The 70,700-nt window shown below is 41.3% G+C and overlaps 4 protein-coding genes across 4 annotated transcripts in view; 2 read left to right on the top strand and 2 right to left on the bottom strand.

Moving 5' to 3' along the window:
* The window catches only part of XG (Xg glycoprotein (Xg blood group)), an 11,299-nt gene extending 6,581 nt beyond the window's left edge, over nt 1-4,718 (top strand). The window contains exons 5-9 of the mRNA XM_009489582.2: nt 1,302-1,367; nt 2,364-2,420; nt 3,082-3,123; nt 3,405-3,524; nt 4,702-4,718. Of these exons, the coding sequence (XP_009487857.2) occupies nt 1,302-1,367; nt 2,364-2,420; nt 3,082-3,123; nt 3,405-3,524; nt 4,702-4,718 (302 nt within the window). The remainder of the gene's footprint in view (nt 1-1,301; nt 1,368-2,363; nt 2,421-3,081; nt 3,124-3,404; nt 3,525-4,701) is intronic.
* A 9,281-nt stretch (nt 4,719-13,999) lies between these two features.
* On the top strand, nt 14,000-25,927 carry GYG2 (glycogenin 2). The gene is made up of 9 exons (XM_075715927.1): nt 14,000-14,184; nt 15,361-15,528; nt 17,492-17,666; nt 18,372-18,534; nt 19,084-19,210; nt 20,541-20,763; nt 21,927-22,067; nt 23,775-23,885; nt 25,766-25,927. The coding sequence occupies exons 1-9, from the start codon at nt 14,000-14,002 to the stop codon at nt 25,925-25,927; spliced, it is 1,455 nt and encodes a 484-aa protein (XP_075572042.1).
* A 9,100-nt stretch (nt 25,928-35,027) lies between these two features.
* Nucleotides 35,028-53,764, bottom strand: LOC104033075 (arylsulfatase D). Its single transcript, XM_075716546.1, has 10 exons — nt 53,712-53,764; nt 52,712-52,852; nt 51,865-51,986; nt 50,759-50,881; nt 48,814-49,237; nt 47,661-47,797; nt 45,736-45,870; nt 42,548-42,710; nt 41,605-41,726; nt 35,028-35,398 (listed from the first exon to the last, which is right to left on the bottom strand). Exons 1-10 carry the CDS (start codon nt 53,762-53,764, stop codon nt 35,028-35,030), a joined length of 1,791 nt encoding a protein of 596 aa, XP_075572661.1.
* A 6,108-nt stretch (nt 53,765-59,872) lies between these two features.
* LOC104026264 (arylsulfatase D) lies at nt 59,873-70,247 on the bottom strand. The gene is made up of 9 exons (XM_009483850.2): nt 70,153-70,247; nt 68,212-68,333; nt 67,188-67,310; nt 64,899-65,322; nt 63,851-63,987; nt 63,502-63,636; nt 61,480-61,642; nt 60,696-60,817; nt 59,873-60,240 (listed from the first exon to the last, which is right to left on the bottom strand). Exons 1-9 carry the CDS (start codon nt 70,242-70,244, stop codon nt 59,873-59,875), a joined length of 1,686 nt encoding a protein of 561 aa, XP_009482125.2. The 5' UTR covers nt 70,245-70,247.
* Nucleotides 70,248-70,700: the final 453 nt, after the last annotated feature.

The following is a 70,700-nucleotide window of genomic DNA, read 5'->3' as shown; positions in this document are numbered from 1 at the left end:
CATACATGGTATAATGGAATTAATGATACGTACCTCATTATTGATAGTTCTGAAGACATTATTTCACTAGCTATGCCACAGAATATATCTTCTTATGCTTAGAGAAGACTGAATAAGAGCAGCATCATAACAGAAATTAATAACGGGATCGGTAGTTTTCTACTTTTGTGCCACAGTGAGTCTTAGTTTGTTACACAGAGCTTCGGAACAGAACAAGTCTCTTCTGTTGAATCGAATTAATTGGGCAAGGTCTGATTCAGCAAAGCTTTAAGACTCTACCTAAAATCCACTGACTGCAGTACACTAAACTTGTCCAAAGTTTATGCCTGAAGCATATATCTAAATTATTTGCTGAATCAGAACCTAATCATTACTCACAAACAGAAGCATTATATTTAGCAGCTAGGTAAGAAGAAAACATGATAAAAGGGTGTCTGGAAGGTGAAAGAAGGATTAAAGAGAGAGAGGGAAATTGGTATTTATTTCTGTGACCTAACTTTGATTAATTCAGAGCTAAATTCACTGCCTGACTATGAGAATGGTTAAATATGCGACTGAAACGGTTGGAGAAAGAACGGCAAGAGGGGACCTACTCTGTATACACAGAGCAACAGCCCTGGGCATTAACTTTGGCAGGTTTTGACCCAAGTCAGCTCTTGCTACTCCAGCACTGCATGTACAGTTTGGAAAATGCTATTAGTCTTCAGGTCTCCTGCTCTATGCAATGCATCTTTTCCCAATACTTTGGCAAAAATTAAGACCAAATACCAGCACAAAGTCCTAAACAAAAAAGCTGAAGTCTGAGTTCATTTTGCACTGTTCAAGAGCAGAAAATTGATCACGCGTTAGATGAACTCAGCATCTGTTAGATGGATCTTAGTAATACCTGCTGGTGGCACAGAGGTAACCTGTTGCCTCCTGCCCGGCCCAGAACACGTTCTCTGTTGGCTCTGCATAACTGCACCACTGACACCTACAGTAACACACTGTGCTTCCCAGCTGTCAGCACTAAGCAATGTTAGCACTTGCCAGAAATACATGAAATGTTTTCCTTCAACATTTTTGTGAATTCTTCTCTCATTGTAATTTTGAAAATATTCCCTTTTCACTTTCTAATTAGTTTTAGTAGCTAGCTATTTGTTGATAGAGTGCTTGAGACTTTTTAACTAGTGACAAGGTCCTTTTCTTAATTCAACAGAGGACAGATTAGAAACAGGTATAAGATCTCAGGTTATCATACTCTTTATTTACAGCTCTCAGTTTTGCCTGTCCAACCATCTAACAATATTAATTATCAATAGGTGACGTGCCAAGAAAACCTTTATACCCACCTCTTCCACCACGACCAGGAAGCCATAGTAATTCTGGTAAGAATGTTTTCTCCTAAGAAAATCTAGCACTATGAACTATTCAAACCAGATATTTTGGACAGTATACTCTCTTATTTCTTTATTAAAAGTTTTTATCATCCCTTCCTTCCATCTCCCTTTTGTAATCACTGTTCCTGACCCAGTGTTTGGAAAGATTTTTCTGAGTTTTAGTGTTGGTACCATAAAGCTTTTCTGTCTGCCCAAAATGTGGGACAGTGACATAAGACTAACACTCATCTTGTTTGCCTTTCCGTTTGGGGTATATATACACTGAACCTTGCTAGGGTTCAAATTTGACCTCTAGCCACAGGGTGTGGATAAGCCTGTGTTCAAACCCATACTGAGATGTGCATCTGAGATGGGCCTGGGGCATACAACAGGTGGGACTGGGGAGATGGATGTAAGCCTGTATTGCTTTGGAGTGTGGTCCCAGACACCCACTTAAATAAAAGTGGAAGTGGCACATCTATCCTAGCTACCACCATGTATCCCGTATTTACTTGTGGTATGATTGTAGTGGTGAGCTGCGGACATGTTCTTCTGGAGTCCTTCTGGAGTCTTTCCTGGAAAGGACCCACTGAATTCCTGCTCCAGGAACTGCTGGGATTTGAGATGTCCATATTACCATAGAATCATAGAATGCTTTGGGTTGGAAGGGACCTTTAGAGGTCACCTAGCCCAAACCCCCTGCAGTGAGCAGGGAATATTATATATGGATTTGTGCTACCGAGAGCTCAAGCGCACACATCCCACAGATGCCAAAACAGATGCAGAATGAGTAGACACCAACAGTTTTAGTACTGCAGCTTCCAGGTGAATTTGAATAGGTGACCATTCAGTGCAAGACAACTGACCCATCTGCTGTGTCGAAGCTGGGATTTCAAGGGCCCTCACCCCTCCCTAGTACATTACAAAAAGACTGGACAAGGGAGCTGAAGAGGTTACCATTGTTCAGATAATTTTGCTACAGAAATCCTAATCTTTATCTTGCAGGAGGTTTTGATGACTCAGATCTTCTTGATGGGAAGCCTTTACCACCACACATAACAGGTAGTATTTGCCAATTCTCCTCGCAGCTTCTCCCTAATACTTGTTACTCGGAGCTGGCTGGTTTTGCTTTAGTGGTAATCTGTTTGTCGCTGAAGGTATAGGACGAGACTCTGCTATTTTTATTTAGATCAGTTATCCTTCTCCACAAACCATGGCTTTGAGCCTGAAGCTCAAACTTGACACGTATTCCTAAACATTTTGTAGCGTTCTGGCACATGCCAGAACCTTGCAGGATTAATTCCTCTGAATTCAGCTAGGACAGTCCCAAAGCAAGGGGCTTCTGCTGAGAACTGAAAGTAGATGCACTGGGCCTATGATCTTGACTTAAGTTATTAATAAATCATCTGATTGGCAGTAGAGAATAGCCAGAATATACTGGCCTCCCGCTCCATGTGAAATGAGCTTGACGAAGACTCCTAAACGTTATCCGTGCTTTAGAAGATAATATTCTTCTCCAAAAATGAAGTGTCAGGAGGATGGACAGTTATTCCTCCAGCCAGCGCAGCTGTCAGTCAGGACTGGAAAGGGAGCTCCTCTCTCACAGCCCTGCAGAGCCGCCCCCTTTCATCTTCTGTACAAAATCACACTTTGCTGAGTAAAGACTTTGTTCTCAAAACAAGATGAAAAACATTTCTTGATGAAACTTTACCCTCTATTCCAGGAGAAGAGGACCATCATTTCAATCATGGAGGAGGAAACACAGGTAAATAATTTATTCTAGAATTTTTTTCTGATCATCATAAAATAGTAAGAAAATGTTAGCCTTATAAAAGTAGTACATACACTAAATTAGGCTTTAAGACACTCTTTTCACACCAGCTGTAACGTAACAAAATTTCTAGTCTTCTGCTTAATTCTGTTTAATGAATTTCCAATGTTTTACCAAACAATCTCATAGTTTGACAAAAGCACACCTTAGCAGAGAATATGCTTAAGTCCAACCATTTCAGTGCCTCTGAAAAAAATGTCTCTCTTTTTCCACAGATTCAGGATTAATAGCTGGAGTTACATCTCCTATAATTTCTGCTTTTGTAATATTAGTTGTTGGATCGATAGCAGCCTATTCCGCTTATAAGAACAAGAGACTTTGTTTCAAACCACATGGTAAGACCGAATCGGTTTCCAGCTTTCCAAGTTGATTTAGCACTGGAGCAGATGGGAATTTTACAAACAATTTCAGTGGGCGCAGAAATAGGTCAGTGGTGAGGGCATTGGAAAATCTCGTCCTAAAGAACCTCACTGGTCTATAAGAGATACTGGTAATTAATGTTCTTCATCAAGGAGTACAGAAAGCCATAACATGCCCAGGAGATGGATGCACATCACTTTATGAAGGAAATTACATGATGTGAGGTCTCTGCCACCACAGAGGTGACTGACTGTCGTGGCCCGCTGTGTGGAAACCAGATCAGCCTCGCCTGGGGCATCCCCATGTACCCTCTGGCCAGGGCCCCCATTTCAGCTCTGGCCTGGGTGGGCCTCCTGCCCCGGCCTGCGCCACGTCCCTGGCACGTCTGCCCCGGCCGGGAGCCCGGATGGCTGCCTGGGTTTCCTGGCTTGGCCTTGGGCCGGGCTGGTTGCCTGTTCTTCATCTGATGATGGCTGGCCCAGCCACGGGGCCCATTCGCCATCCCTGCCCCTCTGTGCTGCTGGGGAGGCGACGGCTCGGGCTCCCCTGCGGCTGCCCTCGGCTCCTGGCTCTTCGGGAACAGCCTGGCCCTGGCCCTTAGCTGCCACAGAGGTCAATTTAAACCCCTAATTTGTGTAATTTGTTCCATAATGGGACTAACAACTAAGACATGAGCGAAACGCAGGTGTGTGGAGAAGCTTCACAGGCATTTCTGAGAGATCTGGGATCCCCTGGCGCTTCAGAAAGCCTCGGCCCGGGGCTGCCATAGCGGGCTCCGGGATGGCTGCTGCTGGCCGGGCGCCGGGGGAAGGCGCGGGCAGGGTTACACAGCGGGGATCCAGCCGGAGCACGGCCCCGGATGCCCTGGGGGAGGCCAGTCAGGGCCGTGAAGGCTGTTTGTGCCCTCAGGGTCTGACAGTCGCTCATTTTCCTCTGTTTCTATGGCCGGGGTGTAACTAAAGCATCAGGTCAGTGATCCTGCTGTCCTCTGAAAATGGGGAGTGAGGCAAACGGGGAACGTTGTCTACGCGTCTCTGGGGATAGGAGGTTCCCACCTGCTGCCTCAAAAGGGATGGAGCAAAAAAAAGCCCAGACGAGCTGGCAAAGGGCATCCGTGGTGGAAATGCTGAACGCTCAATCTTCATTTTTCAGGTGGAGCTACAGTGTAAATCGCTGAAAGAAGAGTTGCCCTCTCATCACAGGCTCCTTTGGTTGGTGACGTTCAGCCCACAGATCCGTCAACTTTTTTCTACTTTACCATTCTGACAAAAGAAAATCTTCCTCTACTGAATGCTTTGTTGAGACATTGCAGTCCTGCTCTCCTTTACCTGACGTTGTTCTTGCACCTTGAGCTTTACGTCACCAAAGATGTGTTTAAAACGTCTGCGGATGGTATTGAACGATCCGACCTGCATTCATAGAGGTTGGATTCACATTTTGATTCAGAAGTTATTTTAAACAACAAAGAAATCAAGTTTAATATAAGCTAAAAATGGAAAAATTTTGGTTTGTGAGCATTTGAGTCACCGAACAATTTTTTTTTTCCTGTTTTCAAAATTAGCCAAAATACTTAATCCTTCTGATGATAGAATATGAATAAGGAAATTGCCATTTCCATTCATATATGTTGGGCTTCTTTAGTATATTTCTGTATTGTCTGTAATGTTTAAGGAAAACTTGAAGTTGCATAAAGGATTACAAATTTTAATGCCTTTACTTTGTATTTATGTCTGAATTCTAGCAAAGTGAAAGGAGCTGCAGATGGAAAATTCATTCTTAATTTTAAAATACAGTATGAAAAGAATATGTACATTGACAAACCGCTGTTAAAAAAAAATAAAAATGAAAGGAATACATGCTGATTTCATTTATGTATTTATTTATTTATTACTGAAATGGTGTTTAGCTCTTCTTGGGAACTGGAATTTGATGTAAATTTGGTTCTCTTCTTAAAAACTTAGGTCCTGCTCTAGGACTCTTTAAAGGCATTAATCTGGCAGGCTCATTTTTTTAAGAACCATATTATTCATAATTTCTGGAAAGGGAAAATAGGTACAAAGTTTTCAGAATCATTTAGAACGTCTGTGACACCTTGTTCTATAAAATCTATGTCACACCAGCTTTTAAGCATATAAACATATGCGGAGGTATGGTTGATACGGTTTTGCTAGCAAGGCTGTTTCATCTTTTGCCCTTGTTCCTGATCAGCCTTGCTGTGCTAACAAATGTCCGTATGTAGACAAATCTATCAACAAAAACTAATACTTTTCCAGTCTCCCTGCCTTCATTTAGCTAACTGAATTAAAATACTAGCAAATGAACAAAATGCAGATGAAAGCTGGCAAAACTAGTAGTTTACTGCCATAAACCTGTAGTACAGCCATTTTAGCTAACTCTTTAAAGCACAGAGGAAATCTGTGTTTTTATCTTCATCTTATAAGTGAAGCATGCTTTTTCTTACTGAAATTCCATGTAGATGGAGGTAAACATGATTTTCTGTTTATTAAATTGTTGAAAGACATAATCTGAAAAAATAGTATTTTCATAAAATAAAATACTATTCTACCTAAATTATATTTGAAATGGATATATATCAGTTGCTGAGGAGATTACCATAATCTTTATTTTGATCCTGAAAGTAAGAAACAATAATGTACACCAGTTTAAATACGGAAACATCTTGACAACACACAAACGAATGAGCACCTTTGTGGCTATCAGATTTGACTTACGAATGATAATATGTTTTTAATATAGTTTTCAAGGACACTTGATATTTCTTTAAAAATATTAATTTTCCATGTTAATAGTTAAAACAGATTGATATATATTTTGCCAGGTAGACATAAAGTTTTGATTAATGAAATGTTAAAGTGTTTTGTGGTTACCACTTCGGTTGTTTGTTTAATAATGAAAATACACTTTGCTTCTTTCTCTTGAAAATTTTCAATAAACACATACTATGTTTTATTGAAGGTGATCTGAATTTTGTTTGTTTTGTTTGTTACTTTCCGGGACATATGAGGGCTGATACCTTTTATACACAAATTCATCTATGTCCTGCTAGGGAAGAGAAAGAAATGCTTCAAATTAAAGACTTTAGGGGAAAAAAGAAAACAGTGTAAGAATCTTTTTTTTTTTTTTTTTTCAGAAGCAGTGTCCAGAGAAGGACCTATATGCATTATTAACATTTTTGCTTTTGAAATATTAAAACAATTTATTTACATTTGCTCATAGTATTTTCAGAAGAATTTCTTACTTGTGTTAATATAATTAGCCAAAAAGCATAATTCATTATGGAGGATTCGAGCAAACCCCATGAACCTCAATTGGTAAACCCTGCCCACCCTAGTGTTTAACCCTCTGAAGCTCTTCGGTCTATTTACATCAACATACAACCAATATACTGGTGTGCAGGCACACTTTTCAGTGTTAATTTCCCTTTTAACTGTGATGACGATGATAAAAAAGATCAATTATTGTAATAATAATTATTTCAGATAATTGGGCGATTATGTAGGGAAGCTCTAACGTATTTAAATCTGGAGGGGGAGGGAGGAGTATAAACTAGCTGTTAGACCATCAGAAGTCTAGCTTGTATTATTGGCTCTGACATTGAAAATCTATTCTATACCACAAAAATGTTGCTGGCACACAAGTAAAATAGAAAATCATCTAAATGTAGACATCACTTTTATTACCAAGAGAATGTTTTTGATTATAAAGTCCCCCAACTGAAATAGATCTGCCAGTAAAATTATCTACAGTAGTGATCTTGCTACTCATAAGCATATTGTTTAGTTGACCCGCCTATATAAGCAGATGATGAACACATTTCCCAAGAATTTTGTTTCTGCGGGATAAGTAAAGCTTGATTTCCTCTACATTTATGTCCTTCCTTCCTTAAACACCTCACCACTACCAGAGCAATGACATCCTCTTCTCCAGTGGACCTTTAGGATGCTCCCAGTATGTGAGAGAACAAATGCTGCAGCTTGGAGCGGCCACATCGATCGCGTGCAAATTGTTGGGCATAAAGGTTTAAACAGTTGAGCGGCATGTGCATTTTCTTCGGTGGCACACTGTCTTAAAATTGCTGTCCTCTGCTAAGTAGTTACTGACACTCATGGAACAGCTTGATGTAAAAATGCCTCGGCTGAACTGCATCTATCTTTCTTTCTTTGCCTCTTTCTTTCCCTCTTTCCCCCTCTCTCTTTTTCTCTTTGTCTTTCTTTCTCGCTCTCTTTCTCTCTTTCTTTCTTTCTCTCTCTCTCTCTGTCTCTCTTTCTCTCTCTCCTTCCCTCTCTCTTTCTTTCCCTCTCTCTTTTTCTCTTTCTTTCTTTCTCTTTCTTTCTCTCTCTTTCTTTCTCTCTTTCTTTCTCTTTTTCTTTCTCTTTCTTTCTCTTTTTCTTTCTCTTTCTCTCTTTCTCTCTGTCTCTTTCTCTTTCTTTCTTTCTCTTTCTCTCTCTTTCTCTTTCTTTCTCGCTCTTTCTCTCTTTCTTTCTTTCTTTCTCGCTCTTTCTTTTTCTCGCTCTTTCTTTCTCTCTTTCTCTCTTTCTTTTTCTTTCTTTCTCTCTTTCTCTCTTTTCTTTCTCGCTCTTTCTCTCTTTCTTTCTCTTTCTTTCTCTTTCTCTTTCTTTCTCTCTCTTTCTCTTTCTTTCTCTCTTTCTCTTTCTTTCTTTCTCTCTTTCTCTCTTTCCCTCTCTCTTTCTTTCTTTCTCTCTCTCTTTCTCGCTCTCTTTCTTTCTCTCTTTCTCTCTCTTTCCCCCTCTCTTTCTTTCTCTCTCTTTCTTTCTCGTTCTCTTTCTTTCTCGCTCTCTTTCTCTCGCTCTCTTTCTCTCTCTCTCTCTCTCTCTCTCTCTCTCTCTCTTTCTTTCTCTCTGTCTTTCTTTCTTTCTTCTTTCCGGGTGACGAGTTGTCAGGCCGTGTGTATCCCTGTGGGTTGCGACGGCTCCAGAGAAGTTGAGGCGTCGACTCCCTCAACTCGCGGTGAAATCCCGCGTATCTGGGTTACCGTGGGCCACGCTGGAGTCATCGTACTCGTGCTCCGACATCTCCCCCCCCCCCCCCCGTCTGCAATCGTCACCGCCACAGCCACTGATGCTTCCTTCGAGGGGCTGCAGGGAGTGCCCCCCCCCCCGCCCCCGCATCCCTCCCCTCCGCCCCGCACAGGGCCGTGCGTGCTGCCCGCGCCGCGCCGCAGCCGAAGGCGCAAGGCCGGCCGGACGCGGCCCACACGCCCCCCGTTTGGACAGCCCGCCGCCGCGACGCGACCCCCGGCCCCCGCCGGCCGCAGCTCCCCGCACCGGCGCGGCGGGTGCGGAGCCCTCCCTCCCTGCCCCGCACAGGGCTTCCTCGTCTCTTTAATGTCGGCCGGAGCCGCCGCGCAGCTCCGCAGGGGCCCCGGCGCCCCTCGCCCGGCGGCCTGGAAACAACGGCGGGGGTGAGGGGGTCCCGCTCCATCCCCAGCGCCCGCGGGCAGCCCGCCGGAGGGGGGCTGGCTGTCTGGAGGTGCCGCTGAAACCCGCAGCCCCCCAGAGCAGGGGGCAGGAGACGGGGGCGAGGCCCCCCCCCAGCCCCCGCCATGCCGGGAGCGCTCCCCGGCGCCGGGCGGGCGGGCTGGGCGCTGCCGTGCGGCGGCCAATGGGGCGGGAGCGCCGCGCCGCGCCGCCAGGAGGCGCCGCGGTGCTGCGGCCGCGCGTGGGGCCGTGGGGGGCGCCGGGCTGGGGGCGCGGGTGGGTCCGTCGGTCCGGTGCGGGGCAGCGGGCAGGTGCGGAGCCCCTGTCAAACCGCGGCTGCCGGGGCCGAGCCCCGGGCTGTGCCCTGCCGCGGGGGCGCACGGCGGGGCAGGGGGCGGGAGGAGGAGGATGGCGGCCCCCTTGCAGGAAAGCCAGCGCCGGGAACGGGGGGCGGGGTGGGTCGTGCCAGCCCTCCCAAATGGTCTCTGCCGCTAATGCCGTTTCTCTGCTGCTGCGCAGGAGCCCCTGCGAATATAATTCACCTACGACTGCCTTCAGCAGGATAGAGGCTAATCCCATTGCGCGATTTGCCGGGCCCGCCGCGAGCAGGTGAGGCGGCGGCAGAGGTGGGCGCCGCGGGCCTGGGCCGTGGGCCGTGGGCCTGGGCCGTGGGCCTGGGCCGTGCCCCCGCCTGCCGCAGAATGTCCGGTGAGTACCGCGGCTCCGGCCGCCGGGCTCTGCCTGCGGGGCTGCCGTGGCGGGCCGCAGCACCCCGCTTCGCTTGCCTTCAGCTGCCGCTCGGGGAGGGCAGGGCGGCGCAGGCCCCCCCCCCCCCCCCCAAACCCCCGGGGCCTCCTCCCTCCTCGCACCCCGGTGCGGGCGAGGGTCCGCGCTGTTTTGTTATCAGCAGAGCACTGTGCTGTAATTAGCAGTCTCAGATTAGGATTTAAACCGTCTGGCTGGCGGGATGAAAGAGCTAAACTCATTTACGCGTTGTGCTTGTACATACAGATTGGCCCACCCAGGCCTCTGCTGCCTGGGACTGCAGGGTGGCAGGCTGGGGTGGGCTCCCTCAGCCTGAGGCGCATTCGGAGAAACCTTTCTTGTGTCCCTTCCTACATAGCAGCGGTAGGTAGTCCTTTGCTCAAAGTTCTCCTTAAAGCCGTGAGGGACTGGCTTAGGGCTAACAGCACTGGGTGGGTGCAGGTGCTGTTTCGTTTCTTGAATGTGCTCTCAAAACTGAGGAAAAAGTTGGGCGGCAGCCCCCCGAAGTTGGGTTGGTTGAACCATTTGAAGGGTGTTGCAGACATACCTCCTCAGGCATTCGTCCTGGTGGATCCTGAGTTTGAATTAATGTAGGTGGCCGCTCAACGCTGGAGGAAGATGCAGAAGAGGGGGTCTACAAATTAAAGGATTAGAGGACTGTGGCTTCATTCGGTTTGGGTTTTTTTTTTTTGTTTTGAAAGGAGGGTCAAAACATTGGAAACATCTAACTTAATGTATCAAGTCCTCTGCTGTCTTTGGATTGCTTAAGCAATTACTACTTTGGGTGCTATGTGTTATGCTTATTTGCATATTATAGTATTGTTGCATTTGATTTTTCATAAAGATCATATACTATCTGTTGAATAATAAAATTGCAGGGTCTTGAAGTGGAATCTAACTGTTCTTAACGGAAGGATATTTAGTACAAGCTACGCAAAATGAGAAACAAGTCCTCTTTTGTAGCCTTCCAAGATAACAGTCGTAATCCTGTCTAATAAAATTCACTATTGTTTTAATAAAGGATAAGAGAGAGTCTGGTTTTGGATCAGGCAGAAATTCGTTAGACCAAGCGAAATACTGCATGCCATCAAATGTCGATTTATATTCTGTCATAAAAAGGTCTATGTAAAGTGTTGGTTGTGCCACCTTCATCAGCAATGCAAATGTTTCTACTGTTGGACCCAGACCAAGGAAGCATGGGAATGAAAATTGGCAGCTGTCATTTGATTACTATGGCAAGAACTGCATCTTTGCTGAAAACTTGCATAATAATTTCTGATGGTGCTCTGACATAGGTTATTGTCTGACATCATTATTCATTTTACCTACTTAAAACAAAATAGGTTGACTGCTTTTAAGGTTCTGGGTGTCAGCTGGAGCAGAGCTTTCTGTTCCAAGTGCTTCTGATACGGCTGTGCTAGGTCAGAGAAGCGAGAAGACCTGTAGCTTGCTTTATCTTTGCAGTAGTCTAACATCTGCACGGAGTCATGCTTTTGGGGGAGGATGCACAGGGACCTGGGAGGGGTGGGTAACAAAATTGTTGTTAGAAAATGTGATGTGAGTTGGGGCTGTGTTACGTCGTAGTAGCTTGGGATTTCAGAAGGGTGCTGTGGGCTCAGCGGGCACAGGTCCAGACTGCAGCCTGCCCATCCTGCAGGTTGGGTCTGAAGTAGAAGGGCAGAGGTGACAAAAAAGCAACAGATGGTACCGGGGAGGAATTTAAGAAAGCAGTGATACAGTGTTGGATCGTATGAATGGCAATACACAGTGGGGACCTGACTAGCCTGTTGGAGGCTTTTAGCTATTGGTTTATCTACTTTTATGCATAAGATGGCAATGTGTTATTTAGAATATGCTTGAAGGAAAGTTGTAGCATATGAATCTCTGGTCTCCCATTGCAGTTTTGGAGTGGGCAACTTGGCAAATTTGAGTTGTTACTCTAGGAGCCGCACCTAGAGCACATTTATCCTTTCTCTGTCTATCAGAAGAAAGACCAAAATATGCTACGTCTGGTGGATTATGGAAAAAAACCCCACCCTACTTAAACTTGTCCTGAAGCTGTCAGGTGCACGTGGTTCATTCAGTGCTTGTTACTATGAGTCACTCCTGATTCTCAGTGGATACCTGGTGTTTGTTCATTCCATCTCTCTTTTTTCTTTGAACATCAAAGTGAGCACCACCCTGGCTGCTTGCTGGTACGGATTCTAAGTAAGGCTTTTAGCGGCTCTAGAATTGGTTTTCAGACCTGTTGAAGAATTTTGCCTCCAGCAGTGCTGTCAGAGGTACTGCTGCTATGAGTAAGTAGCATAAGTCGGTCATCTTGGCTAAAAAACTTTAACAAGTTTCACATAAAATCACCCTGACTGTAGTGAGTCACATTACTTTTGCTGTCTTTTCTGTGTTGCTATCTGTAGCTGCAGAGTGGGCTCTGAAGTAACTCACCAAAGTTAATAGCTTGAAAATCCTTGGTTTGTTCTGAGAAACTATTGTTAGGTATTAAAACTGAGAGCCACAGCTGACAATAATGATTTCTAAATTTGCATCTTCGTGTGCTGTGTGATATTCCAGACAAGACAAATGAACAGATTAATAAATTCATACAACATGGTTTTAATGTGATTCTAATCATAGACTTACTTTTCTCATAATTCACTGAGAGTCAATGTATTAGCCATAGGGTTCCACAGCTTGAAAACAATTTGCCTGAAAACCTAATACTGTTCACACTAGGTGTTTTCTGTGAAAAATCTTATTGTCATTCAGCACAAAGAATTGAAAAGCTATGCATAAAGCTGCACTTGACACTTAAAAAAAATAAAGCCGTTTCAATGAATTTTAAGTACCTACACCCTCGGCCTTCAAACTTAAAAGATCAAATCTTCTTTTGCAGCTTAAAGTCAATGAGTGAAACCCCCTGTACATTAGATTTAATGCAGCATTGTCCTTAATTTCAGCTAAACTGGAATTTTCAGGTAAAGGGTTTACTTTCACAAGTTTATATGAAAATCTGATCCTTAGTTTTCAGTTATAAAAAGAAAACATTTACTTATAGGGACAGAATTCCAAAGAACTTTCTAAACAAGGCAAGTCAAGTAACACTTCTTCCTTGAAAACAGGGATTAGATGAAAGAACAAGTAATCATAGAATCTTTTGATTTTAAACTCCCTTATGGATTCTTAATGGATTAGTGATGCCCCTGCACAATTTTAAAATAGCTAGGACATGCTTCTCTCTTTGCACCAGAAATACTTTAATGATGCATGGTGGTTTCAGTCAATAGTTTGATTACCTGCTTAATTATCTCTGTAATGATTCACTCTTTTAAGAAGACTGTAATACGTACCCCACGTCTGATTCTCAAAAGAGACAATTGGTTTCTTTTCTGTGGGAGGTATTAGCAAGAGTTTCTTAGGTGGTGTATTTGTTTGGCAGTTTGCTTCCTTGTGGTTCTGACCACAACTGTAGCCTGAGAAGTGCAGGACATGAAAGTGTATGTAGGATGTGGTAATTTGCCATGCCAACTTGCTGAACTATTTGATGAGTAGCTTATGTATTTTTAGATGTATTACTTATTTAAAGATTCAGCTTCTGTAGCTGAAAGAATTTGCAGAAGTAATAAGATTATGTGTTCAGTTTTGTGGTTGTTATTTAAAACAGTATTTTAAGATTTAAGCTCCCACTCATTTCACAGTTTGCTTTTTTTATTAACCTACCCCCCACATTCCTCTCAGTAGTTGTTTTATTACCTTTATTTGGCTAAAGATGCCTGTTGCCTGACACAAAAGTGCTTTTCTTTGCTGACTCTTTGTGTCTTTTGAGAATAATTTCAGTGCTAAAGCAGCCTTCGGTGGCATTTTGTTTTGTTTTTTATGTATGCTTGTATTTATTCGTTTAACCTTTTGGAAAATTGCAGTAGGAGAAGATTACTTGCGCAACTGTCCTTTTAAACTATTCCATGTAAGCAACTCCTTATTCATTGTTTTCTGGAACACCCATAACTTGCCTGAGCTGTTACAATAACGGAAGATTTGCAAGCTCCTTTTTTTTTCATTTGCTTGTTCTGGATATTGTGATTAAAAATGTTATTGGAGTTTGCTTAGCTGAGGGATCTGCAAACTATTTTAAGTTTGGATGGATGATTCAGGTTTTTTGGTTGAGTTTAACGCTACTGGGATTCTCCTGAGGTGCAGGGGTCTGTTGCAGTGTCAGCAAATGTAAGGTGTACATGCTTGATTCGAATTCAGGTCTGGTTGGAGATGAGCGGGAGGTAGGGCAAAAAGGGGGAAGAAGGCAGCACACCAGTGGGCCTGTGCTTCACTCTGATTTGGAGGACATGAAAAATGAAAATACTGAGTACCTGAGAGCTTGTCACATGCACCAACCATACGTCATTGCATATCTTGGTGCTAGGTTAGGGGTTTGAACTCACTCATTTGGCAGCCTCTGGCTGAGGCAGCCAGGACGTCCTGTGTTGGGTTCTCTGCAACTAGTTCTGTGAGATTCTTTCCTTGTGTCTCTCATGGAGCCTGGAAACTGTATGACAGGGTGTTTTTGTTTTGGTTGTTTTAATTTATTTAACATAATTGCTTGTCCCTTAAGATGATGGTAGTTTTAAACAAGTAGTTCAATGCAAGTATTTATTGAAGCTCTGTAGAGCTCAGTGGAATTCCCCTCATCTGTGTGACCCGCTCATCTTGTTCTGGTTGATGTTGCAGCCTAGAAAGCTGAGGTCTTCCTTCTGCTCCGAGGACGCTTTTCACCTTGCTGAATCATAGGTTCTAGCTCTCCCCAGGAGAACCCTGATAAGTGGTCTGTCAGAGGGCAGAGCTGAAGAAGCAGCCCCTGATGATACTACCACAGGCCTGGTATCTGTACAAAACACATCTGCTATTGTGCAGGAGTGTAGCTTGCTTTCTTTTTTATTGTAACTTTTTTCCCATGTGTTTCTTGACAACAAGAAACGCTCCTAATTTTCTTGGAGTTACTTGAGGTAGGGATCCTTAGCTTCTGGGAGGTGTACCAATCTCTCTCAGCTGCAATTTCTCTACATTTGTTCAGCCAGGACCAGTTACTCCCATACAAAGAGGACAGAGCAAAGAATGCCTGTTAGGTTAATTCAGTGAGGTCATGGAAAGAAGGACATTTCTGACTAGTACTTAACATCCTGTTTTTTTCCTTAGCTTTTGGCACTGTATAAACAGGAACATTTTCCTTAGAGGTGGTATTATACTATGTTAGTTAAATGTAAAATCTAAATATTTACAGATTGACTTTTTTGATTGACATGATCCTTAGGCAATAGGACTTGGGCAATTATTTGTTTAAGGCTAGTCCAAAGCCTTCATACCTGTTACTATGTAAATCAGGCAAATGAAAAAAAAAAAAAAAACAAATCAAAATTCAGAAACATACATTCAGCAATCATATTCACTGGATTTTCTGTTCAGTTGTGTCTTCTGGGGGAGTTTGAGAAAGAAAAGAGCTTATCACAGGAACTGCAGGTTGTTATAAGCCGCAGCCTGTTGGTTAGCTGGAGGACGGAGATTGTAGGAACCTGCCAAAAGAGCTTATGTTAAAGCTGTAAAGTGACTCTTCTGAATATTTGCTCACAGTAACGGATCAAGCCTTTGTGACCCTTGCTACCGATGATGTATACTGTCAAGGTGCTCTGGTTCTCGGACAGTCATTGAGGAACCATACGACATCTAGAAAATTGGCAGTACTAATTACACCAGAGGTTTCCAGTGGGATGAGGTAAGAATTCATGTATTTTTGGAGGTTGATAATATGGAAGAATACACAACAGCATGAAAGATTTTAGTAAGCTTCCTGAGGGTTTCACACCATGGTGTCTAGAAGTTCCCCCTTGGCTAGTGATTTCTGAGATGAGTCCCATATAACATCCATGATAAGATAGTAAGCCTAATAAGAATTCACTTGCAAAAAGTAGAACTTGTGGCTGGAAGTTGTCTTAAGCCCATAATTGGGAACATAAGCTGAAAGTTTAGGAACTAAGGTTTTAGCGTCTTGCTTTTGAGCTGAAATAAAGACACTGCTGTTTTTTTCCCCCCCAAGGGTTTCTCTTTTAGAAAGATACATAACCACCTGTGACGTCAGAACTAGACTAGACATTAGAAAGAAGTTTTTTACAATGAGGGTGGTCAAGCACTGGAACAGGTTGCCCAGAGAGGTGGTGGAAGCCCCATCCCTGGCAACATTCAAGGTCAGGTTGGACGGGGCTCTGAGCAACCTGATCTGGTTAAAGCTGTCCCTGCTCACTGCAGGGGGGTTGGGCTGGATGACCTCTAAAGGTCCCTTCCAACCCAAAGCATTCTATGAACTCTCCAAAAACTTTAGGGGCTCATTTTCAGATGACCGATCTTCTTAAAATACTGGTGCATGGCTATCACGATGAGAAATTAATGTATTTTTGCTTCTTTATTTTTTTAATCACTTTCCAGTTGGGGTTGTGATTCTACAGGCACTACAGAATTGCATGTACAGAAATCTCATTAGGTCTGTTGAACTCAAGTCCTGTTATTTGGAGGACTGTTGCTTATTAAAAGGAACATTACGTGCCACAGCTACTTAAACTGTTAGTTCTGCTATGGCTTAGAAAGTGTGCAAGCTCCTGATTTCTGTATGCCACGTGAAAGTATTTGCAGTGCATCTGGCTCAAGAAACATATTTTCCCATTTTTGCTGTGATTAGATGCACAGAAATCTGTTTTTACAGGTTTTTTAAAGTATGGGTTTTGTCAGAATGCTGTAACCTTCCTGAGGGAATACTTTATACATTTGACACCTGGGTGGACACCAAGTGCATCAGTTTTTTGATCCCCATTCAGTGGGGGGAAAAACCTTTATAACATATTTTTTAATCAAGAGTAGCATTTAAAAAAAAAAGTACACCAGTGAACTATGCTTCTAAAAATCTGTACCTGCTCTTAATTCTTTCCCAGTTAACTCCTGTCCTTTGAAGATCAGTCAAGCAAAAGCTAATGATTCTGAAATCTAGATAATCAGCACAGGCTTTTCTTTGTCTGTGTTTGTATGACATGCAGGACTTTGTAGTTAATAGTGTAATGTAACTAAATAAGCTGTGTTTAAAAGACTTTTTTCTTGTGTCTTGAAGGAAAATTACCTACTTGGGTATCACCTATAAAATTCTCATGAAGGATATTCTTAGAAAAAAGATATCTCCTTAAAGTCTCATTTGAATTGATTTGTGGTAGTGAGCGAGTATATATTGCCTGTTTTAAAAGGTGCAGTTTTGAAGCTGCTTTTACTTGGGCATAATAGGTGCAAATGACTGCACTGACAGTGCATGCCACATCCTGTGCAATGCACAGGGAACACAGTGTTGTCTGTTCTTTGGAGAAAATTGTGCAGGATGAAAACTGCTTTAATTTCTGTTGGCGTTTCTATAGGAGATTAAGTAACTAAAATAAGGATTGGTTTCTCCTCCATGCAGCACCTGTTGCTTTTGAGATGTGCTGGCCCTGTAGTGGAAGAGGCAATGGTTTATGGCCCGATAGCTGCCACTTCAGCAGACTGTTTACAAGGACTTTTCGCTTTTGACTTCTCATTTTAACCAGTCAATCTAGCCTTTGTTATTGTCGTAAAAAATGTTGTGCTGTGTGTCACTGTTTTCATGCCAGAAGTGAACTCTGATGAACCTCTCTTTCTCTTGTTTCTCTCCCTGCTTGCTCTGGTAGGTCTGTCCTCCGCAGCGTGTTTGATGAAGTAATCGAGGTGGACGTGCTTGACAGTACTGACTCAGTCCGTTTGGCTCTGATGCAGAGGCCAGAACTGGGTGTAACCTTCACGAAGCTTCACTGTTGGACTCTTACTCATTATAGCAAATGTGTCTTCATGGATGCAGACACTTTGGTGAGTAGACCGGGAGCTGTGGAAACATTTGTGTCTGCCTTAAAGAGCTACTCTGAGTGTGGGATGCTTCCTTGTCAGGCAGCCAACTGGCCTATGAAGCAACCAGATTTGCTGGTGGTCACAAGGTTGGAGGAGCTCCAGCTGGCATATTTTGGCAATGCTCTCAGTTTTGCTGGCTGCATAGAAATAAATGCTGTTTCGAGAGTAGCCTCAGGACTGTCCTCAAAAGATATCACAAACACACTCTATGCAAATGAGCTTCTGACAGATGTTTAAAATGGATCTCTGTCATATACTTTCGTTTGGACTTACTCTGGTCAGGAAGGCAGGCCAGTTTTAAAATGGAGGTATGGTATGTTATAATATTTATATATTTATAATATATTATATATTTATAATATATATTTATAATATTTATATATAATAAAGGGAGCTGCTGCAGGGTCTCTGAGGGTCATGAAGTAACTTCACAGGGTTTGTGCTTTTATCAGAGAGATCATGGAAAACCACAATTAATGTTACCTTATTACATTAAAAACAGAGGTTCTGACCCCTAGCATATTCTACATTGCCATTGCTTTTATGCTCTGCAAGCTATATACTTGGCCAAACTAGCAATTTACTCCACTGGCACTGATTTAGCTACTCATGTTCTAGAAAAACATTTGCTCTAACAATTTTTCTTTTTTTCTTACTGTCTCTAAGGTGCTTTGCAATGTTGATGAATTGTTTGATCGAGAAGAGTTTTCAGCAGCTCCTGATTCTGGCTGGCCTGACTGCTTTAATAGTGGTGTATTTGTGTTCCGACCTTCTTTGAAAACTTACAACCTACTGCTCCGGTTTGCTGCTGAACATGGCAGCTTTGATGGTAAGGGGCAAAGCATAAGGGACGAAGTGCAAGACATTAGATTCCTTCTCAGTAAGCTGTTTTTCCATAGCTTCCATGCTATCAGGCAGAATGCAGGAAGGCAAGAGTTCTCTTGGCTTTATGTAATTGTGCCCCCACAAAAATTTAAGGTGCAGGCCTTTGCCTCTTGCACTGTACGTAAGACCCATTGACTTATTGTGGACTGTGCTTCACAGAAAAGTGCAATCAAGTCTTGCTCAGTAAGTTTTAATTTTGCTGTCTGGTTTAGGAGAGAGAAATACAGCTGATCTTCAGTCTTCTGCTCTGAGGGAGACCAAACCCCTTTCCTACTCCTTTCTTCATATATTACAATAGGACTCCATTTACACTGAACTTGCATCGGAGTGGATCAGGTATTATTCACTTGTACCTGCTCACGTGGCCATATTGTCAAGTCACAGTTGCAGTCCCATGAATGCACCAGTCTCACTCCCATCCTTGGACGTGAAATTTTGACGTAAATTTGCATGTACTCATAATTATGGTAAAACTGTGTTATATATTCTTTAGGAGGTGATCAAGGCTTGTTGAATAGCTTCTTCAGCAACTGGGCAACAGCAGATATTGGCAAACACTTACCTTTCCTCTATAACTTAAGCAGCAGTGCTGTATACACCTACATTCCTGCTTTCAATCAGTAAGTAGTAACACTTCTGACTGACTGTAAACCTCTGTAGTTTGTTAACAAACATTCAACATGGCCTCAAGTTGCATCAGGGGAAGTTTAGATTGGGTATTAGGAAAAATTTCTTCACGGAAAGGGTGGTCAAGCATTGGAACAGACTGCCCAGAGAGGTGGGGGAGTCACCATCCCTGGTGGTGTTCAAAAAATGGGTAGATGTGGCACTTTGGGACATGGTTTAGTAGGCATGGTGGTGTGGGTTGGCGATTGGACTGATGATCTTAGAGATCCTTTCCAACCTTAATGATTCCATTCTAGTTTTACTTCCATTAAAAAGTAATCCAGCCACCAAGCTAGGAAACATGAAATTAATTATTACTCTACCCTGAACTGGTTTAGTGGTGGACTTGGTAGTGTTAGGTTAATGGTTGGACTGGATGATCTTAAAGGTCTTTTCCAACCTAAACAATTCTATGATTCTATGTTTATAACAGAATAATAATGGCATATTCTGATGATTATAAATTACAGTAGGCAGAAATGATGTTATGTAAAAGTCATGCAGAAGAAGCTTAAATTCAATATGAATGTCTTGCATCGGGACACAGAGGGAGTCCTAGAGTTGGCTACGCTGTCTCATACGTTGTTTCAGAGAAGCTTTTCTGACGTTTCAAAAGATGTAGATTACTTTAGCATTAGGTTCTGGCAGCTTTACGTTGAAAGTTGTTCCCTTTTTTCCAGTCAGTTCTATGGGAAACACCTGGGGTTTTTTTTAATTATTTTTTTAAACCATTTTTTAGGTTATTCCGTGAAACAAAATTTGTGGTAGTAATTATATGACTTCAGACAATGCAGTTAGAGAAACTTTCCTGGCAAGTTGGATTTAGGGTGTCATGAATTACTGTTCCAGTTGCACAAAATACTCTTAATGGAAAGTGAACTTAGGATGATGTATTTATTAGTAATGTTTAATATGGGATCAGTAATAACCAATTTTGTTGATTCAGTGTTTGAAGTGGTATTTATTTATTTGTGAACAGAGTATGCAGGAGGACTGGAAATGGTACTGCATGAGCCTTGTCATCTTCCTTCGTGAACATTTCTACTAGACTCAGCAGTTGGAAGCAAATGGCAATGCAGCCTTTTGTTTTCTGTATGCTAAACAAAATACCTTAAACTAATGAGATAGAAAAAAATATTAATATATATACACTCAGATTGAATGTGTTGGTGTTGCAAAATGTGGAAATTACCTCATCACTGAGAGTAAGTGTGTTTCTTTAGCAGTTTATATAGGCTAGAAAAAAATATTTAATGTATAGACCTGTATGTTTCATCTCTACAGTTTTGGTAGAGATGCCAAAGTTGTTCACTTCTTGGGAGCGACAAAGCCCTGGAACTACAAATACAACCTTCAAACAAAGAGAGTTATGCAGGATGGCACCACGTCTGGATCTTTTCATCAGCTGTCATTTCTTGCCCTCTGGTGGAATATATACAGTGCCAGCATATTGCCTTTGTTAGAAAAACTTCAAAAGATGGAAGAATCAGAATCTGAGGAATGCAAGGTAACTAACAAGGAGTTAGAGGGAATGTGCTGGAATCGCAAGAAAAATTCTGAATATTACGTGTTTGCTAGAGGAATGAATGACATGAAAAAACATAATATCTGTTGATTGGTAGTAGCAGTGGTTGCTTCTAGAAGCATCTAAACTAGCAGTTTAGAAAGGATTTTTAGTACTATTGGCTTTCCAAAGATTTCTCCCAGCCCCCTTCTTAATTGATGAAGAGTTTGTATGGGAATGTATGTGTATAGATTCTGCAAATTCAGCACAAAGTATGATACAAATTAGCCAGAGAAGGTGATAATCTGGCTATGAAACAGACTTTTGACTTTTTGAAGCTAAGTTGATGTAGACCATCAAACTAGCCCTTGAACTATAGTAAAATTTACCTTTGCAGAACTGCATTATAACTTGCTTTATAAGAGTCATAGCAAATAAATCAGATTTGCAAAGGCAGTGTTAATTACATTTAAGATGCTATATTCAGTACTTGTATGTCATCAGGCACTTACTGAGCTCTTTACACTTTTTTTTTCCTTCAAAGGAAGTGCAGCAATGTATGGTTTCCATGAATAGAATAAAAAAATCTGTTGATAAATAGATGATTTCTTGGAGACCAGCAGCATAAAGTAATGAGTAGGAGAAGTAAGATTTTTAATTTTGTATCCAGACATGACAATTTAGATAACTTTTAGGCACATGTAAATATTTTCTTAATTTTTTTAATATTAGACTATTACCATCATTGAACTAATTGCATAGTCCCATAAGATGAGTTGGACAATTAACCATCAAAGCCCTAGAGAGGAATCTGGTTTGTTAACCTCACGACAAATTGGAAAGCAGTGGAAGGAATGAGTAGTTTTTGATCTCACACTTCAACATGCTTTAATTTTTAAGAAGTTGTGCAGTAAAGAAATATTTCAGCCACGGTAACATGAAGGTGGAAATACCTGTTAGATTTCCCTCCTGATGATGCTGGCATACTCATGGGTACAAAAATCTAAATTGCAGCATACTTTGAATCTGGGACCACAAAATTTTTTAATTTATTAACTTATTCCTTTAATGCTGAGATCCCTGTAAGGAAGTGAAACTGTTGTACATAAGATACCAATTTCCTGCAAAATTGCATTTAAGTAATGAGATGTTCTTATTTTTGTTAGCACACTTTCAATGGAGTTGAAATTACACTGAAAAAGGTCAGTCCTTCTGTGGCCAATTCGCTGCAAATGCCTGTGCTTCCAGAGCAGACGTATGAAATGCATCCCACAGCATGTTCACCTGAGGAACTCACTTTCAAAGCTGTAAGTATGTTGTATATTACTATATGCAGTAACAAAGTAATATGATACAGTAAAATGAGATATTTTAATTATGCTTCTCCTCTGGGCTATTATATTTTCTTCAATTTAGCTGTAGCTATTGAATTTTCTTGCTAGCATCAGAAATAGTCTAAAGAGTATTTATTTTCTTTAATCTTCAGTCACGAATGCATGATGTGTCTGGAGGTTGAAAGAGTTTGCATTGAATTTTGTGAAGAGATTAGGTACTTAATAAAGTGTAATATAAAAAAATTCTCTTACCAAAGTAATCTTTTTGAATATTAATACTCTTGTGAATGAATATATTTAAAACTAGAATCCTTTCTGTCAGTCCTCTTTAGAAATTATTTGGGTTTTTTCCATAACTGTTGACTCTGAAAACTGTTTCCCAGATTTCTGTGATTTGGGCAACAAGGAGTGTCTTAAAGGAATCCACTGATGAACGTTGCAGGGGTCCTGGTTCTTTTGTCACTCTTCTTGTGTTTGGGTGTTTCTGTTGCACTGACTCCCCTTATTTTATGCAGGAATTAAGTTGGACATAACAGCACAATGTTTCTGCAGCTGTAAGTCATTACATGCTATATGATAAACCATGCTACAGCAAGTTACAATTGGGAGAAAATAAAATTAATGTTCTGATGTCATCTGCTGTTGTAACTTGTGGACTACTCTCTAGTAAGATGAAGACAGTTTTTATTATGTTCAGTGCTTCATCCCTTTAGACTATAGTTACTCCCTAAAGTAAAACTGTGGTCTTCCTTCCTTTCTTTTCCACCGTCAGTATGGAGGGGCTGAAGAAAAACTGCGAACCTTCCAGCTCTATAATTTGAGAATACTATATTTGCAAAGGATGTGTTATCTTGTGTGCCTCATGCATCTGACCCCATTGGAAATGCTCAAACCAAATAGGGGCACATTTTCAAGATGTTAATTTGGGTTAAAAAAATCATAATGTCCACTTAAAGTAATGTCATTCCAAATTTTCTTTTATTTTTTTAATTACTAGAATTGGTTTATCAGAAGATCGTATTAATCAGAAATGAATAGCCTGATACTCTTTTTGCTAGGAACACCATCATTCCACTTTTTTGTTACTTAGCTTCAGTAGTTTTGTGGGATTGCTTTGGTTTTGGTGGAGGAGACTTCAGGATGGAGACTGTCTACTCATTCGTATTTTGATATCTGGCAAGGGCAAATATTTGGGGCAGTATTTTTTTGGCAATCTATTTTACCTCTGTTTTGGAATTCATTGTTCTGTTCCCATTCTATACGTATAAAAAGCTCATGAGTTATAGAGCAAGCTATTGTCATAAAATGACATTTTTCTCATTGAAGTTTGGTGGTGTGAATGGTAGGCATCTACTGTAATCTAGCTTTCCAGGCTGTTTCTGTAGTCACTGAAGAATGACAGCCACTCTTGAACCTATTTTAGGATAAGATGAGCTGCCCTCTGGAGGTACTTATCCTAGATTGATTACAGTAGGAGCTTAGATTCAATGCCATTTTGATAGCTGAAGCTGGGCAAGATGAATTTTGTCCTTGGTGATAATGTGTTTCGTTCCTTTTCCTCCCATCCCCTGCTTTCCCCTACTCCAAGACTGAAATCAGTCTGTATTGTATGAATTCTCATGATAAGGAACTATGAAAAAAAATATTCTCCTAATAAAACCTCAGTGGCTGTATTTTTAGCAACCTGTATGTGAAGTTGAACAAAGCGGTTCTAACGTCCATCTCTCTGAGGCTGACAGACCTTCAGAACAACCTGTATTTCATCCTGCGTTTCAGGAAACCTCAGAACTGGTACATGTAGCTTTCTGCATTGTGCATCTGCTGATAATTGCATGCATGTTTTTGCTGCCAACATAATTTTGGGAAATCTCAACTAATTATGATGCAATGTGCAAATAAATTCTTGAATCTTTTAGCCATAGCTAAACTGCTTCCAATACTGGGGTACAATCCTTTTCTATCAGTTATACTTCTAGTTTTTAAATGTGTATTTTACTGTGCTAGCCCCAAAATAATAAATGCATGTAGTTAATTTTAGCTCTCCAATACTAACACAAGCAAAGCTGTTTGGGTTTTTTGTTCTGTTCTGGGTTTTGTTTTGGTTTGGTTTTTTAACCTGCTGAAGTGGTATTTCCAAGCAAGTAGAATATGAATGTACGGTGAGTCACGCATGAAACCTAAGCTACTAGGCTTTCCTTTCTGATCTTGCACTGCATTTATCTGTGGGCAGTGCAACAGCAGCGCCAGACTTGGCGTTGATGGGGGTGACAGACTGTCAAGGAGCTGTATCTGGTAAGGTACACCACACATCCATTTTCCTTGTGAGGCCTTTTGCATGACTGAGAAGCACTACGATGAAATACTTTAAGACAGAAACAAAACTGTAGGTGCAACTGTAGCTCCTGTGCAGCCAGGGGTGTTTGGGCCCTAGCTACAATTCTCCATTTCTAAAAACACAATGATTCCTGTCTTCTTGTTAATGACATCCAAAGCTGTTGATAAGGCTCACCAATGGTAAGGAAAGGAATTTTCATGCATTACTGCAGTTATGTGTGTACAAAGCCTAAAAATTAAATACCAAGTATTGTTGCATATTTGCATATATAGGAAGCAAGCATCCTCTTCAGAGTATTTATTCATGTTTAAAGTCACGTACAGAGTGGGACCCAGGTGGGGATTCATATGGAAGGATGCAGTTGCCTAAGCATATAGTGTCATGTTGGCTGTCTGAAATACCTTACCTGGTCTGCAGGTGCAGGTCTTGTGCAAGTCCTGAGCCTTATCTGCCCCAAATAGGCAGATGTAATAGATTTAGGCAGTAAACTGCATTTAGGCAGTTCAAGCCACTGATTCCTGCCCATTAAGTTCTATTTTGAAACTTTTTTATATTGGATTTGTGAGGGCAATTTTGTTTATAACATGAGATGAGTTGTTTGCCTTGGAGCCACTTGGAGTAGTACTGCAAGCAGGTTTTCAGTAGCTGCCTTGTTTAGTCCTTGTTGTATTTCATCTTTATTGTTGGGATGTTCTGGTTTTACTGGCATTGGTCAATCATGGACACAGTTTTTCTGTCATGTGATCAAAACTATCGCAAATAATGTGTCTTGCATTTTTGCACCTATGATAACTTGATCTTGAACCAGGATTCACAATTTTGGACCGTCATTCAAAATGAACTAGTTATTGATATAATGAATAGTGTCAATCTTTTGAATTAATTTATATGGGTAATGTGTCTCACATCTGCTAAATAATACTGGTCTCAGATAAAACAAATGACCAAAAATTCTAGGAACTTGTGTTCACATGAAAGCCTGTTGAAGAGCAAATTTGCACAGATATATGGTTACAATTTATTCTAGGAGATATTCCACTCTAAACAGGCTGGATTTGTAATATTCTTACTGTGTTGTTGCTGAGTATGCCAAGGTCTGAGTTAAGACAAGTGAAATAAATGTTTGGTATTTTCAAAGATGCTATGACAAGTAGTAAAAGCATGGGAAAATGAGATCACATTATCAAACCAAGAATTAATGTTTGAATCCTGTTTGTTTTAGTGTTTTAACTGGGACTGTGCAAAGCAGAAGTTTGCCATTTAAGGTTTAACTCCACAGCACTGAAATGAGAACAACCAAGTGACTGTTTTCCCACTGTTCTGCTTCTTCCCACAGAACGAGGTTGCACATTCTGTCTCAGAGCTGTCTATTCACTTTAAACCAGAAGAACCAAGTCCAGAAGATGAACGGAGAAAATGGGAGGAAGGGCGTATGGACTATATGGGGAAAGATGCTTTTGAACATATCAAAAAGAAATTGGATGCATTTTTACATTAAGGTGGAGTGTACTATAATGGCCATCACCATCTATGTTTCTTCTATAAATGCAATCCTTGAATACTTGGCTATCTCCGTAGTTTATTTGACACCAAAGTTAGAAGTAGATATAGATCCTCATATATTTTGAGGGAAGATTAACAGTTACAGACGCTTCTTTTATAACTGTTAAGTGTGCCTCATCTTTATTGTTACATGTGTCTCATCTTCATTGTTCTCCTATAGTGCCTTCTGAGGTATAATGAATGATACCCTCTGAGTTTGAACTCTGGTATTTACCACTCTTTCCTGCTCCTTCCCATAGCATTCTGCAGAAACAGTCATGAGTGTGAAACACGTTGGAAATTGAGATTATTTCACAAGTTGAGATTACTTCAAAAGTACTTTCACCTTTTAGAAGATGCTATAAAACATGAAATCCTGGCCTCACAGGAGCCTGTGACAAAACTTTTTAATTGAAGTATAGTTAGGATTAAAGGAAATTCAGACTTTGTCTGAGATCACTAGTGGATGTTAGCCCTATTTATATGAAGCTGCTCAGCTTCATCACCAGCGTGATGAAGAGTGATGTAAAACTCTTAAGATAGACCGATAATGTATGGTAACCTTTTATATTGTTGCTATAGGATACCGTTGGTTTTAAAATATTGTTAGCTTTACTTGCATATTCAGAGTTGCATAGTCAGAGGAAGAAATGCTGACACTGTGGTGTGAACCTTCTGGTGCTTTCTATCAATTTGTTTACAGTACTTCAAACTGCAGTTGACAAAGGCGTTCTCGTTTAGCATGGCTGCACCATATTGCAGGCAGCTTGAGTGCAACTGAAAACACAATTGGCACTTGTTTTAGTAAACGGGCCCTTTTAAGATCTTTTAAACAATAGCTGTGTGTGGGAACTAATAAATCTGAGTGTAGTTCCAGGAAAATCTACTGATGAGACTCCATTATATTAAGTATACTTATGGGGGATTGCTTTGTGAATTTGGGTATTTAAATTTGACTAATCTCTGCAAGTTTGTCTTAGCAAACAAAGAAAAAGAAACATTTTCAAAGAAAGAGGCTTGACAGGCATGCTAATATGATAACAGATTTGGCACAGTTAATCATAATGCCACTCAGAATAAGAATTCTGCAGTGCCAATGCAAGACTTGAAACACATTCAGTCTTAGTATGTCACCAATTTTGGTACAGATATACCTAATGAAATAACTTGGGAATGCTGTTTAAAAAGCAGTGATGTAACGTTATGCATCAGAGGGATTGCCATAGATGCTAGTGGAGAAAAAGGCAGGGTAGGAGGGAAGGAATTTTTGTTTCCTTTTCTTCCATCAAAAAGGACGGCAGGGGGGAGGAATAATGTGGACAAATTAGGAAAGGAATGAAAGAGTCAAAAGGTCTCTTAAAGGAAGAAAAATTATCTTTGAGTATTTTAGAATTAATTTCTAACGTTCACAATAGTGGATTTGCTTTTACTTTAGTGGGGTATTTCTGATTTTATCTAGTTCTTTATTTCTCATTTATTCTAAGCACTCTTAAAGTGGGAATCTCTTTGGTGGGTCTGCTGAAGTCAAGCTTCTAGTTCAAGTTAGATGTTTAGGGTCTCTGAAATCGAAGACAGAGATGTCCAGAAGATGATTCTTTTCAATTTCTCCATTGATGATAAAGGGACCCTTGATAGCCTGCATCTCCTGGGTAGGCAACCTCCGCATGTTAAGACAGGTAGGTGCATTTGACCTCTTGTGTGTGGCCCAGTGCATGTGTGGCCCAGTGCAGTGCTATGCGGAGATTACAGCAGCTGCAGCGTACTCCTACTCACGTGGCATTTGGTCTGCTGATTATCCCTGTTTCTTAGTGAACTTGTGCACTTCTGAGGAAGTTCTCTGTTTTATAAGCATTATCGCTAATATACTTCAAATGGGTTTTGAACACTATATAAAACTGTAGTCAACAGCGTCAACCCACGCTTGATGCAGCCGTATTTTTTTACAGTAACTACTAGATCTCACTGGACACATCAGTTAGATGATGGGAGAAAAATTACTGATGTGAAATCAGTAACTGAAAGGTTTTAAAATAGGCATATGAATGTAGTAAAAGGAGCTGTCATGGAATACATTTGAAAATGCTAATATGTGAAATGGTACTATGTGTGGATTGTACAATGTTTTGCAAAGAAATGTACAATTTTGTCACAGAAATAAAATAGAAATGGAAAGGACATACGAAGTCATTTGCTTATCAGATGATGCAGAGTTACAGGTTTATGTATTTGTGACTGACTGTTACTTTAATATGTTTTTTGATTTTATTAAATTGCTTTTGAGTTATTAGCACTACCTGCTGAGCAGAATTAAAAGGTGTGAGTTATAATAATTTCTACAGACATACATCATTATAAGGTTTAGGATCTCTTGAATTAGCACAACAGTAGTTGGTTTATTGTATTTCATGGAAAAGTGCAGAAGTGGTTAAAAACCCTGCCCAAGTTTTTGTGTACTGTCTTCACACAAAAAAAGTTGAACTAGTTACACTTCATGTGATGTTGTAGCGGACTCTAGTACAGTACTGTTGTCACCAGAGTGTGACAAGGGAGAACCTCGTGAGTGAATCCAGAATTTGCTTGCTCTGTGCTTTGGGCAGCATTCTTTGCTCTTACAGACATTATTGTGAAATCTTGGGGCCACAAGCAGGTCTGGGGGGTTTTACGGGCAGCATGTTGCCATGAACCATGGGGCTGAGGTTTGCTAAGTCAAAACATGACTCGGGAAAAAAAACTTGGCAAGCTTCACCTAGAATTTCTTCCACGTTAACGTGTGGTGTGGCCCCAGATATTTTTAGGGTAAAGAAAGTTAAGAAATGTAGGCTTTTTGGCAGCACCGTTCCTCCATAAACAAGACATATTTTCACTTTGGCAATTTGGAAGGCACTGTAGAATAATAACCTCAATGAAATTTAAAGGGGAAAAAATGGCATGGTAAAATGAGAACCACTGAAGATCTTTTACCAGCTGGGGGGGGTGTGTGTGTGTGTGTGTGTGTGACTGAGAGTTTTGTCAGTATTGATTAAGCCCTTGTGACCTGAGAAGCAGCTGTAAAGATGTTGAAAGGCCAGACTCTGACCTATTGCTGTGTGGCAGACTCTGTATTTAAGGAGGACAGCTTGTTTTTAAACCAAAACATGCTTATTCTTCTTCTGTCATGTGCTTAGAGTTATTCACAGCTAGACTTAGAGGGCAATTTTAGTTGCTGTACAACAATTTTACTGGGTGCTCTTCACATATAAACAGGAGGTAGTGTGGGTGTGCCACAAGGAAAATTCTTGAAAATTTTAGACGTGGGTTAATGCACTTTCCTAGCCTACAGGAAAAGCAGATTGTTGTTCTTGAAATACCACTTTGCTTAATGCCTGGTGTCTTGTGAGCACCTTTCCAACTGGGTTGTTCTTGGGAAAGAAGACGTTTTCTTTGTCTCTCTAGTTCAGTCAGCTCACATCAGCTGTTTGTAAGGCTGGTATTTGAAAAAATGCTTAGTTCTTTCTTTTACCCTTATTTTTCTGTCCATGAATAGGAGGCTGGGTCAGTAGCAGGTGGCTTGATACATTTGCATGCTCCTGAAAATGTCTACTTGTTCAACAGAAACAAGTCTGCAGCACACCTGTTTATTCCTTACGGGCTTTGATTCTGCTGTTTTGCTAATCTAAACTGGTTTGATTCATATGACTTTGAAAATAACATGAGATGGGCCCGTTTTTTTAATTCACATCTCCAATATTTTTACCTTTGGGTAAAGGTATTTAGGTCAGTCTGTGGAAAAAATTTTTTATATTTTTGATTGCTTTTTTCCCCCCAGTTTTCTGTTCATTATTTTGGGATTTTATTTCTGTGGTGTGGTGGTTTTTTGGTTTGGTGGTGTCTGTGGGTTTTTTTGTTGTGGGTTTTTTTTTGTTTTTAACTCAGCCCTATAAATGCGATTAAATGCATAGCAGTCAATTCTTAAATAGCCTGCAAAAATACCTATCAGTTAATACTAGTCATTGAAATAATCTGCATTTTCAGTATATTGGTTGTAAAACACTTCAGCTGAATTTCTGTTCATCCTAAGTTGGCTGGCTTATAAATAATAGTTTCTTTGGTGCTGACAGTTAAAAGGGGTGACACTCAAGCAATACGTTTCATCCTGGTATGAATTTTCAACAGCATACCATAATTTATAATAAAGGTAGTTAAAAAAATAGTGATATATAATTGACTTTAAACATGATAAAAAATAATTGTTAGAAGACTGACAATGATATACTATGAATAAAGGGGGGGGACACCCCAAAAAACCAGTTGCAAGCATTTTCCGTGAATTTTGCTTTGTCTGTTGTCAGAACCCTTTCAACTTCAACAAACTGGAGGGAAAAAAAAATTAAAATTCCAAGAGAGCCAGCCTCCAGCTTGTGATTATTTTAAGACTTTTCCCACTTCAGGATGACATGATATTAACTGCTTGGAAAAGTGTTTGTTCTTTTTTATGGTACAGTATAAGGTTCTGAACCATGATAAATATAGGTGATTTTCCTTTAGATGTGTAATATCAGAAACAGGTGATTTGTTTCATTTTAGAGAATTGTGATTTTTTTCAAAGCCTTCTCATAATATTAAGTACTTGGAACAAAACTGATTGCGTGTGATGGGTGGGTACCTGTTTTATGTTTTGTTTAGTTTAAACACTTTTTTTTTTTTTTAAACCTCCTTAAATTCTTTGTGTTTCCAATCCTTTCACTTACAGCTTTTGGACAAATGGCAGAACAGAAGCCAGGGTCATTTGGAACCTGTAATATCCCCATTATTCTCAGAATGTGGGGTTGGTTGTGTTTTTTTTTTTTTTTTCTTGCTTTCAAAAAATCTTAGTAATGCAGTAGTGCAGTATTTCAAAGAGAAACTAGGTTTTTAATAAATTTCAATTTTACAGAGTTGTTTATATGTAACATTACAATCAAAACATTTTACAAAAATCCTCCAATATTCACACTATATATGTGTGTGTATTTTAACGTACAGTCTGGCAATGAGCAAAAAAGTGTTTTGATATTTACTGCTTCTTTTTGGTCATTTATGTAAATGCTTCTGTAATATACTCAGAGTCCCCAGGAATTTCAAGCTGGATAAACTTTGAGCTCAAACTGCTTTTCTCAGTTATCTGTTGCACAATTGTTTTGCATCCTCAAATGATGGGATCGTGTGATCCATATACTGGCATTCCCTTAGGTCCCAGCAGCGCACAAAGTGACACTTCTGATATTTAAACATGGTGAAGTGAGGTCCCTTAAAAGCTTATTGTCTCACTCCTGGGAGACTCGACAATTACTTTGTTGAGTCAGTCTAATGCAGCGATTCCAAATGTCATTTAATAATGATAAAACTATTTACATGGAAGTCAGCTTCAGAAGACATGAATGTCAAATACTTACACAGTTCAGCCACAGCTCTTTCAGTAAAAACAAACTTCATTTGTTATGGAGTAATGCTTCCCTCTCTATGGTGTCTATATTTAACCATGTCTAGGCACATTCTCCTATGGTTAACACTGGCTTGGAGATATGCTAGTTGTCTTAGGTTTTCCCAATAAGCCATTTGATGTGGTGCTCGCTCCCTTCTGCGAAGTGAGAGACCATGAGAAAAGAAGGGAGAAAGCATATAATTTCGCTTTTATTCTTATATTCATGTATTTTGCAAAAGATCAGTATAGATGATTTTTCAAGCAAACCTAGGTAACTGACTTAAGAGTTTATTTCTTTCAGCACTGTTCAAATGCAAACAGCTTTTGTAACAGCTTTTTACCTATTAATGCATTTTATATGGAAGTGTGCGCCAGGACAACTCCCAAGTGCGGCGTTGGGTTCACTTGCTTTATGGGGAATATACATTTCCCAGGAGATCAGAACAATAGCTTCTGCAGAGCTCTCCTGCTCTGGCTAGAGTGTATACAGACGAAGGGATCAGCAACCACTCCGTGGCTAGGATCTGCAGAAAACAGGTGAAATAATTTACCTCCTTTCCCTGCTTACCGCTGTCTCCTCAAAATTTGCAACTTTTAGGATACATTTAGCTTTAGACAGTGAAAGGAATTTAGGACTGAAAACAGTCTGCTTAGGGCATTCTTTCTCCTCTCTCCCTCTCCGATGTTTGTTTTTTGTGTGTGTGGTGTTTTTTTTTTTTTTTGAAAGGACGTTGTACATCCTAGTCAGTGGTTTCCTATTACTTTGTTCTCCTTGTCACCTACAGATTACCTCTGTGCGCAGTCTGCCCTCTTCCTCCCTCTCTGTGTGGGGAGAGCCCCTTGCCCTGTGCCTGGTTGAGGTCTCCAACACTCACTTGACAAAAGCCAGTTACTCTACGCTGCCGGGCCTGTTTCTTCCCCCTCCTGCCCAAAAGCCCCTCTGGCTTTCCACAGATGCCAGCCAAGAAGAAATTATCTGTGTTTGGATGTCAGGAAGGCAGCAAATACATTCATGTGAGTCCTTAGCATCTGGCTGTATATGGCAGTTTAGCAAATTTACCTTTCAAAGGAGTGAGGTGTTGCACAAATGGTTAATGTTTACTTTTGTATGGGGTGTTTATTTTCCTGTGAGGTGAAGGGCAGGCTTGCCCGATGGACATGGTATAAGCCAATCCAAATGCCTTCTGCTCGTGTTTCTAGATCTTAGCCTGGCTTTAAACTTGGGTCGAAAGCGTTCACGCTATACTTGGAGGTGGAGTTCAGGGTTTTTGCTGGTGTGTTGGGCTTCCCAGTCTGTCAACAGGAGCTTGGACCTGTACTTACGTGCTGCGTGGGTGCTTGAATGCCTTTCCATCCCCTGGTAAATGCTCTAATTGTGGCCTCCTCTCTGACTGGGCGTGTTCTTGTGTATCAACGCGGTGGGGAGGGCTGTGAGGTGAACTGAGAAAAAGGTTATCCTTATGCTTAACTGACAATGTAGATGTTACTAAACTGACCACCTTGACTCTAGAGAACAGCTTTTGGCTTTGTTCCCCACTGAGCAATAAGATTTCTCTTCCATCTCTGAATTGGCCAAACTGGCTTTAAAATGCATGGTCTTTTATGCTCTTTTATTTCTGCATGAATCCAGCGAAATGCAGCTGCTCTGGTTTCAATCCCTGTCAGCCACAGAAAAATGTCAAATCTTCTGACAAGTTCTTAGCAATGCTGATGTGGATTTAAATGCTATCGAGCAGTAAGAACAAGTGTATTTTTAGATACTTCTGTGGAGTCTGACAGTGATGTGTCCTATCAGTTCATTGTCAGATTAGCCCTTTGATTTATGTGGAATAATTTCCACATAACTTGCTTGATGACCTTTTAGAGGAAAGGTGAAACAGGAAATAACCTGAAGAAATGCCCAGTCAGCTTTTTGGAGACTTGTGTTTGGTGCTGCATCATGGTCACAGCCTGTGCTGTTTAGAGCAAAATAACCTAGCGACTTACCACGCCGGTGACGTACCACATCGGGGGCGTAAGTCAGGAGCTTGCCTGAAAACACCGCAAAAGGAGCATAGTCCAGGCACACGCACTCTTTTGTCGCGAGGCTGGTGAAAGGGCTGGGACCTGCTGTTGCAGCTCAAGAGCCGAGACGGCTGCCGTGGGCCTTCTTATCTCCTCCTGTTTCTAAAAGGCAAAAAAGTGACACACGGACAACCACAACTCCCTGAATGCTCAGGAGCGGCTGCTCCTTCAACAGACCTTGGTACTGAACAGAGCTGCACTGGCGTGGTTCTGCAAGGCAGCTTTAGGGAAACAAGTCACCTGAAGTACCTGCTGTGCTGCTCTTGCTGTCCCTCGTTATTTTTGAAATCTTGGTGACCTTTAGCTGTGTGGTAGGAGCGAATATACAGTGTCCAGGAAGGCTTAGAAGTTTGAATCTGAGTCTCTGGCCCACAATCTACTTTTTTTGAAGCAGAAAATGCAGGAACCTCTGCTTAAAAATCGGATTTGACACAAAAACCCTGCAAGAGCATGGTTAGGATTATATATCGAGAGATGAATTTATTTAACCTGAGGGCAGCAAGAGAGGATTAGATATTTTAATTCCCTCCCTTTCCCTAAGGACTGTGCAGAGTGCTGACACTTGTTTGGCTTGGAGATGAAGACCTGTACATTGAAGTGATTAGTGGGCGCAGTGAATTTTTTAGCACCTCTTACTGAACACAAAGTGCTGTCTCACAAAACAAAGCACATTTTTCATGGGGCATAATAGCACTCTTACGAAATCAGGAGCATTATCACTGAAGTGGGACACACAGCTTATGAATTGGTCTCAGAGATGGTGAAATTTGGGACCTATCTTGTCAAGGCAGCTGGGTGATGATTTTCAATGCTCTTGCAAGTGAGATCATTTAACAATGTAGAAAATGTATGTCAGTTGGCGTTGCTGTGGCTTAGTGTTTCAGAACAGCTAGATACTTCGCTGCTGAACTTGAGGTGATAACTTTAGCTACCTGATTTTTAAAACGTACTTGTCAGTTCAGTTTTTCCTGGGAATTCTTACATGATAGCTAGAAGAATGTACAGACGAGGCAAAATATTGCTGTAAATTAGTAGGTGTTTATTTCTTAAAGGCCAGTGTATTTTGGTATGTCTCCAAATTAAATGTGCAATTTTGCTTTTAAACAGAGGACAGCTTTTTCATTAAAAAGGTAAGGCCTGAATAGAGATCCCCTCTTGGGCTCAGTCCTGTTGCCTTAACAAGCATATTACCTGTACAAACAGCTGCAATTAAAGTTTGCTCTCTTGTCATTCATCATTTATTTGAACTGAAAATCAGTAAGGAAAGAAATTTTGTTTCATTTCTTTAGGTATTTGATCCAGAATTATGCACTTGAGGGACAGATTATACAGGTGACCCATAGGTGGCATATGTTTGGAGCGTTTTCAATTTTTTTGAAACTACAGGCTTATTGAATTTCGGCGGGTAAGAGAAAAGATTGACTAAAAAGCATCAATAATGTCCTTTTCAGTTATTCCAGTGTAATTTAATCCATATCTCTGTATGACTGTAGTCACGTGAATGTGAAAACTATTATGTTTTTTCAAGCTAACTGTACTTTGATTTTTGGTATTAAAGTATGCCATCTGCTTTGTCGTTTTCTTCATCACACCAACAGAATGGGAATGTGCCACAGCATGGCTGCAGCCACGGCTTCCATATGTTATTGTAAGGAGACAGCTGTTGTGGGACTGGAGTCAGGGTCTTGCGATGCTCTGCTACAGCTTTTCCTATTCTCCTCGTTACGGTGTCAAACAAGGGCTCAGTGTCAGCTGATAGAGGGTTTGCCTCAGAAGGGTCTTGTGAGAGATCAAACAGCAGCGGAGGGTCATGATGGGTTACACCATCCCCGAAACACGGGCAAATTCCTCTTCCAAAACAGGCTCCAGAGGCTTCTGGTTGGAATACTGGAGTAGCATAATGAGCTTTCCATATGGTGCCACCTGTCACAGAAGAAGCACATTTGAACAGCTTCACGGCATCAGGAGTCAGGGAAGGGCCCTGAAAGATTGGTTCACTTTTCAAGTGACCCACTTTTGTCATTCCTAGGGCAAGCTTATGTCGTGGTTGTCACATACGGGGAAAGGCTCTTTTGGGAGCTGGCAGGGATTCAGAATGGTTTTTGTGGCTCACGGGCACACCTGGGCTCTGAGTACGTGCAGGGCCATATACACGATGTGGATGGTTAGGTCTTATACTTCGGGTGCAGAGGGAGTCTGCTGCTTTCTTGTGTCCCTTTAAAACTCTGCATGCCTCGGGGGGGAATGAAGAATGTAGCCCCTGATTTCTGGGTGCAGGTACTGGTAGGTGGTTCTTCTGTTGTACATCTGAGCCAAGAAGAGCACCTGGGCAGAAACTGATCACAGCTCATTTCCATGCCTACTTTCCAGCACACTTTCAAATAGGGTGGTAATTGCAGGCCATGAAAACAGTGAAATGTGGAGTTTGTAAGTTAACGTGATGAAGGCAACTAGAGCTTGTACTTTATCAAGTTCTTGTACTGACCGCTGGATGAGTGCAGGTCTGTAACTTGTAATGAAGAAATGACTCGGACTAAATCTGAATGCAGTTCAACAGGAGATTTGCCTTCCTTCTCCCTCCTTTTTTCCCTGTTCCTCACCCTGCGTTTAGAAAGCACCGCACTGTACTCAGGGGCAAGGATGTGCCCAGCAAGAAGACAGCAATTGGGTACTATGTCTGAAAAAGGGAGAGGAGAAGAAAGGGGACATTGAACACTTGGAGCCACTTCTGTAATGCATTGAGCTGACAATTGCATTGTCCCTACATGGCATTTTCTTTTCGGTTCAATCATGTCAGTACTGCTAGAACATGTTTTGTTAATAAATAAAATTTTAAAACTTCTTAAAAGGTGAGGGGGAACAAATAACAGATATTAAAGCTCAGATAATCTTTTAGCTTAAAATCTCCAGTTGCTGGCTGCCTATCTATCTATTTCCACCCCACGGTTTCCACGTCCTGCTAAGCTATGCTTCTGCCCTTCTGTGGTGGGATGATGTCTCAGTGGTTCTCAAATATTTTGGCATAATACGTTTAGAAATGTTACAGATTTTGGATATCTCCATTTCTGAAATTGTGAGAGAAAGGACGCACAAGGTGGATTTCTTAAAGGAAATGGGTCACTCCCTGATGGCTTACTAAGGACAGGTATCCCTTAGCTCTGTTTGGGTGTGTGCTGTGCTGCTGGCTGAGATGTGCTCCTTGTCCTACTTTTCCCTGTCTTGTGACCAAAAGAGCATTGGTCTTATGACAAAAATGCAAGCATCCTCAGTCATATCGGAGTTCCCCGAGCATGGGATTTGGGTCTTAAAGCTTGTTGGTCAGATAGCCCAGATGCTTGTTACAAGGAGTGAAATAAGTACTCCCATGGCCATATGCATTTTTGTGATTAGCTGACTCTAGTCAGAGTGCTATTGGGATATTGTTAAAATGACCTTTGAATAGATAAACATGAGAGGGACAGGTAGGCTTACCTAGCTACAGGTAGGAATTTGTGTGATCAATGTTCAGGAAAAACAAACTAAGCAGTCACTCTTTTCCATAAATAGTTGAGCTGAACTCCCCATAACTTGTACACTGTAGGGCAGTTCAGAGAAGTGAGTGTAGAGTGAGGAGAATTGTTCTGATTCTGCAGAATGTTAACATCTACTTTTCACAGCTGCATATAATTACTGAAGTTGCAGAGTGGGAGAGCGCCATTGGGAAGGATACAGTGAGGCTGGTTGTAATTAACCTGTCTTAGTGAGCTGAGTAGACAGCTGGGTTACAGAGGGATCCAAAAAAAAAAAAAAAGGTGGTAGAAATCAGTGCTGATGGAAGCAGCAGGGGTTTCGGTCATCTCTAAGAGGCAAAGAGGGATATGCAATTTGCTGCTGAGGTAGCTCTGACAGAATTTAAAGGATGCGTGTGAATTTTAGGGCAACGTGTTAATATAATATATCCAAGGGAAAGGAACCATGCTTCTTCAAACATCTCTCAGATCCATCTGGTAACAATCAATCAGTTTAACGAGCAGAAAGAAATGGACTGTCACTAATAAGCCTTATTGTGCTGGGGTAGAGGAAAGGACTCTTTAACATATAGACAAAGGATTCTTCTGGCTTCAGTGAAGGGCTTAATTGATGGGTCCTGCCTGGGTGACATCAAGACAATGGGTTCATACCTAGTCTGTCCAACAGATAGAAGTAAACAGACAATAAATATGTAATATGAACATGGTATACTTGTAAATGAGCTAAAACAGACTCTAAAAAGTCTGTAATGGCAGTTGGAGCAAAGAATCAGAATTTCTGGCTTGGCTGAAAGTTGAGCCCCACGGTAATATCTGACTGGCCAGCCTTTCATATGCAGAATATCACATTGTTTTCAACCCCCTTGCTGTGACCAGTTGCGCCTCAATGGGGAAAAATTCCAGAAAGGCATGCATAGGAGGTCTAGCTGTGCATGTGTGGCTTCACAGGAACACAAAATACACCTTGCATCTGCATATTGTATCTGTGTTTATGTTACAGGTACCGTGGCCTGTTAGAAACTGATCTGTAGAGCAGAACCGTTACTGGTGGCTTGACATCCATGCTGAGTTTGTCTAGGGGTGTTTTACTAGGGGCTAACTCTTGTTTGGTCCTATTTACACAACATCGTTTAGTGATTAGAACATATTAGGTGTGATCCTGGAGCGTGTTTCAGTTTTGTTTCATCTTAAGTCATGATCTCCAAGTCCATTCTACAACGCAACGCAAAGCACAATAAGTGGGTATGCTCAAGAGGGTTTGCTTCAAAAGCACGCTTCTGATGTGAACTAAAATTGTTATGTAGACACACCTTACATAGCCTAGGAGAACAAGAGGGGAAAGCTAGGTGAGGAGAACAGTAGGCCTTTGACCTGAAAAGCAATACTTCAAATGCATCCCTTGATGGAGTATGTATTTAGCCTTTCACTAGGAAGTGCGGCATGACTCCTCTGGCAGGAATTTTCTCCAGGAGTCGCTGCAGTCAGACAAAGCTTTCTCTGCCCAGAAAAAATATGCATTACCAAGAAATGAAGAGAGATCTCTAAGAACAGTGATGGATTTAGAGGCATAGGAGATTCAAGCTTCTGCCCGATGTTCTGCTTTAGGTAATGCAAACGGCTGAATGGGCTCAGGGTTAGACGTGATCAAGCCTGGAGCTGCTGGCAGTTCTGGCGTGGGGCTGGCTTGGCACCAGTCTGTGTCAGGTGAACTGATCTCTCTCATCTCCCGTGGCAGCTCCAAGAGCTGTACCCTCATTGTCAGGCTCTTCACTCCCTGGTCTGCCGAGCGTTGGATACACGGGGAGAGAGATTCCAAGTGGTGACGCTCACGTTTCTGCAAGCGTAGCGTGTTGTGGGCTCCATGCTCAAGAGAGCAGGGCTCCCCGGGGCACAGGCCGTGCCCCGCTCTGCTGGGGTGCGTCAGCTCAAACCTCGGGCCGGGCGCGCAGGGCATGGTGCAGGCGGGCACCAGCGGCGACGACGCTTTGGAAATGAAGCCCCGGCACAGGGCTGCCAGCGCCGTGATGAGCCCGGCTGGGCCCGGGGCCGCCCCGGGCCTCCCCGGGAGCCAGGGCAGCAGCCCTCGGCCGGCGGGGGCCTGGCCACGCTCCCTCTGCACGCCCACAGAGACGTGAAAATGAAAAGCGGAGCAGCTAACCGCGCCCAAGGGCCGGGGAGATTGGATCTGAGCTGATTGGATTTTTTAGAACCTCCTCGTCGGACTGGCGCCCACCCGCGCGCGGGCGCCGGCCGGGCAGCGAGGCTTGTGGCGGTTGTGGCGGTTGGCCGGTGGCGGTTGGCGGTGCCGCGCTGCCCCCTGCCGGCGGCTTCGCCTACCGGCTCCGCTCTGTCCCTCCCCCCACTGGTTTTTTTTTTCTGTATTTTAATGACGTTAAGGTGCTTGATAAAAACGGAGCGAGATAACCCCTAACCAAAACTGACGGCTTAAAGTGTTAGGTTATGGGGTTGGTTCAACTAATCTTGATTTATAATTACTGCAGAGGCCTACTTTCCACGCGTGGAGCGGCGGTTTACACATGTCACTTAGAGATCATATGTTTTGATTGTGTCTAAGCAGAGGAAGGAATTGAGTCCTGGTCTCCGTAGGTAAGTAATTAGTTGAGACATCCAAAATGTTGGCCTTGAGCACCTTAAGCGTGGTTCCCCCAGTGGGATCACCTCGTTTCACAGCCATGGTGGTATCAGGCCATCCAGACTCCCAGCCTGGGGGAAGCGGCAAGGCAGAGTGAGCTGCCGTGACCAGGCCCACCTGCTCTCTGCAGCAGCCTCTGCCCCATTGCAGCAGCCCCGTTAGGGTTGCAAAGGCCTTACCACCTCAGCTACAAGGCAGAATATCGGCAGTGGCACCACTCTTTCCCTTTCCTTATCTTTTTTTTTTTTTTAAAATAATCACTGTCCTTGTTCTTATACAAAAATGTTATCAGCATCTTCTCTTCAGCAAAAATAGAGAACGAGGATTCCCAAGAGAAAAAAACCAAAACAAAACCAGCCCTTCCCTGGAGGGCTTGAAGATGCTCCACTCCATGGAAGGATTTATGAAACACCCTTGTACTTAGCATTTTCTACCATACAGCTCCTTGAGCAGTGCACAGGTTGCTCTGGATCTCACCCTGAAGGGATTATCTCCTCAAGTACTGTATGGCTTGTATACATTACACATTTTTTCCTCGAATGAAGCACCCAGATTTATCTTTGGGGAACCAAGGACCTAAAAATAAAATTCCACCGCAGCACCTGGCATCACATCCTCGCATTTAGTCCTTAGTCCCTTTCCTCCACATTTCCCGTCAGCCGAGAACAGTGACTTCCTGCCCGGGAGCCATGCTTCTGTGTGACAAGAAGAGCACTGACCTCAAGGTTAAACTAACAGCATGACTAAAACACGTAGTCTTCAAATCAGAAAGTATCATAAGGGCCATGTAAATAGGCACCAGAAAGATCACCCAGTTAATGCTGTGACATAGGAAGGATTTCCTGCTGGGCTGCCTAAGCTTCTCTCACCCCACAGTCAGCACTCAAAGTGCTCTTCAAACAGGCAGCTCCTTGTCAATGTACCAGCTGAATGTGAACAGCTGCTGATGGTGGGATGCCCTAGCATTTGTAACTATTACCTAATTGCAGTTTCTCAAGAAGTCCGTAATTCTTCTCTCACTTCACAGACAGGGAAAGCAAAACAAAAATTAAAGGGGTTAATTCAAGTTTCTAAAGCATGGGAAGATTAGTAGGCATAGCTTACTGCATCGGCTTCTGCAATTCTCCAGCTGTGCAGAATGAAAAAAAAAAAAACCAACCCAAAAAACCAGCATCACCACAAATTCAGCAACTTTACACTTACTGTTACATCATCCAGTCACAGAAGGTGCAATTCATCTCAACTGACTTTAATAGGAGGGTGATTTTTATATCTGATATGGTCTGTCTCAGCTCTCTTTTTAGTCAGTGGAGAGAAGCAGGTGTGCCTGATCTAGCCCAGATGTGCTAATCAGAAGGAGGTGACTCACACCCTGTAAACATCTGTGTCCCTTCAGTGACTGCAAAACAACAAGCTCGGATCCAGGCACCTGTGTTTGGTTGCACAAATGCCATCCTCCATTTTGGGAATAAGGACACAGCTACCAGTCACTGGCCTCTTGTCTTTTACACTGTAACGGAGGGTGACATCGGCGAAGATTGGGTGCTTGTTGAAAGCTCAGGAAAGCATTACAGTGGCAGTCAGCTTATCTAATACCACAGCTGAAAAAATGAAACAAATAAGATAGGGCTATTGAAAACAAACAAACTACTGCTTAAGATAAAGACCTTTTCCTTCAGTCTTACACTAAAGCTGATCCTGAATGCTTTTGCAGCAAAAGCGATAGAAACACTGCAATGACAGGGAGATTCTTGAAGCTATGCTACCCAGGAAGTGAAACCCTTCATCCCAGGCAAGGCAGGACAGCTAACAACGAAGCCATTCTGCACCTTGCAGAAGAAGTGAGCTTTTGAGAAAATAAACTTACTCCAGATACATGTATGTATGTTTTTATGTGATACTCTATTGGAAGCTAGAGGCCGTTACATCATCTCTGATATGCAGGAGGGGGGAATCTTTATACTCACTGTCCTTTTGGTGCCACCGCACTGCATGCAGAAACGCACCACAGTAGTGAAACATGAACTCATGCCCGGAGTGCTGAACCGTCCCCCGCAGCAAAGGCAGCAAGGTGTGCCCGTCGATTACCCTGATGGAGAGGACAGGAGTCACCAGACCGGTTAAGAATTTCAGTCTGCAGCTGGCACGTGAGCAGTACTCACTCTCCATGTACGCAGCATTCAGATTTCAAGTGTCATTTCTGAACTGAGCTAGTGTTTAGCTAATGAGCCCTGAGATTTTTAATTGTGTGGATGGGTGGAGAGCAGTTATTAGCAGTTACTAGCAGTTTTTGCAATTACAGCTAGTTCACACATTGTGCCTGGGGAGATAAATCACCATTACTGTAATTTTCCTGGAAGTAAGTGATAACTACAGTGAAGGCATGGTTCACAGCTTTTACTTTTGCTCCCTGAAATGGAAGTCACTGTGCTCTGTGAGCTTGAGGCTTCCTAAAAAAAAAAAAAAATTGACTAACAGTTGGTTTAGTTACACACTACCAGTACTTCTACATTTTCTTCTCAAATGGCTTAGCTACCCACGCTTTCTTGTGTTCTTTAGAGGAATCTAACATAGATGCTACAAATTGTTTACTGTCGAGGAAGCTCCGATAGTGGCAGCCAAATGCAGGCCACGTGCCATTTGCTCCACCTTCCCCATGCATGCAGAACCAGCCGTCCTAGCCTTGGAAGGGGCCTCTCCTAGTGCTCTAACAGGACCAACCAGCTTTGTGAATATCTGCGTCTGCAGACAAGATGGGAGAAAGCTACACTGAAAGCAAGCTAGAGAATTGCCTGGTTAGGAAACAGACAGAATTTAACCTGTGGCTGTTAGGATGCATGACATATATAGTCAGTATCTATCTAAATCAAGAAAGGGGAGCAAATATGGTTTATGAAGCCACCTTTGTACCTGTCCTGAGGCACTGTCCCTCCAGCAAGGTCAACCACTGTGGGGAAAATGTCCATCAGGCTTGTCAGTTCATTGATAACTGTCCCTGCAGGCAACACTCCTGGCCATCTAACTATTCCTGGGACACGGATCCCTCCTTCCCAGCCTCCCATTCCTTTTCCACCTGTTAGAGGGGAGAAAAAAAGTACCAGAAAAGATAAAAGAATGAAATATATTAGACATTTATTACGGATGTATAATAAAAGGTTTTAAAAATTTCAGAATATTCAAAATTAATGAAAACACACTAAATCCTGGAGAACAGTAGAATGACTACAGTGAAAATTCCATTCTTCAACAATAGGTATTATTAACCTCTTTATTTTACACTGCTTTCTTGGGTGGCACATATGGCAACTCACTACTAAGCAGTATTTTTGACAAAGAGGAACAATTCCACTCTTTGATACCTGAGAAGACATTCTGGCTCATACTTTTAATTGAATGTCATGCCTGAGAATAATCTCTACACTCCCTAATAACATGCACAAGAAAAAAGTCTGTTATTAACAAAAAGCAAAATCTGACTTGGAGTCTGTGAGAGGTTGCAGCCCCGCTTGGTGCCTGAGGAAGGGGAATTAACACAGGGCAAGCTTGGTTGTCAGACAGTTCACAATCAGAGGCAGCAGGAACATTATGAAATGATTTGCAGTGCAGGAGAGCAGCGAGGGGAATTAGGATGTGTGATCACCCTCTGGGAGTTTACAGTCCCAGGGATGCTCTGAGGTGGTCCCAAATGGAAGAGTGTGGAACCCATGTAGCAAATAGGGGAGTACTCTGAATATGCTGCAGTGATGAAGACTCTCCACCTACAGTTTTGCTGAAGTTGTCCTGAGGTAATCTAAAGAGTCTTTCTTAACTTGGTTTCTCTTGCATTCCTCTAGTCCTCTAGTTCCACCATGCAGTTGTGGTAGAACTTATAAGTCAAAATATTCATTGTTTTGAATAATATTTCAAAGTGAGGACCATTCATTAATTACAGATATGAATTATAGATGTCAAGGATGGGGATATTAATGAAACAATGTGGTTTAAAGCCCGAATTCCAAGCTGAGGGTCCAGTTAAGGGGAAAAAACCCCAAAAATGCAAAAATGTTGAAGCTCAGGTACTTATATTACCTTTGCTCTGTTATTCCTCCTATCAAGGGCAGACATGAGAAGTCATGTTGTAGGAAAATTGTCAAACAAAACTTGAAGCTAGCTTATTAGCTCAGCTAATAAATCAGCAGCTGAATGGTAGTTTATACTAGCCTTTGGCTTTGTTAAGTAATACCGGACTTTGCTACAGAGGAGGTGTGCTCGTAGTTACGGCTGAGGCAAGCTTCCCAGAGCTTGGTTTTAAAGGCTGACAAGGTGGCATGATGGATTATAAACAGGGCAAGTCCAGCTGCTTGTGCAATAACCTTTGTGCTGTGTAAGATAACGGTATCTTTGCTATTCAGTAGTGGCTGTTCTCATTATTCATATGTGTGGCTTATTTATTGTCTTGTTTTTAATATTCTGTTAGAAACAACAGCAGTGAGTTCTACAGATGTTTATGAATTAAACTAAATTTCTTAATCTTTTTTGAGTCATAGCTAGTTAGTTTCACTGGGATGGCCCCTCTTCAGCTGTATGTGGACCTAAATGGGAATGCCTTTCTGATATTAATATCTAACCTGATATTCTATCTCCTCTTGTCTAAGCAGGCATGATTTCATCATTGTCCTCTCACCTCTGTCTAATCATATTCATGTTTATTCTCCGGACTCTACTCTTACTAATATACTTGTGTTAGGCTAGTGGAAGTGAATTCCCTAGGTTAGATTCTGTGATTCAAGTGAGCCTGTTGGCCTTTTTGCATCTGTTTCTGGTATGGAAACTTCATATCCAGAACTGAAGGCTAATTTAGCATTTAGGACTGTTCCTGGGTGAGATTCCAGCTGTATCAAACATTGCTTGTGTGGCTCATCAGGTAACTTAGTACTAGGCAATGTACATTTTGGTGCTGAGCAAGGTCAAGGCACCTGAATCTTCTTCTGTAGGGAAATAAGGGATGGACGCAGTTTTCAGGCTCCATTATACAATAAGTGCCAATCTGCCCAAGCTGTCACAGTGGCTTTTCGAGACTTGGCAGTCTAGAGGGACCACGTGCAAGAGATACCACAGATCTTCATCTCCATAGAGCTTTTGACACTGGGTCGCAAGCCAGTCATAGAAAGAGAGTCTCAATGGAACATCTATATGATAGGTGAGTAACTGGAAAACTCTATCAAGAAAATAGTCATCGTGATATCTGCCAGTGTTGACATGGATAACTGTCTAATGTAAAAAACAGAAGGATGTTTCAAGTGAGACTCCAAACAGTGTGTTCTGGATCTGTGTCAGAGGAAGTTCAGATTGGGCATCAGGAAAAGGTTCTTCACTGAGAGAGTGGACAGTCACTGGAACAGGCTCCCCAGGGAAGTGGTCACGGCACCGAGCCTGTCAGAGTTCAAGGAGCATCTGGGCAATGCTCGTAGTCACATGGTTTAGTTTTAGGTAGTCCTGTGAGGAGCAGAGTTGGACTTGATGATCCTTATGGGTCCATTCCAACTTGAGATGTTCTATGATTCTATGATGCTACAACATTTTCAAGTAGTGATTTAGGTTATGGATTAGATAGTGTGTTTACAATATTTAAAGACAACATGGAACTAGAAGGGGGTACAAGTGGGGTCTAAAGAAAGAATGAATGAGGGGGAACATAATAGCATTGAAATACACAGTGACCTTGCAACAACAGGCTGTTGCAAGGAGGAAAGGAAGAATCTCTTCTCTGTAGATTGATGAATAGGGCAAGATCTGTTGCTTGAACTCCAGCAAAGAAATCCAAGGTAGGTACCAGGAAAAAAACCTCCAGTAGCCTAGACAATGGAAACTTGATTATCTGGGAAATCACTGAAGGTCTTTAAGAACAGGTTAGGCAATATAGCTGTCAGGAGTGGCTTTGGTGAAAGTGATCCTGTCTGGGGGCTGAAAGATGAATAGCTGATGCCCTGAATTTGCTCCAGCCCTACAGTCCAAGATTATCATCCATTTAGTAAATCTAGTCTACCTGGATGTATTTTATTCTATCATTTTCTTTTTAAGAGAAAGTCTTATGCATATACACACTACCAAAATTTTACCTTTATAGATCCCATTCCATCCACCCAACTGAACATTTCCTCTGTGAGCCTCTAAGGATCCTCCATGATCAGATGCAAAATAAATAAATGTGGTATTCTTCAAGCCTTCTTTGTCAATAACATCCAGAAGCCTGCCTATAAACAAAGCAAAACATCATAATTATGTCCAGAGATGCAGTCAGATTTTTTACACCTTGACTCAACATTCAGTGAAGATCAAGTCTTTCCATTTACCTGAATGATTTCTGTTATGAGCTACCACAAGCAATGCAAAGAGTAATCCTGCATTACAGAAATAAAAAGAGCCCAAAGGAAAGCTGCTGAATGTATCCAAAATTTGGTTTTGGTGTCTATAAAAACAGGAAAATAAAAATAAAACCAATTGGAAAATAATTTAAATGAATGATCCTTCAGTTCAAGCTTCTCAGAATACTCTGTCAGCTTTATGCTATAAATTCTCCGGGTCAAGGACTGTCTCCATTGTGTAGCCTCAAGCACCTTGAAAAGCTTAAATAATAGTGCTGCCTAGATTGCTCATCATAAAAAACTGCTGTGTGTCACCAGGAACTGAACAGGGACTCTCAGATCAGGCTGCATACTGTCAACCAAAATCATCTCCCAATGTCAGTGGGAAAACTCCATAGAGTGCAATTCAAACCTAACTTCATAAGGAATGTTTTCAGTACTGATATCATCAAATGTTTATACAGAATATGATTTATCTTTGATTGCTTGTCCTTATCACCTACTGCATCAAATACATTCACAAAGAACAGCTTCCATAACTACAGAAGCAGCAGCAAAAGCTGAAGTATTCAAGGAAAAAGCATAAGCCAGTTGATCAGCTCTTTTGCTCAGTCTCTTCTCCTTTACAGATTTCCTGTGTCTCCTTCATCAAGCTACTTGCTGACCTTACCTAAAAATAGACACCTGCCCCCCAAAAGAGTTTAGATTGAGCCTAGGCATCTTGGTTCTGAATTAGACCCCAAATCTCTTACTTAGCTGTCCAGCTCTGGAGACTTCTGTCCTCACTGGCTGCCAGCCTGTTTGGCCTATACAAGGCATGTTCCTTACACCAGCAGACTTCTGCTATCCAGCTCTGCTTGCGTAGCTTGTGCTTGAAGGTGACAGGTGTCAAAAAGTTGCAAGAGAAGCATGGCAGAGTCCTCTGGTTCAACTGGATCTCGCAGAGGTTCTCAGCCTGCCCATCAGAAGCAATGGGGCTCCTCTCAAAATATAATTTTGTAAACGTGGTTATCAGAGGAAGAAAAGGTTCAGGGATTGAATGTTGGCCTGGACAGGAGATGAATACTTTGTCAATAGGGTCTTCACTTCTGACTAAATACAAACAGGAGCTATCTCCCTCCCTCCCACTGAAGGAGAAAGGAACTACTAAGTAAAGCTAGGTGAGTCTTCACGATATACTGACTTCACACAATTTGTTGTGAAGCTCCGTAGCTTTTTAACTTGGCCTTTTGGCTAGGAGGGAGTTCTGGTTTCTGCTCCTAGGATTATTCTTAGATAAAAACAAACAAGTACACGAACCAACCACCGTATAATGTAATATTCAGCAGCAGCACCAGTTATATCTTCTCAGACTAGACGGAGCTGAAGAAATGTCATACATTTTGATTAACCACATGATCAAGCACATATTTGATTATCTGACTGCATTTAACACTGCAGCACGGAAGTGTGTCAATTAAAAAAATAAGAACAAATCCTCACAAGAAAAGTTTGGGCTTTCATCTTAAGAAAGAAAAACAGAGGTGTGGTAATGGAATATCAATCTCTGGCGCGAACTGTGTATCCAAGGCAAGTTCACTGATTTTTGTCATATGCAAAAAGGGAGTTCTGTGACCACCCCTTTAATTTCTTTTCCACATTCGAATGAATTAAGGATTTTCTTCAAGACGACCACTTACCCACCATCCAGTCCATCTCCTCCACGTTATCTCCATATAGACCATGTCTGCTTCTTCCCTGAAACTTCTCTGTGGTAATGAGAGGGGTGTGAACATGCAAAAGGGAAACAAAGAGAAGAAACGGTCTACGCTTGTTTCTGAAATAAAAGAAAAGAATAGTAATTTCTCTGGAAACCGTCACTCAGCCCAAAATATATAATATATTGGGGTCTAAAATAAAAATTTTTGATTTTGACATCTTTGCATTTTTGAGGTTTTGGGAGACAGAGGGGATTAAAACACCCCTCAAAGATTTTGGTTCTGTGTTAAGACCAAAACAGTAATGGGCCCTTTCTTTTTCTGGTTCCAAACTAGACATGTATAGAACATTAAATAAATAACTGGGAAAGTTAACAGCCAAAAGACTGACACACTCTCAGAGGCAAGGAGAATAGGACTCGCTTGCTTGAAATTAACAGGGATGTCACTGAGCATTCGAGACGTCCTCATGTGGAAGGGGCAGATATGACACTGCACCTGCAGGGGAACCACATCCCTTTAACATCAGGCCAGGCAGAGTATCCTAGGAACCTGAGATTATCTATGCTCAAAGTTTTACAGAAAAGATTGACCTTACCCCAAATTTCCCTTAAAAAACACTGACAGAAATAGTATAATCTTATTCAGGGATATGCCCAGACTTGGCACACGAATACTGAGTGGCTTGTTCAATGCCAGTTGAGGCTACTGACATATTGTAAATGAAGGACACCCTTGGAGAAGAAAAAATCCCCTCACTATCCGTCTCCTCTTTGTACAATATTAACTTCATATGACACTTTCTATGACAGTCCTTTCATCAGGCTAAGATAATTTTTGCTGTTCCTACTGGCAGAAGGCCCAGTCCTTGGCCAGGACCCCTTTGTATTAGGCAAACAAAACATAAATACAAAAAAAATAATCTTCCTTTTCCTGAGGAGCTGACAAGCTATGTATAAGATGAAGGACAGCAGTTGGATGCTGACAGGTAGGGGGATGCCAGAAACCAGGAAATTACTGGCCAGCATCAGGACGGGTAGCTCGGCATGCCAGCTGACTAACCTAGTGGTGTATGACACAGTAATCACATTATTTTTAAAAATCCTTAAACTGTGATACAGTTTTTGAAGGTTACCTTTCAATGAATGAAACTGCCTCCTTCAGCATGTTAGAAGTAGTTTTTTGTAGATTCATTGGTTGTTCAGTGATATCATGGTTTCTCATCAGGATACAGTTCCAGTACTTGGCAAAACCATAGCTGGAGAACCAGGAGATGAAATACAGGAGACCACAGACGGCCAGACATATGATTATTTTCCATTTTACTGAGAATAAGTTGGTAAGTTTTCCAATCAAAAGAGTAAGCAGTGCAAGGATGATCATCTGTGTGTAAAGCCAATATGTATCTTGCAAAGACTTGGCCAGTTCAGGGTCATCTGTGCCTTGACACTCATTCAAAAGGGTAAAAGGCATGCCATAAAAATAATCAAAGCCATGATTTAAAGGATGGTGGCAGTGATCATGGCGGGATTTGCAGTTCACACCTATATGCCACTTCCCTGAAAATATAAAACAAAGGTGTTAAATCCAACATTGTTACTCTTGGGTGTGTCTGCCTGTATTTCTAATCGGTTGGCTGCACTCCTCAGTTAAGGTGCAGCCAAGGGAGGAGCTGGTGTGGAATGGGGACAGACTGTCAGGGAGCAATCATGCATTGGCAATTTATCTGCCTAGAACAGCTGGTTTTCCTCACCTATCTGTTAAAATTCCACGTAGGGCAATGGTTCAGCTCAGCCGCCTCCCTGAATAAGAACAAGTAGGCTTGCAATAGTTGGTGCTTATTATTTTTCACATGATAAAGTAGCCATTCATTATGGCTGATGGGGAGAAACTGGGGAAATCCTTGTGCCAAAAGAAACAGCTAAGTGCAAAATCTGAACTCATTCACACACAAGTTCTATCTGAGCTTCACAGCCCGAGAACAAATTTCAGGAAGAAGGTGTACAGATTGGCTCTGTGTGTCTATATTCATCCTAAAATAAGTAGCAAAATAGGCCATTCCAATTATCCAGTACAACTGGACATATCAGAATATGTCACATGCTGATAATGAACCTTAATGTAGTCATACTACAGAGCAGTGTAATTATCCTGACATTGAAGGACAGTCAGTTTATAACCATGGGCTTAGCGGCTATTAGCTAGACAAATAACTTCTGAGAACTGCTAACCATCTCTGTGCTCAGGTATATGAATGTCGTTTACTGCATAAACTATACCAGAATGCAATGAGCTAGGGAAATTTCACTCCTTTGCACAGGCTTGTGTGAAGTCAGTACATCACTAAGACTCGCTTCAGTTTAGGAACTAAATGACACCTCAGTGTGCTGGAGCTGAGCAGCAGTGCAAAAATCACAGTAATTACAATTCAGCACATGACACCTTTGACTACACCAAAAAGAGTTTAAAAATGAGAGGTGCTTGAAAGACATAGCCTTTAATTGCTGTTCAGGCAAAATTAGCAAAGAGTTAATAGGATTTTCTTTTTTGGACATGCATTCTGATCCAAAACCCACTGAAGTCAATGGGACCATTCCAGCTTTTTTAGCAGAGTTTCTTTTTGCAGAGAATAAGGCACTTTTAGAATCTCAACTGTGATTATAAGCGGATGCGTAAATAACAGAAAATCTAGCCACCAGTTACAATTAAGACCACTGTGGTGCCTGGCTACCAACCGGCAGACAACATTTTTCTGCTCGAATAGATCAGTGAATATCTCTGTTGGTTCTTCCTAAAGGAATCTCTACTGGGCAAACGAGATTCTTTCCTTTGCATTTACTTCTGTTCGCAGTGTATGTCTATGTATTCCATACATCCTCATTTTGCATTTATCAGATATGCTGTGCTGACATAGGGGCTTGTGGATGGCATTCTAAAAACCCTGCTGATTTTGAAAGTTATGCATACAAGAGGCTCTGGTTTAACTGATCCTAGACATTGGGGCAAAGAAAAATATTTGCAGAAGCAGCCTCGTTTGAATAGCAAGCAATGAAAAGGCAGCAAGTTGCTATATCTCATACCTACAAGTGCTGTAGAATAACCTTGCTGGTGCAGTATTCTGGCAAAAGTAGTTTCATTTGGTGGGAGCCCACCAGAACACCCATTCCAAAAGAGAACCTGCTGCTGAGTGCCAGATGCCATGCCTAGAGAGGAATAAGAGTCTTTAAAATAAAACAAGCCATATTTCAGATTTTTAGTCTTCTCAGATTGTTCTTTCTAACGAGTAGGACTCAGTTGCCTAAGCCTAGTGCCTTTTTATAAGCCATTTAGTATGCCCTGGGATATTCGGATCAACCCCCAGAACGATGTCTCCTCCAAGTCCCATGTCATTATCTGCTAGTCCAATGCAGATGCCTCAGCTATGCTGGGGTGCCTACAAATGGCACTAAGATGCCTATGTTTGGACATTAGGCAACCTCTTACAACAGAAGTTCTATCAAAGTATAATGTATAAATATATATATAATATATATATAATATATAAAATATATATAAGTATAAATATAAAATAAAAAAAGAAAAGGGGGGTAGGGAAGAAAAGTAGCTTTATATAGAACAAAAGACTTACAGAGTCAGGGGTACACACTTCTGAAACGTTCAGTTCGTGATTACATTTCTCCTTTAGCAAGTCAGAATCACATCAGAGGAGCTACACTGATTATTACTGTGATATACAGTGGCTGAAGTTTTCTGTCATGAATTTACATGGCTGAAGTAAATCTGTTTTAAAACATTATTGCTGAGAACTGTTTCACAGTCTGACACATTTCACTATGAAAAGGTTTACCAGGATATTAAAAATATTACACTTTACTTAATATAATCTTAATACCGCTGAACATACAGTGTTTACACAATTTTCTTCTTCATGTTTCCACCTCTGGGTGGTTTCTGCTGCTTGGATTTTCATCCATTTCTGTGTTGTCATTTAGCCACATTAAATGTGCTTTATGTGGGGGTTTTCCCATAGGAACACTCACTAAATCTAGTCATCTTTATTTTTGCCCATCTCACTAAGACCCCGAATCCTTAGATTAACTAGTCTTTAAAATGGTTTATTTAAGGGGATTTTTAATAGCAATAGTGGCGAGACAGACTGCAGTGAACTGTTAGAGAGAGGTCCAACCTGATCTGATGGGGTATCTGCCAGTCAGGAAAGCTGCTCTGCTTGGGGTACAGACAGCAGCTGCAGCAATGTGCTGAGTAAGTCTCACTCCTTCCTTTGCCAGGCCATCAATGTTAGGAGTCCTAAAGAGAAAAATCCCATCTCTGATAAAAATGTATTACACAGAAGTTCATGGTATCCCGCTCCTAGTTTTGTCGAGGACATCAACATCAAATTTACAAAACTCTCTGTTTATCTACAACTCAACTAGGAAAGCTCTGTGTTATATATTTTGCGAGATACCTTGACTCCTTAGAAATGAATTTTCCATGGATAAATTTGTTTTTATTAATAACTAAAAAGAAAAAAAAAAAAAGATAAGGTATTTCAGGTCTATCCCATAGCAAAAGCTCATGCAGCATAGTGAAAAAGATTCCGGTAATAGATACAGGACAACACAATTTCCAAGACTATAATAGGTTAGAGTAAACACAGGATATATATACAACCATTAGTTGTTAGCTGATATTAAATCCTAATCTCCATCCTTGATCTTTCAACCGGGGAGTGGTGGAAACTTATAAACTATACACGTGCCTGACAAAAGAGTGCATGGACACATTTGCCAAGTTCTGACTGTATATACTGAAAATTAGAAGTCCAAGAAAGTTGCTCAAGCATGCTTGTATGATTATTACTCCAGTAGGAATTACTGTAGAACATTTATTATATACATGGCTTGAAAAGAAGTGTATCTAGATGAACTAACCCATTAATAATGATTTTTCTAATGCTGAGTGTCATCAGTGTTTTTTTCCACTGAAATTCACCAGGACAGGATAATTTATTCTGTAGAATACATTCTTACCTTATTGTACCGTTGCCATAGCAACCCACATCTCCAATACCAAGATCATCAGCCAGTATCAGTAAAAAATTGGGTTTTGAAGTATTTGATACACAGGTTCTTGGAAACAAGCATAAAATTATCCAAATGTTCAGGCAGCTCCTGAAATTACAAGTATAGAGGCAATATTACAAGAACAGTTGTAAGCTTTACGATAGACTTTAAACTATTATTCCTAAAGTTTCATGAGGACTCAGTATAGATGCAAACAGCTACCAAATACTGCCAGCAGATGGAGCTCCTGAATACTTACAAAAGTTCTTGCGTTTTCTAAAACCAGTAATTTTTTTTTTTATTGTTCGCATGGGAATTTTGTCTGTGCATTTCTTTATCGAGATTTGCACTGATCTCAGCAGATGTTTCCAGCAGAATGAGTGGTTTGGATGCTTGCATGTCTCCTGAGGCACCCCTTGTACAGGGGTGTAGGACACTCCTGTTAAGGCTCCTGGAATGAGTGGGACAGGAGCATGGAGGTGGTTGGTGCGGAGGCACGGTGGTTATGATGGCAGTGCCTTGACTATTGCATCTGCTGCACCCAGTGCTACACACAGCACCTGGAAGGTGCTTCTTCAAGGCTGCAGCAACGGGCTTAACCTTGGTTATGTTCCTAGAAGGCCCTAAGAATACCTCAGCATGTGTCTTAGTTTCTCAAAGTGTTTGCAAGAGGCACCTTACGGGTGTTCACCTGAAGTAAAATACATATGCTAGAACATATCTACTGACTTCTAGTTCATTAATAGATATTGCAATATGATAAATGCATAGTAAATGTACTATACCATACCATACTATAATATTATACCATATATTATATATGCTCCTAAACCTCCATGTCCTATATTAACTGCTCTCAGATTCTCAATGAGTTTCTTAAAAAAAAAAAAAAAGAGATCTGTTTACATTTTCTTAAGCATGACATGTAAAAAAACAGAAAAGACCTTCAGTCAACGTCTTTTCTTACCGTAGTTTTCCCTGGTAAACTTTGTGGCTTCCCCATGTATGAGACAGGTACATAGCTGCTTACGTAAATTCTGGAGGAAAACCAAAATCATAATTAAAAAACAAACAAACAAAACCAACCAGAGCCCAGTAGCTCTAGTGATTTCGTCTGTCAGGTTGGTCATTTACTGCCCTGCGTTACCACAATCATCGTGGCTCAGCCTGCAGCTGAGCTGAGTCTGGTGGACTGAACTACCAGGGCTCGATTATGCAGGCCCCGCGTTCCTGAACGTGTGCCTGCGGAGCCCCGCTGAACTGATGCTGCAAGGCAGAACGGGCACTTCTGGGGCCGGCTAAGGTCGGACAGCACGGCATGCAGTTTTGCAAGATCTGGCCTGTTTGCAGCCGCCAATAACTTCATGGGGACCTGTTGAGTGTTCGGCAAGAAGGCTAAATGCCCGTGGCTTTAAACAAGTGCCAATTACTCAATACATGCACAGAAGTGTCGGTGTACACTGAAGGGAAGGTTTTCACTGTTTTACAAACAGGAGGTAATGATAAGTAAAACTAGTATCTCACTCTTTACTTGACTTCAAATTATCTTTATGGTCCAGGAAAATAATCTTACTGTGAGTTTTGAAACTACAAAAAAATGTCTCAGAGAAAAGCCATCCTGGAAAATAATATTTGCAGTGTAATTCTTAGGGAAGGGACTGTAGCATTCTTCGGTTTTGAAGCCATCTCATACATTCAAGGAGGTGTTTCTATCGGAATGTTACTAAAAACTGACTAGAAACATAAATATCATTATAATTATTTCCTTAAAGGACTTCAAAGCTTAATGCCATTTATAAATTTAACAAGCCAGTTTTTCTACTTGCGAACTCTATGAACTCAACCTGGACTTTAAAAACCTAGAAACTACCCTTCAGTTCCTAAATATTTATTTTTGTCTGGCAAGGCAAATTTTATGAGTGGAAGCAATTTCCTATGCTTACTGAAATAGAGAGCACAACTAGTCGCTTTGGACAAAGAATGGCTTGGGAAATGCACTCCTTTTCTTTGTGAATGGCCACAGACTAAGGGATCTGCAGAAAATGTTGCACTGCAATCCTGCAAACAGTCATGCAGAAGTACACAGTAAACTGGTTCCACAGGGGCTGGCATATGCTCATCTTCATGCTGTACACTGAAGTAAATTAGGGATGACATTAATTCCTTCACTGTGAAAAGAGATAAAAATCTGAAATATCCCATCCATGCAAAATCCCTACTTTTCCACACTTCTTTCCATTTCAAACCAACACAAGAACAAAGATGTTGTCAGTTCTATTAAGGAACAGATTGAAGATAATAAGAATGTTTACTTTCTATAACAACTAAAAGCACATTTGTTAACATAAAGTCACTTCTAAACACAGAGAACTGAAAAGTTCCATCTTGACTAATGAAAGACAAGTGTGGGTTTGGTTTTTTTTTTTCCCAAAACCAACATGTTCTCCAGTGAGAAAAAAATAGCATTTTCTGAGAGAACTTTTTTTTGCCTTTTTGGTATACGAGAATGTTACAGTTACCTTGAATATCTGAGGAATACTAAACTGGCCAGAGCAGAGTATAATCCTGTCCTATGCATTTCACAGAATGAGCCGCAGTATAGAAAAATTGCGGATGCTGTTATTCTGACCAGGGAAATAGTATAAAAGGAGTCAGAACCCGGGGTCCATTGATGATTTTTCCAAGTAACATCTAGGTGCTTGTTTGGCTATGGCGGAGACAACATGGGAAATAAAAATAAGTTTAAAAATACTTGATCTCTATTAGATGTGGAATTTTCCATAGGGCTGATGGTGCTTCCCCTTCTCTATTGGCATGATCCTGAAAGACGGTACTGAGAGCTCATCCTCCCTGTCCACTGGCTGAGTCAGAGATTAATGGGGAAGCTGCAAGACCCCTCTGACCCAATGCATTGGCTATTCGAAGCAGGACCTTGCTGCAAATGCAGATGCCAGAAGCCTAATACCATGCTTTAAAAACCAGGCTGTGTTAATGTGAAGCAAAGGGCTCACTACTAGGAGCTCAGATCTTTTATTTGCATGGTAGCGGTGCCTCAATCACAGCCTGGCAGAAGTTCCCCTGAAGCCCCAATGAACTGTGGCCTCATAGGACAGAGCTGAGGTGACGATCAGGCAGGTGCACGAAGGCATTAACCTGCGAGAAGGGAGAACTGGTCCTTATCTATAATGGGAACATCTTTATGGTGCTTTAACAACGGAGGCAGATCTCTGCCTTCCCAGCAACTGGTAAGCAGCGTTGCATTTAAAGGGCTCTGGGTACATGATTAAGCCAAAACTATTTCAATGAAAGTGTTCTCAGCCTATGCTGAGTAGCTGAGGATCGTCACAGCCTTTGTGAGCTGCAGTGGAGCAAAGGAACCAGACAGGTCTGGACAGCTAAGAAATCCCTTGATTTCCCGTGGGCGTTAAGCTTTCCAAGCTGGTACAACAGCTCTGCTGCCGTCTACTTTCTCCTCACAGGTTCACGCAGCACAGCCCGCTGGTGACGGCAGGCACGTTGTTATTTACACAGAGACTTTGTACAGCCCTTCAGGAAAGCTGCGAATTTCAAACCAGGGAGGTGCAGTGGTGGTGTTAAAAGATATTTGGGTTTTAATACCGCTGGCAGTGGCATGATTAAAATTAATGCTGCCTGATTTACTGCAAGCCATTTTAGGAACACTAACTTTATTGAAGGATGAGAAGAAAAATAAAACTTTTTAAAAACAAAACAAAACACAATTTAAATATGCATATTCACCTTTTTGTGTTAGGGGCTGATTCCTTCTGAAAGCAGAGCTCTCACTGACATTGCTAGGAGTGTCACAAACCCAGTACTGGGCCCTAGGGTTTGTCCAGTTTCCTTAGCTGTTAAATGTAAACAACCAACTTAATTCATAAATCTAACATCAGCCTCTAGAAATCAGCAGAGTTACTTACAGAAATCCAAGAAAACATCAGACAGTAACTCCCTCTGTAAGCCAGCATGCCATAATAAACGATCAAGACTAATAAAAAAGGCCAACCCCTTTTAACAATGTGGAAAACAAACCCTCGTCTCAATTATTCTTCTTGCTCTGAAATCCCTCTTGCTCCTTGGTGTGCTGAGCAGTCCTGATCCTCTAAGACGTGCGGGAGGAAGCGGGCCGGGACTTGCTCCTTTTCCTCTTACTCTCCCTTCCCCCAGTCTCCAGCACAGAAACCGCCTGGGATCCCCGCCAGCAACGGGGAACCGCCACACAGTTTTACATGAATTCCGGGCGGAGTACAAAGTCCTCATTCTTGAATTACTGGCACAACATGGCTACTGCCTTTGCTAGGTTCCCTGTCCAGTTAATTCTGTGCAGATTTGTATAAAGCCTGCAGCGCTCTATTTCAGTGCCTCAAAAGAGATACTATAAATAATAACACAGCACTCGGAGCCCTGGGGTTTTGTTTCTCCCACCCTACTTTTCCAGCCTTCCAGCCTGGATAACAGATCTAGCTTGTCCTCCCCCTTTTCTTCTGTCATGTTGTCTTTTCTTCCTCGTTGCATTTTCAGGAAAGGTAGACCTACCTGTGCTGAAGACATTAATTGTACTTTCTTCCCCCCATTCCAAGAACTGAAAGTTTAGCATTCCCCCACTTCTTTCAGAACTTAACTCTGTTATAATACACTGTACCCTTCAAAAGGTCTTAAGCAATTACTTAGAGGAGCTCTCACCTATTTGTTGACATTTCAGTTCTGTGAGTTACTTGGGTACAGTGAATGCTGAATTTAATACTGTGTTCTAGAGAAGTCAGTAGGAGTCGGTGAAGTGGAAAGATGAAGCAGCGTAAACTACAAGCGTAGACTTGTATAATGCACAGCAGGGGTAATCATGGTTGGAAGCAGTTTTTTATTTGTTGACCTCCTTGCACTTATGATTATACTCAGGTATTTTTATAAGATACAAGTTTTCAAATTGGACTCCTTTTACTCATACCTATTTGATTATACTACTTATTTTGTATGATTATTTAACAACTCGTGAAGGTTCTGGTGCAAAGATTTTTCTTGAAAAAACTGTATTTCTCAAAAATTACATCATACCTTGGGAAAGATGGATCTTTAAAAGTTGCCAATAACATAAGTATTAATTTCCACCTGTCTTTGGTCCAAATAATGACTAAACTTTTCTTTCAGCCTTTCTAGACTGTTTATATCTTTCTCACCATGTGATGACTACTGAAGATGTGCCCATGATGCTGCTGCTGGCATGCCTTAAAAAAAAAAAAAAATAAATAAAATCAAACCCCACCCTACCCCCCAAAACAACAACAAAAAACCCCAATACCTTTAAATTTTTCCCTGATAACAAAACACTATCTGGAAGCAGATGAGGCATTCTGCTAGCACAGACCTTGCATCCTGTTCCTCACCGCATTAGTGTCCCAATACAGAGGTAACAGCTGTGATTACTTATTGTCTTCAACAACTAAGCTGTAAACCAAGACTTTCTTTTTTCCCCCCAGAAAAAGAGCTTTGTAACAACAAAGCAGAAAGGATGTGATTTTTATCTCTGCATTTTGAGCCCTGCAGTATTTTCTTCTCTTCAGCTAACCATTTTTTCACTGCACCTGAGCACAGAAAGCTGCTGCTTACTCACTGGTACATACAGGCAAATTATCTGCCAGCAAAACCTCAATTTTTAAGTCATCGTGTGCTTTATACTGCCACTTTCTATCTAGCTTTTCACACATGTCCGAGTACTAAAAGCAAACACTGGCATTCATATAGTCCCTTCTACCTTTGACAAGTTTTCAGAGTAAACTTATAGTAGTGAAGAACATAAATATTGAAATGACACAAACAGAAATTTATAAAATTGTTTTTGTCACACTTATGAAAAAAGCTAAGAGATAAAAAGAAAATAATTAATCAACTGAAGTGGCTGAGCAAGTAAAATGTTTGCCGGGGTAGTCTTTGGCGGGGGGTGGGGGGTGGGGGGGGGGGACGGGGGGGGGACGGACGGGACACAGAGAGGACGACAACAACAACAACAAAACCAAATGTGTTTTTGTTTCCATTTACTCATTTCAACCCCAAAGTTCTTCAGAGTTCTAGCAGCATGCTTATAATAAATTCTGACTTCATCCACTCCTGCAAAAACCACAGTCTATAATACAATTCAAAGCCCTAAAATCTCTGCAATTTCGCTGCAAGCTTCAGTGCAAAGTCAAATCTTCTTAGAAAGTCTGGCTAGGGTCACACCACTGCATTGTTTTGTTTGTTTGGTGTGGGGTTTTTTTTTTGGGGGGGGGGGGGAGGTGGGGTGGGGGGTTAACTAGTATTGGCAAGACCCCTTTTTACACACTGTAGTTTGTAAACCTAGGTATACTGCTACCAAATAAACTTGTTTTTCTGGAACTGACATTGAAACAGTGCAAGTTATTAATCCAAACCATTTTTTATTGGTATCTTATATTCAATAAAATTGCTGTTTGCCAAATTAGTATGCACCAGGACCTCTTCCTGAAGAACAAAATGCTTCTCTCTCTTTTGTAACTGTTGCAGAGTTATACTGGACTTTAACATTTTGTACTTCATACTGTTTGTGATATATGTTATTGTTATCCAGCTAAAGCTGCTGATCTGTTCAAAAAGCTATTCACAACTTGAGGACAATCCCTTACTAAATCAGATTCACTCTGTCTCAGGTGTTGCTCAACATCTCAACGAGATTACTGCAGAGATAACAGAGAAGTACAGGAAGGAACTATTATGTTTGGATAGAGTACGACCATGATTTGTGGACTATAGGAACACAAATGCAAACGTCTAGAGTTCTGCATAACTCTAGTATTTCTTACTGCTTCCTGCTCTAAGCAGGCATAAATTAGGCAGAGTTTAGGCATGTACTGCTACAGCCATCTCTCACACACAAATCTGCAAAACCAGTCTCCATTCAAGCCCTTTACCACACCAGAGAGGATTTCCTTAGACCTCTGGCTAGTGGTGAAGAATGAAGGGAAAAAAATCTCCCATCAACATTCCTTTTCTTTATTTTCATCCACTTTGCTTCCCAGAGAGAGAAAGGACACAGTTATTTTCCAAAAGCTGTGTCAGCAGAGGACTCAGTGCCACAGGACATCTTAGTAGATAGACATCTTACAAGCTTTGTGTGCTGTCACCTTCCTTATCGCACCAACAGAATGGGAACGTCCCACAGCATGGCTGCAGCCACGGCTTCCACACGACATTGTACAAGGAGAGCTGCTCTGGGACTGGAGTCAGCGTCCTGCGATGCTCTTCTATGGCTCTTCCAATCTTCCTTATTACAGTGTGAAAGAGGGGCTCGGTGTCAGCTGACAGAGGTTTGGCTTCAGAAGGGTCTCGCGAGAGATCAAACAGCAACGGAGGGTCATGATGGGTCACACCTTCCCCAAAACATGGGCAAATTCCTTTTCCATAACAAGCTCCAGCCCCAGGTGGATGGAAGACAGGGGTCACATAATGAGCCTTCCAGATGGCTCCACCTGGCAGGAAAGAAATCTTATGGCATAACTACCGGACAACAGAGGAAAATGGGAAGTGCCTTCAAGCAATAGGAGTACAGCTATTTACTAAGGAGACCTCTTCTCACACCCTGGCACCCCCATTGCCACAAATCAGATTCTGTGTGGAGTACTGACTTTGAAGACGGAAAATAAACACTAGAAATATGAAGAAAACCACATTTAATTTCCAGTGTGGTAGTAGAGAGGCTGTATTCCCATCCAACTTCCTATAGATTTGTTACTTACAAATATTTCTTTGCTGTAAGATGCACCCAGCTAACGAGAGTCACTGGTATGTCATGCACAACAATTTCAAGAATCTCAGAGATCAGTACTGATAAAACATCCATCATGCAATAAATTTGTCAATTAGCAAGATGGCAATCAAGGAGAAAACTCATGTTTTGCAGTTACCATGGAACTTTTACACTTACTGTCCTTTTGGTGCCACCGCACTGCATGCAAGTAGGACCCACAATAGTGAAACAGGAACTCATGCTCTGACTTTTGAATTCTTCTTTGCACTAAAGGCATCAAGTTTCGTCCATCAATCACCCTAGAGTAATGGGGAGAAACATATCCAGGCTGTGGCAAACCTGACAGTGAACTGCATACTTATCACTGCCTTTGCATGGCTGCACCGGTGCTTGAGACAGCATACAGAATAATTTGGTCATAAATTTAGAGCAGCCAGCAGGCTGCCAAGCCAATTTATAAATCCCTAGATAATTTTTTTTTTTTAAATAGCTAGGTCAACTCATTCCATTGAGCAATACGTAAACAATATTTAAGGCTTGGTCTAGCAGAAAAAAGTAATTTATTCAAGAAATCAATACCAATCTCATATTTATTTACATTTACTAATTTTCAAAGGAGCTTAAAGAAATCTGTTGAGCAAGGATGGTGTTAATGACTTTAGGAGGTATTTGTAAGCATTGATAAGTCAGTGAGTACCAAAACAACCTCAGCCACCAATTCTTTCCTGAATGAGGCTGAACCTGGGTTTGAAACTAGCACCTGGTCTTTGGCAGGAACAACTCCTCTGGCCATAAGCACACCTGTGGGCATATCTGGGAGAGTTTGCTCACTAGTTAAAAATCTCAGACCAGGCTTGAGGCTAAGCAGTATTTGTGGGATCTCCAAGGACGATAAGAAACACAGTAAATTGTTAGTAGTTAGCTCTCCTATCAATCTCTCCTGTTGAAAACATCTTCATACCTGTCCTTTGGTAATATTCCTCCAGCCAGATGAACAACTGTGGGATAAATATCCATAAGACTTGTAGGTTCATCAATAACTGTGCCTGCAGGTAACGCTTCTGGCCACCTAAACACTCCTGGCACACGGATCCCTCCTTCCCAGCCTCCCATGCCTTTTCCACCTGCAGTGAAATGAATCAACATATGGCAGTTCAGAGGCAAAGACAAACCTCTTCATTGGCTTGTTGCATTTGAATGTACAGAAAAAGATGCAGTAATACACTACTTATCGAAGAGATTTGACTCTCCATTTGCATTGGACTTCATATATTTTAGAAGTCCTCAAAATGTGACATGTAACTCATCCAAACCTAGAAGGATAGGGGCAGGCAATCTCTATTTTAACTTTGACCACGGGTGAGGCTAGGAATAATAAATCTACCTCTAAAAACCTGTGTTCAGCAGAATAAAACAGCTTCAACCTTCTGTTATCCTCCATTTCATGGGTTGCCTGCATTCACCCGTGTTACTGAAGAGCTTCCCAGCGAAAGAAAAGAGGAGAACTGGAAATTGGAAGAACACACAAGACTGAAGAAATGCTTGATATTTTCTTTAAACCTACACAAGACTTACTAATTAGTATCCTATTTTACTAAACAGCTAAAAAAAAATTCTTCTCTTCATAGCCATGGATTCCCTTCAAAATATGTGTCCTTAACACTTATATTTCTATATGTCTTATGCATCCCTTCCTTTTTGAAAGTGAGATTTGGACCTGACTCTCCCAGTGCTTAATGCAACATCTCTTAACTCAGAAGCAAAAAATCTGAACCCATGAAATCATACCATATACGCTTTACTTCAAATGGCAGGAAGAAGTCTTTTCTCAACTTGCTACTAACAGAAACTAACCTAATAAAACATCCTGATGCTGGGCGACTGAAGACAATATTTACCTAACTCCCAAAGCAGAAACCTGTTTTAATTCATATATTCAATAGGGAAAAAACATTGTCTTTGTTAGATCCCATCAGCCTTATGAATCAGTCTTATCATCCACAAAGAGAAACACTTTCTCAAGCAAAAGCAGGGAGTGAGATGGAGGATGAATGGACTAACTGAAAGCCCTTCCCTTTCATAAAGGCCAGCAACCTCCAATGCTCGGCAGCAGAGCATCCACCTCATGGGAGCCAAAATACTGTGTCTTTGACCTCTGCTGTACCCTGTGGAGCAGCTCAAGAAGGTTCTGAAATGGAAGAAACCTGGTTTAGGAAAATAAAACCATCAAATTTTTGGCAAGAGGTGGATTGTTCATTGGTGATAAGAGAGCCTAAGCCCTGACACATATTGTCACATGTTCATGACAGGTCACAGGATGAGGTGGTCTGATGACAAAGGGCTGTTGGGGTAGGTGGGAGAAAATGCAATGAATGCATATTCTTTTGGCTTGAAAAAAAGCCACTGCACTGCTTAATGGGTTGAAGAATGACTCATAGCAGAAAGGGATGAGCAGGCGGTAAAGGGTGAGATCCTCTTAGGCCACCAAGGCCATTTAGATTTTATGCCAATCACTGATTTTGGGTAGAATATAAAAGCATACAGGGAATAAATTGTTGCTGCAGGTCATGACACAATGTGCCCTTACTCTATTCTGTATTGATTAGCTGGGTAGCAATGATTTCTGGAACATAACAAGAAAAAGAAACAAGTAAATTAGGGAACAGTCCTATTGTGGAGAGAGCAAAAAAGCGAGCAAGAGAGAGAATTCAGTGAGGGAACTATCACATTTTTTCCAGTGCCTTTTACTTGAGAACACCGAATAATTTACAGGTATCAAGCTAGACAATACCTTTGTCAAGGAGATGTGTAATAATGCTTGCACTTTACTGAAAGAAAATGTGACTTTAAGATTAAGACACCTCTGTATGTCACCTATATTTCAAGCTAAAAATGCAACTCATTCCAGCCTTGATAGCTTTAGCCAGGCAAATTCATTATGTTTCTGATTCTAATGTTCATGTAGTCATAGTGTTTTTCCTACCTTTATAAATACCATTCCAGCCACCTAGCTGGGCAGATCCATCCTGAGCCTCCAAGTGTCCTCCATGATCAGAGGCAAAGTATGTGAATGTATGATTTTTCAAACCTTCTTTGTCAAGTGAATCCAGAATTTTGCCTTAAATTTAAGAAGAGAGACAGCAAGGTTCCTATTAACCAATTAGAAAGATCAAGCCACATTTATAATGTTTTGATAACAATAATCTTTTGCAATGCCCTATAAAAAGTTTGAATAGCGTAGATTTCTGTAGGTATTGTGGCCTTATTAGTTTTCCTGTTTTAAAATACACAGGTGTATGTGTCGAAACAAATTCTTCATGAAGAATACTTACCCACCATCCAGTCCATTTCTTCTACATTGTCTCCATATAAACCATGACGACTCTTCCCAAGAAATTTTGCTGTGGTAAAGAGGGGGGTGTGAACATGTAAAAAGGAAACAAAGAGGAGGAAAGGTCCGTGCCTGTTTCTTAAAAACAAACAAACAAAAAAAATTTTTGTTGTGTATTTGGAAAATTTTTAAAGGTTTCATATTCATCCATGCACAGACACACATATTGGGTCTAGACTGTACCTGCATCTAGTGCATTCCCATTCATCACAGTTGACAGTTTTCTTTTTGCATGAAATGTGGGCAAGAAAATCCTTTCAGCCTGATTATTTTCATATTCCAGTGTGTAAACAGCCATAGCATTTGCACAGTGCTTAAATGAATCAGATGCCTAACTTTGATGCCTTTTTAATTAAATGAAACTGGATACAGTTTCATATTTACTTTAATATTCATGTGGCTTTTCTAAGATGGCCACTTACAATTTTCAGTATATTTGTTTTCACAAACTTTAAGAATAGTTACTTTCCATGTTTTACAGAAAGACACTTGATGCACAGAAATATTATAGAAGGCTGTGCAAGCAGAACTTGAATCTAGAAAATGAATGATCTTACTTGGCTTCCTTCTCAATCCATAAAAATAGATTTAAAGTATTCTGAGACTTTCACATGAAATAATTTTGTGCATCACATACACTTTATCTAGTTGTTTTGTAGGGTTTATGAACAAAAGCACAAATGAGGCTTGTAGAATGAAGTGTAAAAATTAGCTGGTTAATCTTGGAGCAAATATAGTAATTGCAGATTACAGGGCATAGTGAGATGGTCCTGTATCATTTGCTTAAAATCCATCTTATCTACTCTAGCTTCCAATGTGATACAGTTGCAATTAAAATTTTAAGTGCATTGGGTTTCTAAAGAGATAACTTGGGTATGAGTTTCAAAGCAGTTATCATGATACAGCTAGAGTTACTGGAGAAAAATACTATATTCCAAGTGCCCAGAACATCCTGGCCCCTTTAAAGAAAGCTACAGAAAATCATTTACCTTTTGATAAATGACACTGCCTCCTTCAGCATGAGGGAAGCAGTCCTCTCTAACCTCATTGGCTGCTCAGTGACATCGCGGTTCCTCATCAGGATACAGTTCCAATACTGCACAAAGCCATAACTGGAGTACCAAGAAATGAAGAAAAGGCCACCCACCAAAGTAAAACAGGCAATTATCTTCCAGTGGATGGAAATCAAACCAGTCAGTTTTCCAGCAGCGAGAGTGAGCACAGCAAGAGTAATTATCTGACTGTAAAGCCAAAGCTTAGCTTGAAGGGCTACATCCAGCTCTGGAGGTTTGTTTTCTTGACAGTTGTTTAGAAGTGTGAAAGGCATACCATAAAAGTAGTCAAACCCATGATTTAGAGGATGATGACAATGATCATTGAAGGATTCACAGCTTACACCTTGATGCCACTTTCCTGAAGGTTTTAAAGCATGAAAGAAGTTAGAACATTAAGGTAGACAACTCAAAAGGAAGCATCATCAGCATCTGTTTGGGAATTAAGCAAGTCACTCCATTTTTCAACAGAGTATTGACACATTCTCCTCGTGCACAAGGGTGCTGGGTGAAACCGGTGCCTGATCAGGTGAATGTCATACCATAATGGGTGATCCTCAAATGGACATGGGATAAACAGAGAAATTTGCAAGATGCTTGGCTACTCAGCTAAGGGTCATGTAAAGATAGGATTTCATTACCTTTCAATGAGGATCAGGGAATTAAGGTAATCTAACTCACCGGCTTTAATACATTCCCTTCCTAACTTTCAATTGTTTACTTGCAACTTTTTTTAACATAGTGTTACAAATTTACTGGAAGATCCAGTAAACTTTTGGCCAATGTTAACAGATATCTTGATGACCAGACTCAGGAAGATGATTTCTCAAGCATGTCCCAACTCCATATGAAAAGGAGAAAAGGCTGTAAACCAATCTTTCACTCCATCCCTGCCCAAAATAGAGCAAGTAAAGGGGAGGGTTTAGATTGGATATTAGGAAAAATTTCTTCACGGAAAGAGCGGCCAAACATTGGAACAGGCTGCCCAGAGAGGTGGTGGAGTCACCATCCCTGGAGGTGTTCAAAAAACAGGTAGATGTGGCACTTTGGGACATGGTTTAGTGGGCGTGGTGGTGTTGGGTTGATGGTTAGACTGAAGATCTTAGAGACCCTTTCCAACCTTCATGATTCCTAGTTTTACTTTCATTAAAAAGTAATCCAGCCACCAAGCCAGGAAACATGAAATTAATTATTACTCTACCTTTAACTGGTTTAGTGGTGGACTTGGTAGTGTTATGTTAATGGTTGGACCTGATGATCTTAAAGGTTTTTTCCAACCTAAATGATTCTACGATTCTATGATTGTAAGTAGATAGAAGCTGTTGTCTACTTAGAAAATGTGCTTGGTCAAAGGACCCTGAGGTTTGCTGGGTTATGGGATTGCCAAGTAATTCCAGACTCAGCCAGGAAGACTACAGTTCATTAGCTCATGATTCAATGCAGCCACATCTTTTTCCACCACTTAGAGATGACAATGAATTTGGCACAGCTGGCCCCAAACCCCCTGGCTTTAAGGGACACAGTGCTTACCCTACCTACCCATTTATGAGAAGGGATCCATTGCAGGAGTGCCTGTCACTTGACAGTAACAAAAGTGAATGGAAGGGAAAAGAGAGACTTTGCCAGTTGATTTTAGAGATGTTTGGCAAAAAAATGATGAATCTTGAAACTGTTGAGGTCTGACCAAAGTCACAGACAGGAAGGTGCTCTGGGGCAGTGTTTCCCTGACACCTTTGCACCTTTGGCTTCATCTGAGGTAACAGCCACTGTATCATGCCTCTTTGGGACCTTACAACCTCATCTGCAAAATACTTGTGCTTCATCTTCTCCTCTGTGGGTACAAACTTTGTTCCTTTCTTTCCCTAGCCTCTTTTGTTTCTCTGCCTCCTAAAGGCAGATGAAATACTAAAGACACTGTTTTGTTTGGAAAAATCTCTGTATTAACAAAACTCTCACAGTGGACCAACCTTTGAAAAACCTTAGGCCAAGTAAAATAAATGCTTGCTCATTATAATCATGAGACAGTTTTTAGTTCTTCCTGTTTCAGGTGCCCTGTACAGGCATTAGCACTGTCTTAAAACTCTTTAGATTGCAGTATTTTTAGTCATCTTGCAAATAAGAGGGTTTTTCCCGCTCAACGTTTTGGAGAGGATTTGTATCTGTGACTAAATTCCCTTCATATAACTAGCTCATTCTTCAAGGTCATGCTAAAATATTTCCTCTTACCTATCAGTCCAGTGGTATAGCCTTGTTGCTGTAGCAGCCTGGCAAAAGTAGTTTCATTAGCAGGGAGCCCTCCTGACCCGGCGTTCCACTGCAGCGCTCGATACCTGTTGCTGGATGCCATCCCTGACAGAAACAGCTCCAGTCATTCCTGCGGGCCTTTTGCACTCTGCCAGCAGAGGCTGAGCTGCTCCTTCCAACTTCCATGTCGGGAGCTCAGCCTGAAACCAGCAGAGTTCTTCACAAGATATAAAACCAAGCACATCTTGTAGGCAGTCACGTCAGCATGTCTAAGTACTTCAGGTAGTCAAGAGTTATATTTCAAAACAAATACCCCTTGGCACCAGTTTTGCCATCAAACTGAAATAAGTCACTGGTGCCAATATATAGTAGGTTTTATTTTCTGCCTTTCTGAGTAGCTGTGGTAATTTAGTCTCCCTGCTCTTCATCTAAAATGAGAGGTAACAGTTGCATTTCCCTACCTCAGAAGGATGTTGTATCATGTTAGGTGAGATACAATTCACCCAACACGCACCAATTTTGCACTTCGCTAGCACCTAATGAGTGTTGGATATCTATGAAGTCCTCCACCAGGCACCTTCAGCAGGTGGGGAACAGATGCAACATTCTATTTTTCACCAGAGTTTTGTGACTCTCTGCACTTTGTTGGCAATGAACTCATCCATTTCTCTTGGAAGCCCTGTTTCAAGTCCTTACCTCTAACCATCATGTTATAAAGAGGAATTCCATCAGTTTGCGCTAGGCTGTGTTGCAGTAAGGAAATGATAGATATTACTGCTGTTGACATTTCTCCATACCTATCTATTTTCATCATATAGAGCTCCCGCATCCTTTAAAGTCAGATCTGTCAGCTAGTGAGGCAGTGGTTCCCAACATCCCAAGTTTGAGCCTCTAGCAGTGTATCTCAGGTTGAGGAAATAGCTGAATTCTCCTGTTCCAATACTTCTTGGCTATTGTAGTACCTCAGCACCATACACAGAAATTTGTAATTCAAAATGGGCCTAACCTGATCTAATGGGGTATCTTCCAGTGAGAAAAGCTGCTCTGCTCGGAGTGCAAAGTGGAGCTGCGGCAATGTGCTGAGTAAGTTTCACTCCTTCTCTTGCCAGGCGGTCAATGTTCGGGGTCCTAAAAAAGTTTCAAGTTTAATAGAAGCAAGGTAATCTGAAAGTTATTTTAACAAATTGTCCAGAATAACTAGAGCTTTTGTTCCTTCAAAACAAACCAACCAACCAAACAAAAAAATCTCTTCTTTACATACTTCAGGACTGATATAGTAGGAAGTTTGTTACAGTGGGTGAAGTGGGTTGTAGTCACTGGAGAATTTGTTCTCAGGACACAGCCACAGAGTGCATTTGGCAACACTGAAAAGAAACCTAGGCATTCTTGGTACTGTTCATGTCCTGGTTTCAGCTGGGATAGAGTTAATTTTCTTCCTAGTAGCTGGCATAGTGCTGTGGTTTGGAGTTAGCATGAGAATGCTGATAACACACTGATGTTTTAGTTGTTGCTAAGTACTGCTTATGCTAGTCAAGGACTTTTCAGCTTCCCATGCTCTGCCAGATACACAAGAAACTGGGAGGGGGCACAGCCAGAACAGTTGATCCAAACTGACCAAAGGGCTATTCCATACCATATGACATCATGCTCAGTATAGAAACTGGGGGGGGAGTTGGCCAGGGGGGCAGCAATCGCTGCTCAGGAACTGGCTGGGTATCAGTTGGTGGGTGGTGAGCAATTGCATTGTGCATCACTTGCTTCGTATATTATTATTATTGTTGTTATTATATTGTTATTATTACTACTACTATTTTACTTTATTTTATTTCAATTATTAAACTGTTCTTATCTCAAGCCAGGAGTGTTTCTCACTCTTACTCTTCTGATTCTCTCCCCCATCCCACTGGGGCAGGGGGAGCGAGCGAGCGAGCAAGCGGCTGCGTGGTGCTTAGTTGCTGGCTGGCGTTAAACCACGACAGTTTAGTTTGAAAATAAAACTGAAATGGAAAGACCTATCTAAGAAAGGCTGATATTTTTCTATTCCAATACTTCCAAAAGATCACTCTGCCAGCACATTTGGACCCTCAGTTTCAGAGTTCATTGAGCCAGAGAATCTCCCAGGGTGTCTGGAGCTCTTGGAGCCAAGATGTTCTGTTCCATGTTTTTAACATGTGCTATTTATTTCGTAATACTGTGATATCTTTATATAGTTACATTTATATGGGAGCCTACCTCTCCCAGAAGAGTGGACTACAACACCATGAAGAGTGAAAGAGGCTTTCCCACTGTCTTCGCCACCAGCAGAGGTGGACAAAGGAGTTCCCATTTCTCTGCACAACCCCACCAACATCGTATCAGGGAGGTGCACTCAGAGCATGCCAACAAAATGTCTGTGCTCCACTTGGAGTACATGAGTTGAGGCTTGTAAGATGTGGTCCCAGTGCCTATTCAGTTCTGCTTTGCCTTTTTAGTTTTGAAGGAACGTAATTGCTAGTTTTGAAGGCACATAATCACATAATAAATTATGTGGGTGAGTCCACATGAGTCTGGATCAGAGTGTTTTGGAGGAGACAGCAAGCAAGTGGATGAGGGATTCTGGAAAAGCACTGGCTGGATAGAATAAGGCTTAACTATGCGTGAAAAGGAACAAAGAAATTCATGCACAGGAAGGAGAGAAAACGGTAACTGTAATACTAAAACAAGTGACTGGAGAGTTAGCACATGAAGGAGGGGGTGGGAGGAATTCCCAGAAAGAACTTAAAAAAACAAAGTGAAAAAAAGTTTTTTCTTTCACTGCACACTGTTTACTCAGGCCCCAAGCCTATGTGCAAGTACTTAAATACACAATTACTAGAGCATTGGATTAAGAACATTTCTTATTTTGTAATTAGGCTTAATTACCCAGGATAGGTGTTCTATAATGTTAAATTGTACTGAGATCTTTTACCTTATGGTATTGTTCCCATAACAACCTATATCTCCAATGCCAAGATCATCAGCCAGAAACAGAAGTATATTGGGTTTGGATTTGGAGTCCATAGCTGCACTCAAGCCAAACATGTTCCAGAATAAACATGAAGTCAGTGCCATTAGGAGGTATCTCCTGAAACACAACAAAATAACTTTTTACATACATGACTTGTAAGGGTTGGAGAGTGATGGGAGCCCTCCGGCAACAGATCTGAAGCATGAAATACGAAATAGTGGGAAACTTCATTTCCTAGCCCCACTTTCCGTGGGAAGAAGGACAGAGTTTTACTAGTTCCATTTCTTTCATCTCTACCACCTAGATCATGAAGCAAAGGCTATCATCTTATTCATTTAGGCCAGGAATGTTCATCTTGAATCAGAGTCATAGATTCCAAGATGTAACAAAAACTTCAAATAGCTGAGAAAAATTAGTGTTTCTAAGTTTCATAAATTCTATGAAAATTCAGGTTATGTTCCAAAGTCACTCTGGCATTTTCTGAATATCTTGTCTTCAGTGAATAAAGC

Source organism: Pelecanus crispus, chromosome 1 (genome assembly GCF_030463565.1).
Source record: "Pelecanus crispus isolate bPelCri1 chromosome 1, bPelCri1.pri, whole genome shotgun sequence".
NCBI classification, from domain to species: Eukaryota; Metazoa; Chordata; class Aves; order Pelecaniformes; family Pelecanidae; genus Pelecanus; species Pelecanus crispus.
Note: the sequence above shows the minus strand (reverse complement) of the source record. Positions and strands in the feature narration are given on the sequence as shown.

What these genes read in the sequence shown, in the direction of transcription:
- GYG2 (XM_075715927.1), top strand. Translation starts at nt 14,000, where the DNA reads ATGCTTGATTCGAATTCAGGTCTGGTTGGAGATGAGCGGGAGGTAGGG. An exon ending in TGAACATGGCAGCTTTGATG is followed by an intron (nt 18,535 to 19,083) that starts GTAAGGGGCAAA and finishes TATATTCTTTAG; the next exon opens with GAGGTGATCAAGGCTTGTTG. An exon ending in AGGAACTCACTTTCAAAGCT is followed by an intron (nt 22,068 to 23,774) that starts GTAAGTATGTTG and finishes CTGTATTTTTAG; the next exon opens with CAACCTGTATGTGAAGTTGA.
- LOC104033075 (XM_075716546.1), bottom strand. Translation starts at nt 53,764, where the DNA reads ATGTACCTGTCTCATACATGGGGAAGCCACAAAGTTTACCAGGGAAAA. An exon ending in TATGGCAACGGTACAATAAG is followed by an intron (nt 51,987 to 52,711) that starts GTAAGAATGTAT and finishes TTTTCTCTTTAG; the next exon opens with GACTCCTAACATTGATGGCC. An exon ending in GGAGATGGACTGGATGGTGG is followed by an intron (nt 45,871 to 47,660) that starts GTAAGTGGTCGT and finishes CTTTGTTTATAG; the next exon opens with GCAGGCTTCTGGATGTTATT.
- LOC104026264 (XM_009483850.2), bottom strand. Translation starts at nt 70,244, where the DNA reads ATGGACTCCAAATCCAAACCCAATATACTTCTGTTTCTGGCTGATGAT. An exon ending in TATGGGAACAATACCATAAG is followed by an intron (nt 68,334 to 70,152) that starts GTAAAAGATCTC and finishes AAACTTTTTTAG; the next exon opens with GACCCCGAACATTGACCGCC. An exon ending in AAGATACCCCATTAGATCAG is followed by an intron (nt 67,311 to 68,211) that starts GTTAGGCCCATT and finishes TGTTTCTGTCAG; the next exon opens with GGATGGCATCCAGCAACAGG.